Source organism: Urocitellus parryii, chromosome X (genome assembly GCF_045843805.1).
Source record: "Urocitellus parryii isolate mUroPar1 chromosome X, mUroPar1.hap1, whole genome shotgun sequence".
Taxonomy (NCBI): Eukaryota; Metazoa; Chordata; class Mammalia; order Rodentia; family Sciuridae; genus Urocitellus; species Urocitellus parryii.
Window position 1 is genome coordinate 60,570,007 of NC_135547.1, and position 72,089 is coordinate 60,642,095.

Sequence of the window (72,089 nt, forward strand, 5' to 3'; positions counted from 1 at the left end):
ACTATCATTCAGGGATCAAGGTGGCAATGAGCAACATTCAAGATTGCATTTGGTGTTTATACCAACAGGAAGAGAGAATTTTCATGTATATGAGGCCTGAAATTGGTAAGTGTCATTTCTACTCTGAGTCCAGTGGTCAGACATCAATCACCTAACTGTAATGCAGTCTGGGAAAAGCAGACCATAAGTGTGAAACTGAAAAATTAAATGGAATTTGATTAACACACATACTATCTGCCAGAGTATCACAGCATCATTTAACTACTGACAGAAATTCTTCCAACTCAGACTATTCTGTCTACTATGGAATTTCTTTTTTATTTGATCCTACTTGAAATGTTGACATTGCTAGTGAAATCAAGGGGTCACATCAAGTGTAACAGTCATTCTCAGCCTAAAGAGAAAAGCCACTAAAAGTAGCATCTTCTGGCCCTAACATCAGACATAGATAGGAACAGATGAGTACACAATGTACAACAAGTACACTCCAACATTCTCTTTTCCATGCCTCTTTAGATTCTGCCTCTGTATCACATTAAGTAATCTCATAGAAACTTTGCTTAGTGTGATCCATAAGGACACCATATTCAATCAACCAGCTAAGATAAACATTAGAATCCAGCTGCATGATATAATGCAGTGAATTTAGAATCTCTCTTGTATGCACAAATATTCATAAATTATCTATTAATTTAACAATTTATTATTAACCATTTTCCATTTTTCTGACGATGTCTTAGGTATTGGAAATAACTGCACAGAACAAAATAAAACAAACTTGTCTTCAAGGAACTTGAATTCTTATCAGAAAGACAAGTGAAGGTCAAGCAAAAATATCTAAAGAATTTGAGGGAGTAAACAAAGGAAATATCCGAGGGTAGAGTTTTCCAGGCAGAGGGGATAACAAATGCAATGGTTCAGAATTGAAATAATACCTGACAAATGTAACTAAAATCATGCTCTTTCCCACTTAATCTAATAACCTCAGAAACTAGTCTCACACATATTCTTGAGATTATTTCCAGGGTAGCAAATATGTTGAAGTAGCAGGATTTGTAGGATGCAATATATAAGAATGTTTTTTATTCCTGCTTCCTATACACACTTGAATTTTGGAACTAGTTCTCCTTTCACTTGGGTGAAATCTAGGATATGTCCCATGACATTTTTGCTTGTAAAAAAAATTGCTAGTCATGAAACGGTTTCCACTCAAAGGGCAGAGAGAAAATGGGAAGAAATTAAAGTCTTATATAACGGGATACTACTGTTATGTTCATCTAGTATTGACATTTTTCAGGCTGGGGTGGTATTTAAAGTTGACCTTGTATGTGACATCTTTAAAGATTCTTAGGAAGTCCTCATTGTTGAGGATCTCTCACATGCTCTTCTCTTGAATTGTATTAATACACATATTTGGACAAGTCACTTTTGACTCTGTTAGCCTTTAAGTTTCCAGCAGCATAACTCCAGATTGTTTTTATTAATGTTTCCTTGATCCTCCAGAAGACCATCATGATCTAGATTTATGACATCCCAAAATAGTTCTAATCTCCTTTTTGGCCCTGTCATATATATGGGAGTGGTTCACACATCCTTTGCCCAATATGATTCCCAAATTCAAACTGTCTTCAGTTTGGTATCACAGTGAAGTAGTTGACCAGCCAGTCTTATATCTTTTAGATTTCTCAGGGATGACTCAAATACCTACTATGGTACCCATTTCCACGACCTCCAAAAGATCCTATTGAAGTTTATTGCCCTAGGTTTGAGGTGATAACAAGAGCTCCTATTCCTCCATCTTCTTTTGGGGCATTAAGGGAATACCAGCAGCTCATTAGAAATCTTCTTCTGTGCCGAAGTCCAGCTGCAGCAAAATAACCGGGGGTGATGAGCAACTTGTGTACATTGATACAGCAGGAGTGGGAGCCGTTTATTGTAGGACAGGAGGGGTATATATACATTACACACAGCTTATCTTAGTTAACAAACTAGATAACAGCAGTCCACCAATAAGGAATCTCCACACTTAATGGCTCGCTGGCATTACTTCACAAACCTCTCCCTCTGGCAAAATGCCAGGTGCCATCTTGACTTGTTTACAGACCTTAACACTTCTTATTACCAACAATCTTCTTGGCCTCTCAAACATCTTTTGTAAGCTCTAAGTGGATGCTTATCAAAAGGTAACAAAATCAGTGTCAATTCATGTCCTTGGTAAGAGTTCCTTTCATCATCTTGTTCCCCACTTTGGAATTTGGTAGCAATATAATTGACACCAACTGTTTTGGGATCTAGCCAAAAATGGGACTGAAATAGATAAGGTTTTATTTCCCATTATAATAATATAGATATTATTATTTGCATTTCATCTGTTTGTAAGGAGTTGTGTTAGTCCCCTTTTCATTGTGACCAAAATACCTGACAACAGCCAACTTAGAGGAGGGAAAATTTATACTAGGCTCAGTGTTTCAGAGGTTCTGTCCATGGTCAGCCATTTCCATTGTTCTGGGCCTAAGAAGGAAGGACATCATGGTCGAAGGGCATGGCAGAGGAAAACTGTTTAGTTCATAACATCAGGGAAGGGGAGAGGGGAGAGAAAGAGAGAGAGAGAGAGAGAGCCAGCCAGGACTGAAAATAGTTCAAGGCCACACCCTAGTGTGACATAGTTCCTCCAGACATGCCCACCCACCCACCTATAATTACTACCTAGTACTCCATTCAAATTATCAATCCAGCAAATAGATTAATCCACTGATATGGTTACAGCTCTACTAATCCAATGTTCACCTCTGAACATTGTTGCATTGCCTAATACATGAGCTTTTCAGGGGATACCTCCAATATTCAAACCATAACTGCTGTATATTTTATTTTCTGATTTCTGTCTTCCCACCCTCTCTATTGTTCATGCTCATGCTTTGATTTATTCTAGTTATAAATTTGGAAAAATGTGTCTGCAGGGCAGTTGGGAAGGGCTGAGAATAATTAGTCTCATTTGCAAGGTGCTTTCAAGGCAGATTGTTGAGGATGATCAAACAAAGCAGGAATACCTTTATTCATCTAGTGGAAGAAGAGCTGATTTGTTGATAAGGAAGACCCAGTAAAGGTTGAAAGTAGGGTTGCTATGAATAAGAGTTCCATTCCCTCTTTCCTTTTCATGGCTTCCTCTTTCTCCTAGGTCCTTCATACTGATCATTCCTAAAGACCGAGCCTTAAATTTCTAGTCCTGATCACACAGCATATGAGACCATGCCAGCTAGAAGGGATCTCTCCTGTTCTGGTCATTGATGCCAGCAGTCTCAACCCCTTTTGTGGACTTTAACAGAGGCTAAATTTCCCTTTCCCTTTACCAGTGTGTGTGTGTGTGTGTGTGTGTGTGTGTGTGTGTGTGTGTGAGAGAGAGAGAGAGAGAGAGAGAGAGAGAAAGAGAGAGATGGAGTTGGGGGAGAGAAAGTGGTGGCTATCTTATCAGAAAGTTGGGTGCTAGGGTAGCAGGCAGGTGGCAAGTCTCATTCTGCCTTATTGGCTTCTACAGTGTTTAACTGGTATGTATGCAAAAATCTCAGAGTCTTGCTGATTGGCTCACAGACATACTTTTTCTCTTCCAACATAATATTAGAAGCAGAGGTTTTATCATGTCCTCTGCTGCTTACTCAGTTTACATGTAGTCAGAAGCAACATTAATTCCATTTTAAGGGAGCTGTTTGGCAGAGGGCATTCTCAACTGGATAAAACGTTGGTGATCTATTTGTGATCAACACCTATCTTTTCTGAGCAGTTTCATAGCACATAAGCTATATTTACCTTTGAATTATACTTAAACCCAACATATTTTGTACTTTTTAGATTGGTAATGTAGTCAAATAGTTCAGTCATAAAATGGAATGAAATATCTATTGTTCATCTTGTCTTCATCCTTCCCTTTCCTTCCCTTCCTTATCCTTCCTGAATAATTCAGTCCTAAAATCAGCAGATTTTAGGAAGGAAGATGGATGTCATTATCAAAAGAGGGGAGAGAGATGTTTACCTCACAGGGTGAGAAAGGCATTCATGCTGGGAAAATGGCTTATTGTAGGGAGTCAGAGCCTAAGAATTGTAATGAGGGCTTCCCAGGTAGGGAATAGTCAAGTGAAGGAAACTGGAATTCTATCTGATTGAAGAGGGCGTTCACCTGGAGGTAGTACATGGCACACTGGAGCAGGATTTAAGACTCTGTATGTGTACAGATTGAGTATGCTTTATCCATGATGTTTGGGACCAGAAATTTTTTGAATTTAAGAATGAAAATCTCCCACCAGTGGCATATGATATTTCTGTTTACTGACACACAAATAAGCACAGAATCTTCTCAGTCATTTTAACCTTTTCTAATCGGTTAAGGAAGGATTTCTTTTTTTCTCTCTCTATTCTTTTGTTTTTATATTTCTTCCATTGCTAGTTTCCATTTTTTTATTATTCCTTGATGTTTCCCTTGCTATGAATTTGCTATTCATAATCTTTATCCATTTTATTATTTTTTTAAATTGTGAGTTATTCAAATGTTAGGAATATTAACCCAAATCTGTAATATATGTTATAAATATTGTATTTTATATGTTTTAATGTCATTAAGATATTGTTTCACTTAAAGCATTTGTAATATTCCATAAGGAATTTTCTGATTGCAAAAATAACACATGGTTATAGCAAAAAGAAAAAAGAAAGAAAAAGAAATTATAAGCACACAAATAGTGAAAAATGTTTAAAAACTGCAGTGTGGTGGCATCTTTTCCTTTTCTTTTTTCCAATTTATAAATATTTTATTGACATTTTCCCTAAACACAGTGCAGAAGATAAAGAACATTCACTTCATTCTATACAACGAGGTATATATTCCAATAACTCATGTTGTGGCACTGAGGCTACAACAAGACATAGTTATTAAAAACTGCAACTTTAGATTTAGATAAATTGGGTCCAATTCTTACTTTGTACAATTAACTTCTTTGTTCCTCAGTTGCCCTTTTCTGTAAAATGTAATTCAAATATATTTCAATGCACTCATCATGGAAAGGAAGAGCCTTTTTTAAAAATATTTATTTATTTTTTTTTTTAGTTATCGGCGGACACAACATCTTTGTTTGTATGTGGTGCTGAGGATCGAACCCGGGCCGCACGCATGCCAGGCAAGCGTGCTACCACTTAAGCCACATCCCCAGCCCCAGAAAGGAAGAGCCTTTGAGTTGAAACTATTTTCGTGCTTTGTTGTTGTTGGCTGTTGTTTTGTTTTGTTTCTCTTTAATAATGCATCAGGTCCCACCCAACACTGAGTGGTACCTATCTGAGTAGGTATAATATTGAAGTGGAAAGGAGAACATTACCTACACTTATGGAGGAACATAGAGGGACCATGGCTCACCAGAGACTCCAGATAAATAAATAACATTTGTGTCAACTGGAAGAAACCAATACAATTGCAGCAGTGCCAAAATACATAGCTGTTCCTCAGGTAAGGCCAAGGAAGAGGCTGTAGTAGCAGAAACAAAAGAGTGGGCACTCATCTCTGCTGTCTAAACCTGTTCTAAAGCATATACCTTAGATACTACCTCTACCAGTAACAGAAGGAGATGAAAAGGAAACTGAGGCTCTGCATATGTTAGGGGTAGAGAAGAAGAGGCAATCAAGCAGCTCATATTTATTCTATACTCATTACTTCATCTGATCTATTCAGCAGTCGTGTGTGATATTTTCGCCATATTGCACATAAAAGAGTGTGACATTAATGTACATACAATAATTTCCTGTTTATACTTCTAGCCCAGATTTTCAATTATCACTTAAAATTTACCATCTTTTTGAGTTTTTGCAAGTATTTATCAAGTGTTTACCATTTTATAACCCAACTAACACATTACTCTCATTTTCTTCTTTTTAAATTCTTTATTAATTTTTTATGACACAGACACATTCTTTTGGAAAAAGGAGAAAATAGAGATTTGCAAAAACTACAAAAGAAAACATACTTTCCCATGAATCTGCCTCTTAGAAACCAGCATTTTTAGTGTTTTGTGTACATCTGCTATGCATATAAGTGATATACAAGTGTACATATTTTTGATTGAGATATCATATATATGTGCATGTGTATGTATATGTGTGTATGATTTGATCTATATATGACATTTTCTGTGCAATTTGTAAAAATTCCTAATTAAAGTATAGATTTACATATGGAGTAACGACAAAATCCAATGAGCAATGAGATACCAGTGACAATAGCAATGAGTGAATTGCTTTCTTTCTTTTTTTGGTACCAAGGATTAAACCCAGGGGTACTTAACCACTGAGCCACATCCCCAGCCCTTTTTTATATTTTATTTTGAGACAGGGTCTCACTAAGTTACTTAGAGCCTCACTAGATTGCTGATGCTGGCTTTGAATTCGTGATCCTCCTGCCTCAGCCTCCCCAATCGCTGGGATTATAGGTGCGCACCACCACACCTGGCAACAACAGGAACTTCTAAAACCAGTACTATCAAATGGTTAAAATAAAAATAAGAGCAAATGTATGACTAGAAAATACAACCAACAATGAAAATGACCTTCTAATAATATCAGAAAAAATAATTTAAGGCAAGCCAGGTGTGCATGTCTATAATCCCAGAAATTTGGGAGACCAAGGCAAGAGTATTGCAAGTTCAAGGATAGCCTCAGCAATTTAGCAGGTTCCTATCTCAAAATAAAAATAAAAATGGCTTGGATATAATGCCCCTGGGTTCAATCCCCCCCAACATCAAAAAAAAAAAAAAAAAAGAACTAAATGGGATAAGGTCACTTCCTATTTTGCTGGATAGATGGTACTTGTTGTTAGTTATTATTTCCTATGGCTTCCTTTCTTTCAATGCCTTCCAAAAGTAGCTCTGCCTCTACATTCTGAACCTTTTCTTCATTTCCCTTTTTGTGTTTTTCACATTGAGATATATTTTCCCTTTTTCTTCTTTGAATGCAATTTCTCATTAGGGGGAAAAAAGAGAGGGAATGTTGTGTGCTATTTATTCCAGCACCCATCTGCTTCCTTGGGCCAGGGAAATGAGTGCAAAGGTTTCATCTTTTTTTCTATTCCACTCCTGTATTCCTCCAGATTCTTGCCTTTATCACAAACCCAAAGGGCATGTGTAGATTCCTTTGTTCTCTCTTCTTTAGGCTATTTTATCAGCCTCTTCCTTGACTGAATGAGGGGTAAATAGGGGCAGTGTTTCCTACCAGCTTTGTTCTGGCCTGGGCCATATCTACCATTTTACCCTCTGCCCTCAGGGTTGCAGTCCAGAGCACTACACAAAACAACCTGTGCATATCCCCAAGCAGTTTCTTCTTCCTTTTTTTGTTCTTGAGACATGCCTGATAGACATTCACACCTACAGACAGAGTCACAGAATGCTCAATGGACTTACCCATAAAATAGACAAGGATCTTTTTCACCCAATTAGCCATCCAATCTCCTCAAGTCTCAAGGATTCCCCTTTCCATCCCTGTCCCACCCTCATCTTCTCCTGTCTCACCCCCATCTCCAGTTGCAAAATACCCACCATATTGAATTAGAGAATTAATCTCCATTTATCCACTTCTCTGAGTAAATAAGCATCATTTCTTTTGCCTCCTCCCCTCTTCATCTCAAGGCTCCTCATCCCTGTGCTTATTGACCATTTCCCTGCAGGCAGGGTAGAAAGGAAGCAGATTATTTACAACCCACAGGTATATGTGTTCCCTTATGACCTTCTTTCTTCAGCCCTTCCCTCCATCACAAAGAGATGTCCATCAAACAGATCAGGACTAGCCACTTCCTCTTGTTTATACCACACCACCTTGGAAGAGGTCTAGTTGCTCACACTGAGTTGCTCCATTCTAGGGCAGTAGTTTCTTTTACCTTGCCCTTTGGGCCAAACACCAGTGCCCCAACTAGTCCTAGACTGCCTTAATAGAAAAGAGAAGGGTTGCAAAGGGAAAAAGAACTAGAAAAGGAGGCTTATGAATGCCTGAGCAACTGGTCACATGAGGGCTTCATCTCAACCCAAACTTCACTTCCCACATCTGTATCCCCACCTTCAACTCTTGCTGGCAAGCAGTGCAGTAGGAGCCCCTACCACACACACAGAGAATCCTCTCCATCCCCCTCTTTGCATCTAACTCCAGCCAGCACACCCATTAATTCTGAGGAGCCACAAGTGGCATCTCCTCCATATGTTTGGAGTTTACCTGTGGTAAGTAAGGGAGGTCTGCACCACTCCCATCTCCCTAATACACCTACCTTCCTCATCACTCCCAACAGGCTTTGATTTCTTTTACCTGTCTCTCCTGACACAATCCTTCCTCTGGACCCCAACCCTAGCCCCCAGTGCCTACCTAGTACCTTGCTTTTGTTGTCATACAAGGTGGAGGGGATCTATATTGTAGTTTTTATTAATTCTCAATGCTTCCTTCCATAGTTTCTTAAAAAATTGTAAATAATTAAAATGTTTTCATTTGTGAGAAGAAAGAGGTTTTGCTGTTGTTGTTTGTTTCATGATTCCAGGCATGAACCCAGGGCTTCAAGCATTCTAGGCAGGCACTCTACCACTAAGCTATATCTCCAGCACTTTTTAAAATTTTATTTTGAGAAAGAGCCTCATTAAATTTCTCAGGCAATCATTGAACTTGCCTACTTCAGCTTCTCAAGTACCTGGGATTACCATTGTGTGCCACCAACTCTGCAAGGAGAAAAGTTTTTAAGGCCTTTATTTAACATTCTTCTAGCTCCAGATTCAACTTAAGTATTACTCCTTTTGTATTTCTTGGTTATTGCTTTAAATTGTTATGCCAGAAACTTTAGAAGAAGCAAAGGATTTGAAACACCAATTCAAGTTTATGCTCCTAGAAAGAGGTTGTTTCCCATTATTATTGTGACCATTTAACTATTTCAATATAAATGCTACCTGAAAATTTTAAAGAGATTAGAAAGGAGAAAGATATTTCCAGGGAATGTGGCATTGTTGCCACATTCATTAAGTAACTATTAAAGTGGAAAAAAATTTTGTTCTGTCTCAAATCCTCAACAAGCTGCATTTTGGCCTGTGTGGTCCCAAAAGTATATATGCAAACACATACACACACACACACACACACACACACACACACACACACACACATACACCAATTCAGATGCATTCTGTGTGTGTGTGTGTGTGTGTGAGAGAGAGAGAGAGAGAGAGAGAGAGAGAGAGAGAGAGAGAGAGAATATCTAATGGAAATAGTGGGGAAACCTAACAGGGCCTGTCCAGATTCTTTATTTCCCCTCTCTGTGTAGTATTCCTTCCTATGAGGCATGGGGCAGGACCGTTTTTGGCATGGGAGAGTTATGATGTACTATGAGACAAGGTAAGTTGGAGAATTTCTTTCTGGTCAGCTCTAAGACAAAAGGCAAGAGAAGATTAGAATAATATTCTTTTAAGTTTTATGCCTTGCTCTGGGTAGTTTCTAAGATCTTAGAAGAGAAATTCTAATTTTCATGGTTTGCCTTGAGGGCAGAAATCAATGCAGGAAGGTCTGGGGATGTAGCTTAGTGGTAGAACACTTAGGATCAATCCCCACTACTGCCAAAAATAAAAGGAAGGTGAGAGAGAGAGAGAAGGAAAAAGAGAACAAATGCAGGAAGGTAGGAGAGCAGAGAGAAAACTTAATTCTGAAGCTGTTTCTGAAGCCTTTACTTTAGAATATCATATTTTGAGCCCCAAGATATACTTACAGGAGTTTTACATTGCTGAACTGAACTGGACAATCCAACTCCTTTAAAAGAAATCATTCAGTGTTGATTTATACTCATTATAACATTTATTGACTACATGATAATAGCAGGTGTAAATCATCTTAGCACATGCGTAACTCAAACACTATCATTTCTGAAGCACTTGCTATGTACCAGGTTTTAATTGGATGTTATTCTTCAATCCACAGAAAAGTGTTTTGAGGTACATATTGTTATTGTCCCAACTTTACAGACAGAAAAAAAATAGATATGTAGTTTAAATAACTTGCCCGGAATCTCACAGCTAGTAATTGTAAAGCTGAATTTGAATCCAAATATGTTTAACAACTTCCCACCTTATAATCAGAGTCAATGCTATTTTGTAGTTCCCCTGAAATGTTGGTATCCTTTAGGGTTGTTGTTTAGAACTTTTCTTCTTTAAGTGTTTGAATTAGCTTTCTATTGTTGCTGTAACAACTGATCATAAATTTTGTGGGTTTGAGCAATAGAAATTTATTATGTTCTGGAAGACTGAATTCTGAATTGAGTATTATAAGGCTAAACTGAAGATGTAGACAGGGCTGGTTCCTTCTAAAGGCTCCAGGTGAGAATGTGTTCCTTTATTCTTTCAGCTTTGTTTGACTGGTAACATTTCTTGGCATATAGTTCCATCACTACAATTTCTGCTTCCATTATCACGTTTTTGTAGTTTCTATTCCTCTGATGTGAATTTTTTCTCTGCCTTCCTTTCAAGGATGCTTGTCATTATATTTAGGGTCCACCCAGATAATCTCCCCATCTCAAGATCCCTAACATCACATCTGCAAAGTCCCTTTCAGCACATAAGATAAAATTTACATGTTCTAGGCATTAGGACCTAGATATTTGAGTGAGGGGGTTATTCAGTCTATTACAATGTTCAGATGATCTTGTGATTTTCACTACCATGTAAGCACTGACTCTCAAATGTATCCCTCCAGCATATATCTCTAGCGCGCGCTCTCTCTCTCTCTCTCTCTCTCTCTCTCTCTCTCTCTCTCTCTCTCTCTCTCTCTCCTCTCTTGAGTTCCATACTATTTTGTGTGTATGATGGGGATTAAATCTAGGGTCTCACACATGCTAACATAAGCTCAATCATTGAGCTACATTCCCCTACCAAGTGCTATACTATTTTATCTTAATTATCTTTGAGTTTTCCACCTAAATGTCTCACTTTGAAATATAGATAGCATCTTTCTTAGTTCTTCTCTCATCATACCCAAAAATCTCTCTCTGGAGATTCTCTCTAAGTTAATGATAACGGGGATTCAAGTAATGCCCCAAGCCAGACTCTCTCTGAGTGCCAATAATGTTTTTGTTATTGTTGTTTTAGTACTAGGGATTGAACCTAGGAGCAACTGCCTCCTTTCTGGTCTCCCTATCTAAAGAATTGCTCCTATCCCTTAAAAAGATAATTCCAGAATACCATAGAGAACGGATGTCACATTCAACAATCATTAAATAGTCCTGTGAAGTTGGCATATCTTTGGGAAATCTTTAGTCTGCAAGAGCACAATTCTCCAAGACAAAAATAAACTTGACTTGTTGAGAACATTTTCATATCAGTTTGTTTTGTTTTGTTTCAATACCAGGGATTGAACCCAAAGGAGCTTAACCATTGAGTCACATTCCCAGCCTGTTTTATTTTTTTATTTAAAGACAGAGTCTAAGTTACCTAGGGCTTTGCTAAACTGCTGAGGCTGGCCTCAAACTTGTGATCCTCCTGCCTCAGCCTCCTGTGTTGCTGGGATAACAGGTGTGTGCCATGTCACTGTGCCTTGCTCCTGTCAGTTTTAAGGTGATGTTAGAGATGAACTCCACCTGTGGAGGAAATTGTGGCTCTTTGGAGTGGGGCAAATTCCAAGAGAATACTCTATTAGATACAATTCTAATCAGAATCTAGTTTCACCTTTGGCCCTTCTGTAAATACAGAATATGGTACTCCTTTTTAAAAGACTTTTTTTAGTTGCAGATGGACATCTACAACTTTATTTTATTTATGTATTGTTACGCAGTGCTGAGGATCCAACCCAATGATTCATATATGCTAGGCAAGTGCTCTACCGCTGAGCTACAACCACAGCCCCAGAATACGGTACTCTTACTTTGGATTTTTTTTTAACTCCTTTCCATCCTTCTCACATCTTCATGCCATCTGATAATCTATTTCTACCATTGTTAATTCCTTTCATTCACTCTCTGATTACTTTCCTGGGGCTCCTGATCACTGTTTTTATCCCTCACTAAATGAGGGCTGAATGTAACAGAGCCAACCTTGGTTTTTGTGTCTTTCCTTTTTTGATACTGAGAAAGCAGTTCACACATTGTCTTTCCACATTCAGATCTGACACAGCTGATAAGAGAAGAATTTCTTAAAATTAGGTTAGGTATCTTAAAATTAGGTTACAGGCCAGAGAATGTAGGGAGAAAAGAGATAAGAGAAGGTCATCTGAACTCATAGCTTCAAGCTAAATCATCACAGAAAAACAAACAAACAAAACCTGCTACACATTCCTTTTCAACACACCAGAGATTACCATCAAGGCCACATCAAATTCTGATTTTGGAACCAACAAGAAAGTAGCAAAACTTTTCTATAGGTACTTAACTCCTATCCCAGGACTTTGCCCACTTCACAATGCTCAGCGCTTCCTTACTATAGCCAATTTTGTTTCAATGTAAACAATTTATGTTTCTTACCCCCAGAATTTCACTAAAATACCCTGGTTAGTTCTGGTGGGCATTTTTTTCCAATTGCTATCTGGCCATGCTGCTGATGGCTTAGGGAATTTGTCCTATGACTAGTCCTTCTACCTTTTAGCTAGCATCTGCACTGCTCAATAAATTCTTTATTTTCAAAGATTTCTTAGTATCAGAGGTTTTGATTTAACACAACAAATTTGTTTTTTTTCTTATTAAACTATATTCTCCTTTTGTTTCCTTTCTCTAAGGTTGCTTCCAGTCCACCTTAATTAAGGGATGCTTAGATGTTCTCAGTCTCCCCAGCTCTCTTCCTCCCTTTGCAATCTGTTCATATCCATGATGTATAGCTATTGCTATCTTAACTCTCAAAACAACAAGTCTTGGAGATATGTGGTGGTCTTTCCCAACAAGCTGGTCTTATGAATTAATTTCTTAGTTTATTTCCAGAAGCAGAGCTCAGCTTGCTGTCCCTCTTTTTTTTTTTTTTGTTCCTCTATAAAGGGATTTGTGTAATCTATCATCTCATGTTTACATATATAGCCAAAGTTTTTATATCTTGTTTCTTTCTCTGATTCAGCTACCTTTTGCTGGAGGGCTGATAGATATCTCTGCCTCACTCCCTGATCAATGTTTTATTTTGAAAAAAAATTCAAATACACAAAAACTTTCAAGGATAATATAGAGAATACATTTCTGTATCTAGATTATATTGACCAATTAACATTTTGCCAATTGCTTTCTCTCTCTCTCTTCTCTCTCTCTCTCTCTCTCTCTCTCTCTCTCTCTCTATATATATATATATATATATATATATATATATATATATACACACATACACACCACAATACAGTGGCTGTGATGACATTCAGAAAATTTAGCACTGATATAATACTATTACCTGACCTACAGTCCTTACTCAAACACTACTTTTAATTAGGATGTATTCTAATATCTCTTAACCTAGAATAGTTCCCCAGCTTTCTCTCTTTCATAGCATTAATATTTTGATGAGAATGTAGAACAACTGAAATTCTCAAACAAATGCTGGTATGAATGTAAAATGGTATAGGCACTTTGGAAAACTGTTTGACAATTTTATACAAAATTAATATTTTCCTTTTCTATGACCTAGTCATTACACTTCTAAGTATTTTCCAAGAGAAATGAAAACATGTACACAAAAAAATATGAAATGTGCATAAGGGTTATATTTATAATAGTAAAAAATAGACACAATACATATATCCAATAACATCCAAATGGATAAAAATTTTGTTTGCATTTATACTTGGAATACTGCACAGCAATAATTTTAAAAGAATAAATTGCCAATGTACTCAGCTATAAAGATGAAATGTTAAAAGCATTATAATGATGAGTGATACTAATCAGAAGAGAGTATCTACCATACTCTTCCATTTATCTGAAGTTCTATAGATGAAAAAGGTAATATAAATTCATAGAAATAATTTGTGATTACTAGTAGGGAAATGGCTAGAAAGAGGGACAGAAAGCTTTCTGGAGCAATTAAAATGTCTTATTTTTACATTTGTACTTTAATTGTACAATTAACATCCACATATCCCTGTATGTAAATTTTACTTCAATTTTTAAAGAGTGTAAATTAGACTATGAGCAACATGAAGACAAGAACCTTGTTTTGTACACTGCTTTGTCTTAGCACCTAGCCAAAGCCCAGGGTAGTCAACAGGAGTTCAATAAATGTTGAAACAAAAAAGAAGCAGGCCTTGAAATCATCTTTATCAATGATTGCCAAATGCATATTGGAGATTTTAACTCAACCCTATGTACTATGGGTATAGCATATATTTGAAACCTTATTTATCCTCTTCTGTTTCTAAGAATCCTATATATCAATCATAAGAGTTCTGAAATTTAAAAATGGCTATTTCAATACAGACTTTTCTGAATCTAAAACTGCCACTTTCCCTGCTTTTGCATACTCTCTCCACTTTATGTAAATGAGCCTCTAGGATTACAGAATAGATTGGCTGAAAGTGAGGTATTGTGTCCATGCAGAGTTATGTTGATATGCTTTTAGCAAGAATATATTTATTTGAATCCAAGTGGTCATTTCCAACAGGTAGTTGAATATGGAGTCTTGAGAGAAAAGTCTGGGATGTTTAAATGATTTTGGCTAGCACAGTTTTGACATATAGTTGGCTTCCAATAAATATTTGTTGGATGAGTAAGCAAATGAATTGTGAATTTTGGAGTCTAGCAAATACAATTGATAGCATTTCCTTTCAGTGTTCTTCTGTTCATATATATCAATAAAATAATGTCCTTGAAAGTCACATTTATTTCTATTTTATTTTGAGAAAGTAATGTTACTTTATGGGAGAATATTTATAAAGCAGCAATGAAATGCCATCATGTGACCAAAGACAGAACTACAGCATAAATTAAGTTAACAAGGGAGAGTGTAGCAAAGAAGGCCTTCCATAGAGAAGGGAAGATTTTTATTCAGGATTCATGGAGGTCCAACACTTATACTAGATTCTTCTCAGAAGTAAGATATAAAAGAAACAAATGAGGAATTAATACCTTTATCTTTTTTTGGTGTGGGGGATAGAATCTAGGGCCTCCTGCATGCCACAGCCCCACAAATGAGGCATTGAAAAAGGCAACAGCTCCTATGTCAACTAAAGAAAAAGGAAAAGGAACTATGCAGTTTTCAACCTTAAGGTATTTGAGGGGGGTGGGTACTAGGGATTGAACTCTGGGACACTCGACCACTGAGCCACATCCCAGCCCTACTTTGTATTTTATTTAGAGACAAAGTCTTGTCTTGGCACCTCCCTTTTGCTGAGGCTGACTTTGAACTCACCATCCTCCTGCCTCAGCCTCCTGAGCCACTAGGGTTACAAGCATGTGCCACCATACCCAGAAAGATATTTTCTAAAGATCTATGTTATGCTTTTTATCTGAAATGTTCCCTAAAGGCTCATGTGTTGAAAGTTTGATCTCCAATGCAGCAATGTTCAGAGGTGGGACATTTGGGAAAGTGATTAGATCATGAGAACTTTTATCAACGGATTGATTCATCAATGGATTCATATTTATTTGGATCCAAGTGGTCATTTCCAGTAGGTTGTTGAATATGATGTCTTGAGAGAAAAGTCTGAGATGTATAAACGATTTTGGTGAATGGAGTATTAGGAGGTGGTGGGAACTATGTGAAGGGAGTGGTTCTTTGAAGGCATGCCCTTGGGGACTATATCTTGTCCCTAGACCCCTTTCTTTCTTCCATTCTCTCTCATCCGCCCCCCCTCTTTCTTTCTCTCTCCTGGCTGTCATGAGGAGAATAGCTTACCTTCCTCATGCTCTTCCTCCATTATGTTCTGTCTTGCATCTGGTCAAAAGCAACGGAGCCAAGTGACCATGGACTGAAACCATGAGCCAAAATAAATCTTTCTTACTCTGTTTATTTCCCCAACTATTTTGTCACAGTGATAGAAAGCTGATTAAAACACATACTCACTGAAAAAAATTAAAACTGAAATACATAGAAGAATAAAGATGAAGCTATAAATTTCTAATAAAAATAATCTAAAATATTCACTTTACATAATTTGCCAATTATCCTTAACTTGTGTATGAGTGTTTGTGTGTGAGTGATAGCTAACATTTTCATGAAACAGTATGCCAAGAACAGCTTTCTATCAAAACTACTCTAAGATTTCATCTCACTCTAGTCTGAATGGCAACTATTAAGAATGCAAACAACAATTAGTGTTGGCGAGGATGTGAGGAAAAAGGCACACTCATACACTGCTGGTGGGACTGCAAACTGGGTGCAGCCAATATGGAAAGCAGTATGGAGATTCCTTGGAAAACTGGGAATGGAACCACCATTTGACCCAGCTATCCCACTCCTCGGTCTATACCCAAAGGACTTAAAAACAGCATACTACAGGGACACAGCCACATCAATGTTTATAGCAGCACAATTCACAATAGCTAAACTGTGGAACCAACCTAGATGCCCTTCAACAGATGAATGGATAAGAAACGTGGCATTTTACACAATGGAATATTACTCAGAAAAGAGAATAAAATCATGGCATTTGCAGGTAAATGAATCGAGTTGGAGGAGATAATGCTAAGTGAAGTTAGCCAATCCCAAAAAAACAAATGCCTAATGGTTTCTCTGATATAAGGAGGCTGATTCATAATGGAGTTGCAACGGGGGGGGGAGCATGGGAGGAATAGACAAACTCTAGATAGGGCAGAGGGAAGTGAGGGGAAGGGAGGGGGCAGGGGAGTAGGGAAGATGGTGGAATGAGATGGACATCATTACCTAAGTACATGTATAAAGACACGAATAATGTGACTCTACTTTGTGTACAACCAGAGATATGAAAAACTGTGCTCAGTGTGTGTAATATGAATTGTAATGCATTCTGCTGTCATACACAACAAATTAGAAAAAAAAGTGTAATCATAAAATAGTATCAGATTTGTAAGTTATAACCATTATTTTTGTTTATGAATTTATGTATTTTTATTTTATTTTTTATTTATTTATTTTTTAATATTTATTTTCTAGTTCTCGGCAGACACAACATCTTTGTTGGTATGTGGTGCTGAGGATCGAACCCAGGCCTCACGCATGCCAGGCGAGCGCGCTACCGCTTGAGCCACATCCCCAGCCCCGAATTTATGTATTTTTAAAACATACTCTATCAAGAAGTCATTAAATATTTGAATTTAAAAAAGAAGAGCTTTCTGTGTCAATTATGTATCTATACATCACATAATTTATGACAACAAGATTGTACTCACGATATCAAATTTTCTGGCAGGTAATTAAATAAAGTGAAAGTGTGGAGGTTTTTTTATTTTTGTCCTGTAATACAGAAACAACACCAGAGTGCATAAAAAATGTAATTGGGGGCTGGGGTTATGGCTCAGTGGTAGAGCACTTGCCTAGCATCTATGAGGCCCTGGGTTTGAGCCTCAGCACCACATAAAAATAAATATATAAAATAAAGGTATTTTGTTCAACTATATAAATATTTTAAACAAAATAAAATAAAAAATAAATATTTTTAAAAATGTAAATGGGTACAAAATTCAGTTATGACTTTTAAATTCCAAATGAGTAATTTATTGTATTTAACTGGTATAAAAACTGCTTCTTTTATAAAAGGAAGAAGGTTGAACAAAAGGAACAAGCTTTGATTTTTGCTTTAAAAGGGTCAAAAAGCACTTACTTTTTGAGTTCCTATAGGAGTATTATCTCAACATCACCACTTGATGATGATGATAATGATGGTGATGATAGTGACAATAATGATTATTGACAATATAACATTCTTTTGTGGTCTATTATATGCCTGACATTTCATTTAGTTTACTGCATTTACTTTCCACAACCCAGTCTCATTTCATATATGAATATAACTAATTTTATAGATAAATGAACCAATCTCACGGTACACTTCTTATTGGCAGAAAATCCAATTCTAGCTGGTGCTTTCCCATTATACTGGGTCTACCCTTTTAAATAATGGATTATTTTCAAGTCTTGGCAAATGGTTATTTCAAAATTTCACAGCATGTATGTAACCTGTGCCCAAACAAAGCCTTTGAGTGTTCATTCAACAGCCACCCTTGGCCATGATGATAATGATGACAATAGCAATGATGGTGGCAGAGAAGAAATTTCGTGTTTAATCTTATATCTTGGGACAATTCAAAGGGCCTGGTCTCCAAGAAAGGAGGTGTCCACCCAAAGAAAAAGGATGATTGATTTGCCGCAGTCTGGCTAGGCACAAAATCACCGGCATGATTTATATAGAAGATCATATACCATTAGAGAGAAGAACCCAAACAACCAACCAGGTTTATGTGGCTCTAAAGTCATATACTTTATCAATTTGCCCTCCTAAACCCAAGGATTTGAATTTTGTCTTCACCTCATTGCCCATTCAATATTTTAGGATGTCAGAAATATGCTAATGTTTCCTCAGATAACCGACTTAAGGAGCAAAGCTTTATTACATTGCTTCCTTCACCATCGATGCCTTAAGAAGTATCTTTACACCAGCTCACAGTCTGACTGCCTTCATCTCCAAGTCAAGGGCTGGGTTTACAGTGCACATATGTTTTCAGACAGGAGGTGACACCTCTCTTCTCCCAAGTTGCAGGACCACATGCCTTTGTGAGCTCCCTTTACCTGGGGTCTCCTGTACTTCTGGGCCTGGGCTGACTCAGACATCAGATGCTCTGTGCCAAGCAGACACAGAGCTAAGTCATCACAGAACCAAGATAACAGGCCAGGGCATATCCTAGGCCCTCCTGGGAGTTTGGGCAAGGCGGGTGGGAGATGGGTGAGGTCTTGCCTGCTGGCTAACCTCATTTTGCCCAATTGTTTTGGAGGCGACTTCACTGGACACTGAGGGAGGAGTCAGCCCCCTCTGCTTCAACCCCAATTTACCTGCTCTTACCTGGTGCAGACACCTGCCTGCTCAAAGACTATCCTAAGCATATTTCTAACTAGGAAGCTTTGGGGCCTCCTCCCTTACAAAAAGATCCCCCAAGGAGAAATGGCAAAGGAGGAAAAGGCAGCATGCTCCGACCTGCAGTGTGGGCCATCCTCCTCCTCCAGGTAAGTCTGTTCCTTAAAGCCCAGCCATTGATCCTGGAGGGCCTAATTGCTGCCTCAGTCTGGAGCAGAGAAATCAAAGGCAGACCCAGCCAGGAGAGGAGTGTGGCTTGGGGGAGCCTTTCCACAGCCTGCCTGCACCCCTCTCCCCATGAGTTCCAGGGTTGGATGTCTTCTGCCTTATAAAACTGTCACAGTAAGCCCCTGCAATATTACATCATTCCAGCCAGAATTCCGTCAGGCTGCCATGACCTTGAAGAATGATCTGGAGACATGAAGAGCTCCATAAATGGTATCATATGGTAAAAAATTAAAATAACCACCAAGGGTATAGGGTTGGCTCAATTTTGTGAAATGATCCCAATAAGAGAAGTTGGAATTTGTTTCTGATACATTTTGCTCATATGGGAGAAAGGAATTCAAGGCTAAACAAGGAGTTCAGTAAAGAAAAATTCATTTTACATTACATTTCCTCCCCTGGTTTCTTATCTTGTCTTTCTTTGTTAACAGAAATCAGTTAAATTTTATGTATTTATCTGTCGATATTTTTCTTTAAAAATCCTTACTTAAAAAAATAAATGTTTGTACAGGATTTCTATTTCCTAAAATTCAGTGATTATTTGCAATTTTTTTGTATTTTAGGGTCCATATTTACAATATAAGCAACTATATATACCAACTATATATATCCTCATACTTCATTGTGTATCATAATAACGTGGAGGAGTTTGTTAGCTATGTTATTTTAAAAGCCTTTCTCCAGAGTATAAATCAGTGGGACTTCTATGGGACCCAGAAATCAGCATTTTCAAGATGCTCCATAGCTGACTCTGATGCAGGAGACAATGCACGATATTTTGGTAAAACATTAGGAGTGCATTCTAATTTCTGCTCTTTTTTTCTGAAATTGCTTTTCATAACTCTAAATGAAATCAAAAGCCTTGTAAAAATACTTCCAGCAACAGAATTTGGACAAAAATACTGACTCTTAAATAATAATCTGGCTCCTTAGTAATAATGATTTGAAATCAATTAAATATTAAAATATATCAGTTAAACACCCACAAGTATATGAGGGCTATCAGGAGGAAAGCACAGTCTGTTCTAATGGCAATATAATCACTAACATTTATAGAGTAGCCATCCTATTTCAAGTATATTTCTCATATTCTTAGTGCCTTTGAAATTTTTTTGTTTTCCCCCTAATTTCAACAAAAGATGGAATGGAGGGGAGCTATCCATCAGACACACACACCTTCTTCTTAAAAATATTTTTCCATTTCAGGGGAATAGGATGGAGAGTAGGGGATTATTCCTTTAGATCTGTTCCCAATATCATGTACCCCAAATCTCCTGAACTAGTAAGGCAGGCCTGTCCAGAGCCCTCAGGGAGAGATCATCTCACAAGAGGACAAAACCTTACTCCTTGGACTTAAAAGCAACTCTGACTACAGCATGTCTTTCACTCAAACTTGTATACCAGTCCAACTTCCAAATGAACACATCACATGAGACTCCTATGGACACAAAGGATCCTGTGATTGACAACAAAAATGGTTGTTTGGCTGAGGATTATGCAAGACATTGACTACAGCCCCAGCAAGCCTAGAGCAGTCCCACTTATCTTAAGCATTACTATATAGCAGATATGGGCTTAAGAAGTCAGTGGGAGTTCAACAAAGAGGATTCCAGGAAACTTAAGTGAGTGAGGTTTTGTCACCCAAGGCCTCAGTGCACCAGCAGTGGAGGGGGGCAGCAGAGAGCAAAGGACCCAGCAGAAGGAGCAGCCATGGCCAGTAGACATAGTGGGACCCAGGGGAGAAGACAGAGGTGGGGCTCAGTGGCAGAGGACTAGCATGAAGCCCCCACATCTGCTTCCTGGACTTGTTTCTGAGTACAGGTTGAGTCAGGTCAGGCCCTCCCTCAAATAACTGGGGTTCTGTATGCATAGGTGGAACAAGGTCCCATCATGCTGAGTTCAGTGTTACTAGATCATTGCTTCCCCACAACCTCCCTGTAAGGCAAATATTTTCCCCATGAAAAGACTGAGTCTTAAGCAACTGCATCTGTAATGATTGCCAGTTTTATTCCTCTGGCAAAGAAATCCAGAGGTAACTTGAGGTTTACATTTCCTTTTTATAGTTATTTCATCAAGAATTTAGGTGCCCCCATTGCCCTTACAAGCTAGTTGCAAACTATTTTTGATCAACTATTACTTATTAAAAAAATCTTCAATTCTTTGTGTGTGTGAAAGGTATTCATTAAAAAATACATATAATCAAAAAGCAAAACAAAAACAAAACTTCACACCACACAGAAATAAGCACAGTTAAGTTTGAGATATGTATGTATGTATACACACACACAATTTGGAATTGTATCCTACATATGTGAGCTGATACTAAATATGCTGCTTTGTAACCTGTTACGTTTTTACTGTACATACAGAATGAACATATTTCCATGCATATGTGTGAAACTTTCCAATTGAAAAATAAACCTGGAAAGTAGGTCAAAATCCAAAATCCAATGAAATGCTGATAACAAAGAAACTACCTAAAACAATACCACCATGTAATTAAAAGTAAAATGAAAGTCAAAGATACATCATAAAATGCTAACATAAAGAAAGCAGGGGCTCGATTTTAATATCAGACAAAAAGGAATTCAAGGCCTGAAACACACAGGATAAGGGCGGCTGCGTGAATGTCTTTGCTTCCAATGCATCATCACGAACTTATTTCTTACTCTTCTGATCTCTTCCCTAAGCCTTTCCAACTCATCTACTCCTCTAATCATTTCTTCAGGGTCCAAATGCCTAACAGGTGTGTCCTCTTTAAATCCTTGGCCAGGTTGTGCAGGCCCTCCTCTAAGGTTTCCTTCTGCTTCCTGGCTTACACCTTCTTGGGAAGGTTGAGGGTTTCCTTCTGGTTCCTGTGGTACATCTTCGGAAGGATGGTCTTCTTCTGCCTTTGGCATGTTCTGTTTTCCTTCATTTTCTTCACAAGACTTTTGCATGTTGATTTTTTTTTATTATTTCCTTTTGGAATAAATTAATCCTAGGGAAAAAAAGGATACAAAGCGACTAGGTGCCAAGCAAACAGAGTATGTGTTCCCATAGTGACTGGCTTTTCTCATTCAGGTCCCTAATTTTCAAAAAAGTTTTCCAACTAGACAGGGCAAGATCTTCGGGCTCAACTCCCATGACTCCACCTCTTCCTCCACCTCCCTTCCCTCCTCTCTGGCTCCAGCTCCATCTAAGCTCCAGGAGCTCCAGCCCACCATTTTCCCAGCAGGCCCTGCTACAAGCCTCACCCAGCACCGAAAAGGGAGCAGCGCCGAAGCAATTAACCCTTCCCTCACCTCTGGTCTCCCACACTCCCGCCCTTTCAGGCTTTCCCAAATCATCCCAATCTGCAGCGTCTCACCTGAGGTAGTCCAGTGTCTGGCCTCCCTTCCCCACTTGCATGCCTCTTTAGTCTCCCCCACTCCCCCCGCCCCATTTCCGCTGCAGGCTCCGCTCAGGCCTCCAGAGCTCAATCCGGATGGGGAGAGGCTGCGGCGCCCCCGGGATGTGCTTTGGTGTCATCCACACTTCCACCCCCACCCAAAGGGACCTGAAGCAATTACACCCTTCCACTGACCTGCAGGGATCCAGGAGATTTTCTTTCCTCTTCCGTCACCTCGATTTCTGTCGCGCTCCAAAGACCAAGAATCCTGTAGTCAAACGGGAGTACTTGGTGAAGAAACCAGTACATGGATCAAAGGGTCCCTTTTATGATTATAGGTTTTGCTTGTCTGAAGTTTCCCATGCCCTCATCAGCTCCCTCCTTTTATGACAAACCCGCCCTCCACCGTGCCCACCTTTCCCTGCAAGCCAGCTGGGAGTGAAAGAAGCAAGTTTTTCTACATTGTTTCTATGCCCGCCCCTCTCTCTCGGGACCCTCAATTAGCTACACTTCTCTCTTTCCACCCCTCAGCTACCACCCCCCACCCAAGATTTCCTGCACAAAATGGGAGTTTTGTAGGAACACTAGAGTAGGGTAAGCAGTGAAGGCTCCGCTTGCATTCTGCTCTCTACCTCCTCTACCCCACGATCTCAAGTCAGCGCCCACCTTTATACTACCTGAAAGGATCCGGGGCACTTTTCTCCTTCTCCAGCAGAAGCGAGCTGCTTCGGAGAAACGGGGCCTGGACTGTAAGGACTTCTGCACACGTCGACTCTCTGTCACGTGAGTGTCACGTCATCAATAAGCTCGGGTCCTCAGTTACCCCTCCCATTGACACTGAAGCCCGCCCCCTACATTCCGTCTACTTGATAATGTCAGTCTTTCCCCCTATTTGCCAATCAGAGACAATAAAACTGGTATCTTCACCCTGGAGTATCTATTCGCCTTTTTCGGATTACCAGGGAAGATCCGTCTTTTACAGTTAATTGACCATTTCTCCTGCTTTAGGGAATCCATCTCTCTTTCTCTCCGGCTCCAGGGAATTATGTCTTTCTCTCTCCAGCTCCCTAAACGCCCACCTTCTCTCCCCCAAGGCCCTATAGTCTGTATTCCCTGGAATCTCAGCCAGCATTAAAATGAGTGAAGGTGGTAGATAAGGGGTACAGAGGCTGGAAAAGAATCTAGGGGTGAGAGTGTGAGATTTTACTAGCCCCTTTGTATATTTTTATGGTGTATTCTGTTTTAAGCAATCAGCATATTTTAAAAATTGTATTTAAAAACAATACCTCATACGCAATATCTAACACAGTATGGAGAATTTAATTCAATAAGTCTTTTTATACCTCTGTTTTTATTTATTTATATGTGGTGCTGAGAATTGAACCCAGGGCCTCCCACACACTAGGCGATTGCTCTTCCGCTGAGCCACAACCCAGCCCCACTTCAATCAAATCTTTAAAACTACAAAAAGAGTTTTCTAATGGCTACAAATTAAATGATAGCATTTACAACATAGTGAGGTGTTAGAACTCTTAAAAATCCTACTAAAAGAGCATCTTTTAAAAATTGACTCCCAAATTAATCTGTGGAAGGAGACCTTGTTTTATCTTGTTAGCAACTTAATATAGGTAATCCACTGCTTTCTATTTCTGGCTGAAATCAAGTTCTCAACTGTTAAGTGTCTGAACTTTCCATTGATGACTTCTGGGAGCTTCCACTTGTGTTTCATATGAAAGTTTCACACAGACCTCCTCTCCTCCTGTCCTCTGTAGGATCCAATGCCTTTGATAATTAGATAAGGCCATTGCTCATCTTAGCCTCCTTTCTACTGAATGAACTTTTTTTGGAACTCAAATGTTTGTTGGAGAAAATGCTGTTGTTGAAAAAGAAATGTTTGTAGGCAAATAACTCTCATAGTGAAACATTGAGAAAGGAGAGAGTTCCCTATATCTCAACATTGATTCTGAGGCTGTTAAACCACTGGAAATTTTATTCATTCATTCATTGATCTCTTGAGATACTCTGATATTATTCACTGTGCTCTGTTTTAAAAAAGAACTATCAACATGCATAATTGTTATGATAAGAAAGCAGAGATAACATCATTGCTGTAAAAAATAGTTTTTGTTCAAAGAAGAAATCAATTTCCCTGCAATCCAGAATTCATTGGTACCTGGAGATGTGGTGGTGCCTCAAATGACAATCTGATCATAGAGCCAGATGGAGACCCAAGAGAGGGCGGAGTGGTCTCTTGTCTTGGGTGATCAGAGCAGGGCACCTCAGCCAGAAATACAACCCACCAAGGAGAACTAAAACGTTAGAAAAATAAATATTTTGCTGGATTAATGTTTTATAATTTACATTTAAGCATGAAGAATTTATTGCACAATTGAAAGATAAAATTTCTATTATTTGATGGAGAGTTTTTAATATAAGCACATCCCCAATGACCCACCTCCTCCAGCTTTACCCTACCTGTCTAAAGTTAATCCCTATCAGTGAATTAATGCATTTCGTAGGTTGAGGTTCTTACCACCCATCATTTCAACTTTAAACTTTCTTGCATTGTCTTGCACATAATCTTAAGCATTTGGAGGACACCTAATATATAAACAATAACTGTAGGTTTGGACTATTTAGAATAGCCATTGGCCATATCCAGGTGAATGATCTTAAAAAATCACTTCTGTAATACTTATTATCTCTTCCATATAATTCTTCCCACTGTCTAAACTCCCAGCTGAATGATTCACACATTGTGGATGATTGTGGCAAGGACTTTCTAGTCATTCAGGGCATAATGCTTAAGAATTACTGTGAACCTGAAGTGCTATATCATAACCACTGCAGTTTCAAATGTCCATGAATTGATCTGCTTAGACTTTTAATATGTAATCTTATGCTCAAGATCCACCTCAGCCACATTCTATATATTTATTTTTTAAAGTCTTGAGATTGCTTTGCTTAAAGTTTGAGATCCTAATCTCCATACAGAGTCTTGCTGAGTTAATAGGAAGCATGCCTCAGCTGTGCCATACTTGGGCCAGACAACTTTTTCCTGCTACAGAAGCATATATGAGGGAGAAAGAGCATGGTTGCTGTGGATTGAATGCTTTTAAAGAGTTATATTTATATCAGAAAGAAAGCCGCTTGATTCTGCTTTAGCTCCCCATGACCCATGATCTTTTAGACCCTATGTTTACAAATCCTAACACCTTCACTTTATTTTATTGGCTTCCTACTTTGTATCCCTCACTAGACTGGAAGTGCCATAAGTACAAAAACCACATGTGGTTCAACTTTGTGATATTTGAATGTCAAGATGGTGGAGATAATTAAAATTTCCATTAATATGGGAATAGTTAAATAAATTATCCATACTGTGAAAAATTTTCAGATTATAAAATAAAATGAAATAGTGTGCATATAGTGAAATGGAATTATATTAAAGCTATATTTTTGAGTGAAAACATTGCTTAGAGAATGGTTCCAACACACATATAACACACAATCAGACACACACACACACACATACACACAACTAGTTTAAGTAGTTTCAATTTTTCTGGTATAAACATAGATTAATTTTATATTTTCTAATAATGACTGTCAACTGTGTTCTGACAAGTCTCCCCTTTCTCACTGAATAACAGATTCATTTAGTGACATTTCAGTTTGTTACCTCAACTAGTTAGTCATTTTCATTCATTAAGAGAGTTTTATTTGGGGTTCTTAAAACCCAGGCTTGTCTATTTTTTAAACTTTTAATTTTGAAATAATTTTAGTTTTAAGGAACAGCAGTTTCCATTATACCCCATACCTAGCTTTGCCTAATAATTATGATACATTTATAAAAACTATGAAACTGATATTTGTGCAATGCCATTAACTAAATATCTTATTCTGTTCTAGGATTCAATCTAGCATACAATGTTGCATTTATTTAGCATGTTTTTTTTTTAGTTTTCTCTACTTCCAGGCTTTTCTTGTTTTCTATTCCCTTGATACATTTTAAGAGTGAAGTATTTTATACATTGTCCCTCAATTTAGGTTTTCTGATGTTTTCTCATGATTAGATTAAGAGAACACCAGAGAGTGAAATGTCCTTTTTATAATAAGGTCAGAGTTCTATGATATGTTACTCAACTTAGCAGTGATGATGTTAACTTTGATCACTTAGTTAATGTTATCTGTTGGATTTCTCCACTTTTCAAGTTACTTTTCAAGTTCCCCTGTTCATACTCTATTTGTTAGAAGCAAATTTCTACCCATACTGGAGCAGAGGAAAATTAAAATCTGACTCCTAGAAGGAGGAGTAGCAAATAATTTATGGATATGTTTGAAACAACCACAACCACAATAATTACAAAAAATATATTTGGGAGCAGGTAATTTGAGACTATGCAAATATCCTCAGGATTTTCCTGCAGCAGTTACTTCTGTAGTGTCTTGATAGTGCTTTTTAATATTCCCTGTCCTTCTACATTTAATATTCAAATTATTTCTATAAAGAAGGTTTTTCCTTATGAAAGTTCTTAAGTACCTCATTTATATATTGATATGATTATTTGTTTCTATCAGTATGATTCATGTATCTTTAATTCTTTGGGTTATAACCTAACACTAGCATTATTTGTTGTTATTCATCAAATTGTTACAGCTTTAGCATTCAGAGTTCTTTCAGATTCCCATCCCTTTTCTGTTTCCTTGTTTTCTGGCACTACAAAATGTTTCATCTTGTCCTCATATTTTCCTTTTCCCAATGTTGTAACTAGCCATTTCTCCAGACAGTCCTGATTATTTTTATCAAATAATTATATTTAGTAATTAATATCTGGGCGCTGAGTGTGTTGGTTGTTACTGTGTGTCATTGATTCTAGCAGTTCTCAAAAGCTGCAGCAAGGAGATGCCTGCCTGTATGTATACTAAACTGTATATACACACATACCTGAATTGATTTTATATACACATATGCATGAGTTCTTACTGACACATTAACTCAAATCCATCACCACAGGTATTCATTTAGTTTCTTACCTCTTGCTCATTTTAGCTTCTACCTCTGATAATAAGAAACTTGGTTCTCAATATCTAATTTATTTACTTACTTCTAATAGTTTAATAAGTAGTTTAAGTTTAAATAGTTTAAGTATGGTGAGCATATACTCCTGTGAGAAACCACTTGGCACTCTTCCCCACTCCTACTCCCAATAGTCTTTTTTACATTTCTGTATATCAGTCTTTTCATAATATCATATAAAAGTAATCATAAAATACTTGTTCTTTTGAGTCTGGCTTCTTTCACTTAGAAAATTACATTTGAGATGCATACAAGATGCAGTGTTTGTTCATTTAGTTACTGAGTAGTGTTCCACTCTTAAACATGGACCAGAGTTTGTTTATAGAACATCTGGAATGTTTCCATTTGGGGACAATTATGAAAAAAAAACTGCTGTAAACACTTCTGTATAGGTTTTGTGTAAACTTAAGTTTTACATTCACTTGGGTAAATAAATAAGATAGCTGGGTTGCATGTTAATTGTATATTTAACTTTATAAGAAATTGCCAAAATATCCACAAAGCTGACTGTGATATTTTGCATTTCCACAAACCATGAATTAGAATTCCTTTTGCTCCACAATCTCACCAGCATTTATTGTTGCTTCATTTTGGGTTTTTGTTTGTTCATTTTATGCCATTCTACTTAGTGTGGAGTAGCATCCAATTGTGGTTGTAATATGTATTTCTCTCATTACTAATGATGATGTGTATCTTTTCATGTGCTTATTTGTTGTCTGCATATATTCTCTGATGAAATTTCTGCTCATGTTTTATGTTCCCCCATTCATTTTTGGGAATTGTTTTTCTATTTTGGGATGTTAAGTGTTATTTATGTCTCCTGAATTAAAGTCCTTTATCATGTATGTAATTTGCAAATATTTTCTTCCAGCCTGTTACTTGTATTTACTTGTATTTTCATTCTCATAACAATGTCTCTCATAGAGTGAAAGCTCTTAGTTTTTATGATACTCAATTTTTGAAGTTTATAGCATTTGATATTGTATCTAAAACCATCAGCATTCCTAAGGTCATACAGATTTTCTCCTAATTTTTAGAAATGTTATGATTTTGCACTTAGTTCTATGATATATTTGGTTACTTTTATGCAAGATATTTGGTATGACTTAAGGTTTTTTTGTTGTCATTGTTTTCACAGATGGATGTATTGTTGTGTCAGTGCTTGTTTCACCAGATAATTCTTTCTCCATTGAATTCTTTGTGCACTTGTCAAATATCAGTAGACTATATTTGTGTGTGTTTATTTCTGAGCTTTCTAATCTGTTTCATTGATCTATGTATCTATTATTTCTCTGTTACTACACTGTATTGGTTAATGTGGCATTATAGAAGGTCTTGAAATTGGGTAATGAATGTCCTCCAACTTTGTTCTTTTATTCAGAATGTTTGGTTGTTCTAGTTTCTTTGACTTTTTATTTCAATTTTACAACTAGCTGATTGGTATCTATAAGAAAACTTATTTTTATTTTCACTGGGATGTACACCAAACTGACATCTTAAAAATGCTGACTCTTCCAATTTATGGACCTGAAATGTTGCCCTTTTAAAATGTCTTATTTGATTTCTTCAGTGTTTGTTTTAAGCAAATAGAGCCTGTGCATATTTTGTTAGTTTTACACCTAAGTGATCAATTTTTGATGCTACTGTAAATGGTATTTTGAAAATTTCAAATTTGAATTGTTCCTTTTTTGTTATATTAGCAATTCAGTAGACAAATTGACCGTGGTAAACTCACTTATTGACCTTGGTAAACTCACTTATTTTTCCAGTTATTTTAGTGATGTCTGCTTTCTCTACCTCTTTGCTGTGTGAAGCCTCTTATGTTGTTCTTCATAGGGCACAGTCTTGGGTATGATCACAGTCAATTTGTGGTTTTGCAATCCTGTCTTTGACCATGTCTCTTTAGAAACACCTGGCTGTTAAGCTTCACTAATTGCCAGTTGATTGCTTTATTATTTTCAACAGTGCACTCAGGCACAGAATGCTCCACAAATACTATGCAGATGTGCAGATTTGTGGAATTAAATCTGGACTCCTTTTCAGAGACAGTTTTTTAAATCAGTGTTTGACATTTGTTTTGGCCCCAGGAGAAGTCTATGTAGCTCTGTCTTTCCCTGGTTCTCTCTGGTAAATTACCCAGCCTAACTTTTAGTGAATTTTTCTAGTAAATCTACAGACCTCTTAATTGCTTTTCACCACAACCTCCATTTTTTCACATTTTATTGGTGCATTATAATTTTAAATAATGTTGGGTTTGTTGTTAGATATTCATGCATATACACGTTAATATAACAAGATAATCTGATCAGTATCACTTCCCAACACTTACCCCCTTCTTCCCCTTCTCCCTCCTCCTGATCTCTTTCCTCTTCTGATCTGCCTTTGATTTTCATTAAATCCCAGCACCCCCTCACAACTTTATTTTCCTTTTTCCTTTCTAGCTTCCACATGTGAGAGAAAACATACACCCTTTGACCTTCTGAGTTTGGCTTAATTTGCTTAACATTATGTTCTTTCGATCCATCCATTTTCCTGCATATGACACAATTTCATTTTTTATTTATGGCTTAATAAAATTCCATTGTGTATATATACCACATTTTCTTTATCCATTCCTATTCTTCTATTGATGGACACTTCGCCTGGTTCTGTAGTTTGTGAATTGTGCTGCTATAAACGTGGCTGTGCTTGTATCATTATAATATGATGACTTTAATTATTTAGAATAAATACCAAGGAGTGGTTTAGCTGGGTCATATGGTAGTTCCATACTTACCCTTTTAAGGAACCCCCATACTGATTTTCATGGTGATTGTACTAATTTACAATCTCACCAACAGTGTAGAAGTTTTCCTTTTTCTCTACATTTCTCCAGCATTTATTATTGTTTCTATTCTTCATGACTGCCATTTGGACTGGTGTGAGATGAAATCTCAGTGCAATTTTGATTTGCATTTCCCTAATTTCATTTTTAATAGCAGTTTTACCCTTTGACTTCTCCACAATGTATGGCAAATGAAGTCAGTTCTTTTGAAAAGAAATTTTGAGCTCTCTGGTTAAAAGCCTATTTCTCCCTCAGCAAAATGTTTGATCCAAAAAAGCTCTGGATCTAAGGATAGGGACAGTGGCACAATTTTCTCTGAGTGATACTCCTGCTTTAGAAACAGGGTACTTGATGTGGGGGTGATCTTCCCAGCTTGTGCCTTTCAGGCAACTGGAGGCGCCTATATTCTCAGCACTCTGTGCTAATGGTAAAGCATCTTTCTAATGAGTAGGGACTTGGCAGAAGGGAGTCCTTACCACTCAGACAAACTTACTCTAAACCTGGCCTCTGTAACAGATAATTCAAGGTAGGATGAGAAGTTCTGTCTTCCGGAAATATACTATGATTGATCTTTCAGTAGTGAGATTGGGCGGCGGCGGGGGGGGGGGGGGGGGGGGGGGGACACGACACTTTTCTTGGTGGCACCCTGCTGGAGTGTTTTCATCATGCTGAGACAGGAGGGGAAAGGGAAATAGAGAGTCTTATTTATAATGCCACATATTCTCATTGTTCCTATTAAGTTTTAGAAGATTTTCTTGAAGAAATGTTTCCTCATTTGCTGTGTACCCTTAGGACAACTGCCAAAGACTTTAAATGGTGTATTTAAAATACATGAGGATGGGCTGGGGATGTGGCTCAAGCAGTAGCACGCTCGCCTGGCATGCGTGCGGCCTGGGTTTGATCCTCAGCACCACATACAAACAAAGATGTGTCCGCCGAAAACTAAAAAATAAATAAATAAATATTTAAAATACATGAGGATATCTGGGAATCCACTCCCCAGTGGATTTGCTTTGCCAGAGTGGAGCAATGATCATGAGTTTAAACTCTCTGTTTGATAGCTCCAAGATCCCTGCCATATCTGATTCTGCTTCTGATGATTGCTTTGTCTCTTCATAATATTTTTTATTTTCTTGCCTTTTTCTATATCTCATAATTTTTACTTGAAATCTGGATGGGTATAAGGCAGTAATTACTGAGGTAAATGGATTTTATTCCTGGGTATGTTCACATCTTTCCTTCGGATAAACTTTTAATTATGGATATTTGCTTTAATTTAGTCAGAATTTGTGAAGCATTTGATGTTCTGTTCCCTTTACCTTTAGTTTTTCCCACTTGGCTTTGTTTTCCCCTTGTGCTATTCCCCAGGGGTGGGAGGAAAGTTTATCTCTTGCTGTCCTCTGCAGGCATTTTTACTCAATATTTGTTAACATGGTGTTGGAGAACAGGAAGAACATTGTCTTATGTTCTGTTCTGGTGTCCAGTTTAAGCAAGCACCGGGAACATGAGTTTTGGTGATATAGCAGCACAGACTCTTGCTATAGTGGATTGTAGTATATAAGGAGTTGGGGCCTCTTCTCTGGAACATATCTCTCCTTATTACAAAAGCATTTCTTAGGTTTGGGAGGGGAATGAGGGAGAAGTAAACTTGATATCTCCTGTTTTTATGGTCTTTCTTAGCAACATTGGCCATCATCTATTGGCTCAACATGAATGGGTGATTGGCTCAATAGTCTTCAAGGACAGTAACTCTCATCATTATTAGTCATAAAACTGTACATTTCTCCTGCCCTAAAGAGGACTGGACATACATTTGGGGTAGGTAGAAGGTTTTTGTCAAGATGGAAATAAAACTCCATCATATAAAAATTTAAAGTACTTGTCCTATCAAAATCCATTTGCAATCTGGCTTTGACCAGACAATGTGTGGTTAAGGTTGGAGGGTTGAACTGTTCTCTCAGGGTTAAGGGAACCAGCCACCAGAACAGTTAGGATAGAGATGCAGTTAAGAAAATAAACCTAACCTTCCTTGCTTAGACTCCCAAAAGGACCTGGGTATCATCACATGGGTATGTTTTGGGGTTTTCATGGTGACTTCAGTTCTTTGTCTGCTTCAAGGAATGTTTCTGATGTTCAAGTCACCCCAGGCCCAAAAGTATGAGACCTTAGGCAAAGGGAAGCCTCTCTGCAGGAACATGCAGTCTTACAGCTCAAGAGAAAAGAGGTGTCACCACCTTTCTGAACACCCACACTCACTGCAGACACAGCTCATAATTTGAGGGTCAGTGCAGCTGAGCTGTGAATTGGTGTGAAAATCCCCTTTTTAGGCATTGATGGTGGAGGAAGCAGTGTCATTGTGCCATTGTTCTTTGTCATCTGAGCTAACTACCATTTTCTGACATCCTAAAGGACTGATTGGACAATAAAGTACAGAAAAAAATATTTTTTTCAAACTCATCATTTTTAGTGTAACCAATGTGACTGCAGATACAATTTAAATTCTTGGGCTTATGAAAGAAAACCAGTTAAAGGTTATCTAGAGCCAAATAAACCTGGATTTCAATCTGGGCTCTTCCCTTTACCATTATGTATAAATCAGTTATCTCTTTGAGCCTCAATTCAGTCACCTATATAGAGGGCATAATAATACCTCTCTTGAAATTGCTTGTCAGAACTCAAGGAGCTAAAAATATGCAGAAGTGGGATGTGAACAGTAGTGATTTATGTCATTCTTAGACCACAGTGTAAAATATGAGTGTGAGATCTCTAGGGATTCTTTTGCTCTGCTGCAGTGGCATCATAATTAGTCTGGATCTCTGAGGTGCTCCAGAGTTTTTCTATCCCTAAATTTCATAAAGTTTGAAGAATAAACCTTTGTCATATTAGGCCACTGAGTCTTTGGAGATGTTAGCTACCTTAGTGTAAGCTTAGATGAATCCAAGTATCAACAAATGATCACGCAATTCAACAATTCCATATATGTATGTGTATATATATATTACACAAATATTGTACACAAGTGTTTAGTAATGATATAAGTGCAACAGAGATGAACCTAGAAAAAATGGCAAGAGGCCAGACATAACAGACCACATATCATGATTCTGTTTATATGAAATTTCCAGAATGGGTAAATGCAGAGAAACATAAAAGAGATTTGTGCTTGCCAGGTGCTAAGGGCATGGTGTAATGGGCACACTATTATGTGCTAGTGGGTTCAGGGTTTCTTTTTATGGTGATGAAAATATCTCTCTTGAAACTAGGCGATGTGATGGTTTCAGAACTCTGTTAACATACTAAAAACCATCAACTTGTGTACTTTAAAGGAGTAAATTTTATGGCATGTGCATTGCACTTCAATAATTTTTTAAAAAATAGCAGCATGTGGGCTGTGGTTGTGGCTCAATAGTAGAGAACTTGTGTGAGGAACTGGGTTCAATCCTCAGCACCACATAAAGATAAATAAATAAAATAAAGGTAAGACAAAAGATAGCAGCATGCTCATATTATTCAGAAATATGGAGATAGAGATCAAAAGAAAAAAACTGAAATATTTATGGTAGTTGATCCTAGGGATTGGAATGAGAAATGGTAAGGCAGATGGCAATTTTAATGTTATTTTATATTATTAGATTTTAAAATTCTGTGCATGTAACCACTTAATAAGAATAAAAATGAACTAATAGTGGAAGACACATACACACACATTGTGGAGACAAATCAGAAGATATTCTGATGCATCAAGTCTAATGTGAAATCCAGGATTCTGCATTTTCAACAAAATAGCTAGAATTCTGATGCAGGTAGTAGCTAGCAAATTTTGAAAACCATTACTATATCCAATGTTAAATCATTTAGCAATGAATTGTGGTATGCTTCCTCTCCTACTGCGTTCCTTTTTAATTGGTGAGTTTCAATTGCTAAATAGTGAAATTACAAGGCTGGGGTTGTGGCTCAGTGGTAGAGCACTTGCCTGGCACATATGAGGCACTGGGTTCGATCCTCAGCACCACAAAAATAAATAAATAAAAGTATTCTGTCCATCCACAAATAAAAATATTTTAAAAGAATGAAATTACACACTCAAGGTTATATATTCAATAAAAGGCAGAACTGGGTCAAGAACTGAGATCTTCTGATTCAGTTGTTAATGTGTTTGTTTATTTGCTTGTTTTGCTGTGCTAGGGATCAAACTAAGGGCTTTGGCATACTACCAGTGAGCTAAACCCCAAGCCCTTTGTATTAATTTAAATTTCCATCATGAAGAATACAAAATAAGTAATATTAATACTTTGCTTTGAATAGGGCAAGTCTAGTGGGGTAATTATTATAATGCCTGACAAATATTATTCAATGTTTTACAGAGCATTTCTCCACACTTTGTCAAGATTAACTATAAAGTTAAAAGAGGGATGTTATTCCAAGTTTAGAGGTAATATAGTAGATTTCAAGTCACCAGGGACTCTAGGGAAAGGAAAGAGGCTTTGTTACCTTGAGGACTCCAGTCCACCACCAGTAGTGGGAGTCTTAGGAGGGAATAGGGTCCTGGAGAAGGGGCACAAAGCCTAGCACATAAGATATTACCCAGGGAAGGATGCACTTACCTCTCAGCTTCCAGGATCTATTGCTGGGTACAGGTGATACCTCCCTCAGCCCTCCCTCAGTTGTTTAATCCAGTGTTGCTAGTGCATGGTAGAAAGTAGGAGCTAACCCAACATAACTCCTGCACTCAGGACTGCATATGATCTATTCCACAACCCTAGAAATTTTCTCCCCATTTCACAGATGGTTGGATGTCCCTTTTAACAATATATCTTTAGGAACCACCAGATTTATTATTCTAACATCAAGTCATAAAGGTAATGTGAGTTTTTCCTATCATTTTGTGTTCTGAAAACAATTTGAGTATCTTCCTGCCTTCATAAACTCAACAAATAATTCTTTTAATTGTCTAGTATACATTGGTTTCCTACTGTCTATTTTTTATTATTTCCTTTATGACAAAAGCAATGTGTGTTTTATCATGGAAAAAATATAGATGAGGAAAGAGAATCATCTTCTTTAGTCCCACCACACAGAGAAAATTATTATTATTATTATTATTAGTCTATTCAGTTGTATAGTTTTCCCTGTGCATGGATATATTATGTAACAATATATATTCTTTCAAAAATTGGCTGATACTGCACATATGGTCCTGAAAAACTGTTTTTTATTATTGTTTTACAATGTACCATGAACATTTCTTCCATGCACATGGGTGAAAATCCTCTACTAAAAGACAGCACTATAGTTAGGTCAAAAGTCTGCTGGTAACAAGAGTGACACCTAAAGGTAAGTATCAGCATAAGGTTAAAGCACATAGCCCGGCAAATGCCTGCCAGGGAAAGCAGGGCTGGCAATATTCTCATCAGAGAAATCATAATTAAAGGCCAAAGAATTAGACATATGGAACATCTTCTAAGTCCTTCTGGCCCCTACCTCCACCCCTCACTCCCCTGACACCCCGCTGGCCCCTTGGGTTGAACGCATCCTGAGCATCTCTTTGCATCCAGTGAAAACTACCCATTTTCTGTTGTTTTTTCCTTAGCTCTTCCTGAGCCCTTGACATATCTGCACATTCTCTCATCATCTCCTCACTGCTCAAATGCCTGTCCTGTAAGTCCTCCTGAGAGTCCTTGGGGGAATCATCGGTGCCCCTGTCCGTTTTTCTTTTGGCTTTCCGGGGCACATAATCTTCAGCGGGGCGCTTTTCGGCGGCCCTAGGCTCGCTGGCTGGCTTTGCCTGGGATTCTGGCTTGCCCTCCCCTGGTGGCTTGCTCTGACCTTCCGACTTGCCCTGCTTTTCTGCCTTGCCCCCATCTTTCGATTGTCCCTTCTCCTCTGGCTCTCCTTCATCCTCTAGCTTTCCCTCCCTTGCTGGCTTCCCCTCCTCGTCTGGCTTTTCTTCTTCATCTGATTTTCCTTCATCTTCTGTACTCCCTTCATCTTCCGTCTTTCCCTCATTTTCTGGCTTTCCTTCATTTTCTTTGTAGAATTTTTCCATGTTGAGATATTTTCTCCTTTTTCTGTCCTGTGATAAAAAGGAGACACTGAATATTGAGGGCCTAGGGAATGAACACAGTCCTGATAGCACTTGCCTTTCTTGAGGTAGGGGTCTCCTGAACCTATCCCACCTTCCAGGTGCACTCCCACCCTTATTTTCCATCCTTTCCTTCCCACTTCACACATGTTCACATGAATCAACCTTGCAAAAAATTTCTACAGGTGGGTCTCCCTGCAGATAAGGTGGGAAGAAGTATACTGAGAAACGTGTAGGGGAAATTGGACAGTAATCTTTGCTCTGGCCTTTGCTATACCCATGCCAGTTTTAACTGGGGACTCCCAACATACATAGACCTGAAGGAATCTCAGGAAGTTTTCTTCCCCACCACATCAATCCCCCTCTAACCTGCAATTGTAAGATTCTAAAAACTGTAGACAGAACAGAACAATGGCCAGTTATCAGATTTCAGGACTACTCTGATATCCCAGGACATTACAAAGGCCACAACCTCCTTTCTCTCAATTCCTTATTCTTCTCCTCTATCCTCACTAGCCATGAAGTATCATATTCCTTTAGGATCTTGACAAAGGTCATGTATTCTGAAACTGCACTAGAGAGGATTGGAGGAGGGGTTACAGGCAGTGGCCTCCACAACTTTTGCTCTGGCTTAAGTAACTCCTATTCCCAGGGGTCCTGGGGCAGGTCCCACCGACCTGCACTTCTTCAGGTCTTTTCTCCTCTTTTCTGGGTTGATGCCCACAACCACAGACCTGAAGACCTATAGAGAGACAGGAGACATATGGTGAACGAGGGATTGAGAGAATGAATGGCAACTGGGACACAGATTCTTTTCAAACTATTTGTCAACACTTATCCAACTCCTATCACCCTCTACCTTTTCCCTTGCTTTCTCATATTCCCCTTATAAAGTATTCCCCTAAGACTCTTTATCTATTACTTGGCAGTGAGAACAATTATTTCTGAAGTATTTCAATGTCACTGAATTCCACCCCCCCAAAAAAAAAATCCTATGTCACCTATTCTTATACTAAAATGAATGGGTTCAGGATGTGATGTTCAGATAAAAAGGAGACACTGAATAGTGAGGGCCTAGGGAATGGAACACAGTCCCGATAGCACTTGCCTTTCTTGAGGTAGGGGTCTCCTGAACCTATCCCCCCTTCCAGTGCACTCCCACCCTTACTTTCCATCCTTACTTTCCACTCAGGTGTCTGCATTATAAACATCCCATTTGCCCATCTGTGCACCCAGACATCACAAAGCCCATCACTTCCCTGAAAATGGAGATGACAGAGCAGAGGGCAGGGCAGAAATGACCAGAGCAATCCAGTAACCCCCTTCCTCCCCACATACACATTAACACCACATTTTCCTGCAATGCAAGAGACAAATCACTTCCAAACTCAGTAGAATTTTTGTTCCATACTACCTCCTGGCAACCCTCCCTAGTTCAGAAGCCACTCCTCTTCAATAGAGGGTTGGATCCTCCCCACTGCAGCACCTCCTCTCCCCCACCACTGACAAACCTCCCTGACCCTGGCCCTTGTGGCCCAGCATTTCTGGCTCCAAAATGGATGGAGGGTGGAGAAGACACAGGAAGAACTTAGGACTGGATGGGTTTCAGGGTCTACCCTCCACATCCTGGGGTGACAGCCTGTGCCCTCCTCCCACTGCCCTGCAGGGATTAGGCCATTTCCTCAGGTCTTCTCCATGGCCCTCCATCAGATATAGACCAATCACACACTTTCTAGGAGATCCCAACTGGGATCCATTCTCTACCACTGACCCCTCTGGAGCTCACCATCACCAAACCCTCCATTTCTTGCACCAAATGGGTGGGCATCTGGAAAGGAGTAGAGCGAAAATCCAATCCTGGATCCGTGCAGGTTTTTGCCTTCTGTCATCCCTACCCAGGGGTCCACAGACAGCGATGGATTTGTAGTTATCCCGGGAAGATGACTCCTTCTCACATTTCCTTCTGTCAGAAGCCCAGATTTCTCCAGAGAAATAAAAGATGCTACCCAGATCTATTCCCCAACACTCACACAATTCTCTGCGCCAAAATGAATGGGGGTGGAAAATGGGTAGTGTATAGAAGCAGAAGAGATCCTTTATAGCCTCTGTCCGTTACCATTCCCACCTCAGCGACCCCCCGGCTTGTACCGACCTGCAGGTCTATAGGGCAGTTGCCCGCTTCTGTCCCTCAGTCTGAAGTCTGCCTTCTTCCACGGCAATAGGGAGCTGGTACCTGGAGGAGAGGGACTTCTGCACACGTCGGCTCCTGGTCACGTGACAAAAACGTCATCAGTGGGCTCGGGTCCCTAGTTTCCCTCCCACCGGCAGAAAGTGCGTCAGGAGCCAGCCCTTTCTTCCCTTCACTACCACCCCCGCCCTCGCCCCCTCTCTCCCAACTCCACCGCGTGAGGTCCCGTCATTCATTTTGTTTTTTGCTAATTACAGAGGTCAAATGTGGTCCCCTTCCCTCTGTGTTGTGTATTTATTCTTCTCTGGTTATCAGAGAGGGGCTGCATGTTCTTTTAGGACTACTGGCCATTAATGCCTCTCTGAGGAATTTCTTGCCATTCTTTTATCCCAAGGCACCTACTCCTTAGATATACTTCTCACACCCAGTCGCTGATGTTCATTCTGCCTGTGATTCAGACTTTCACATAATGGGCACGGGATGGATCATCAAGTAGTTGAGATAGAGGTTTGATTTTCTTTTAAAAATTTTTTAAATTTTGTTTTATTCATATTTACTCTCTGGAGCATAAGTTTTTCAGTTTTTTTCCTAGTTGGGCATTTTCCCTTTTGTGTAAAAATCATTTAATAAAAGGTTTAATTTCCAAGAAAAAAAAATCTGACATGATGACCATACTGATTCCCCTAGACCAGGTGTTCTCAACTGAGGAAGTCTGTGACTGGCTCAAAATGGTATGAAATGTTTGCTGTTCAGAAAATAGTTGAGTATATGCACGTTTGTGGGAAGAAGATCTGTACCCTAGGAACCGAAGAAAGCTGACACATGAGAGAGTTGACATAATGAAGAAATACAAGCAATGAGAAAGAGAGAAGACAGAATGGAGAAGTTGCTACTTTTGTCCGTGCTTGGGAATGAGATGGGAAGGGAAAGAGACAAACAGTAGCTGAAACTTGTTAAAAAGGAGCTTACTTACTCCTTGAGTTCAGGCATTATTAGCCTATGAATCCCCCCAAATTATCTTCAAATAATGTATGCAGTGATGGTAGAGGACAGACAGTATATGTAAATTTTATTTGATGTCTACATTTGCTAAAAATAGGGCTCATTGTTTTCATTAGATGTTCAAAGGGGTACATAATATATAAAAGATGAAGGCCTCTGGCCTAGAGAATATACTTTCATATACATAGTATTTTAAAAACAGGGCTATATTTATTCTTCTTTTTATGGGAAATTCCTGTAACATAAAATCGACCATTTTAAAATGTTCAATTCAGTGGCATGTAGAGCAGTGAACATGATATGAAACCATTACTTCTACTTATTTCCAAAACAGTCTCATCTACCCCCCAAACAGACCCCATATCCATTAGACAGTCATTTCTAATTCCTGATCCTCTTGGTCCCTAGCAAAAACTAATTTGCTTTCTATCTCCATGGATTTACCTATTCTGGATATTTCATATAAATTGAAATATTGTCTGGCTTCTTTTATTCTACATAATATTTTCAAGGTTCCACATGGTAGACTATACAATTCTTCATTCCTTTTTATGCATGAATAATATTTCATTCTGTATATATATATATATATATATATATATATATATATATATCACATTATATTTAATCTATTCACATATTAATGGATATTTGGGTTGTTCCTAACTTTTGACTGTCATGAATAATGCTGCCATAAATATTCATGTAAAAGATTTTGTGTGGGTGTATGATTTTATTTCTCTTGGGTATAAAGCTATGAGTGCTTACATTCTTGAGGAACCACCAAACTGTGTTCCATAGCAGCTTCAATAATTTGCATTCATACCAGCAATGTATATTTGATTTCAATTTTACCATATCTTTAAGATTTTAATTTCCAGTTTTTAATGTTTATCATTCTACTGGGTGAAAAGTGGTTTTGATTTGCATTTTCCTAACCAATAATGATTTTGAGAATATTTTTCATGTTCTTATTTGATAGTTGTATATTTTCCTTGAAAAAATATCTATTCAAGTCATTTGCCCATTTTTAAAATTGGTTGTTTGCCTTTTCGTTGTTGAATTGTAAGAGTTCTTTATACATTTGGGGTATGCAACCCTTATCAGATATATTATTTGCAAATATTTCTTCCTATTCTGTAGACTTTTTTTCACTTTCTTGATAATGTCTTTCAATAAACAAAAGTTTATTTTTAATTTTTGAGAAAACTAATGTATCTATTTTCTTTTGTCCATGCTTTGGATGTCATTTCTAAAAGTCTATCACCAAATCCAACGTCTTGAAGATTTTCTCCTCTGTTTTCTTCTAAGAGTTTTATGGTTTAAGTTGTTATATTTAGGTCTTTGGCACATTTTGAGTTTGTTTTTATATACAATGTGAGCAAGGAGTATTTTTAATATATATTTTAGTTGTAGATGGACACAATATCTTTATTTTTTATTTATTATTTTATGTGGTGCCAAGGATCAAACCCAATGCCTCACACTGAGCTACAACCCTAGAATACAAGGAGTGATTTTTTTTTTTAAGATTTTAAGATTCTTGATGGCAGGAAACACCATACTGTCATGTGGGAAAAATTAAATTCAGGACTTTTTGTTACTTACAGCTTCAAATTAGAGAAGGCTGCCAGTTAGGACTGCCACTGGAGTTACATCTGAATAACAGCTGGAGTTATAAAGAATTACTTATGTATGGCATGTGGTGGGTCTTCAACTAGGTTTTACTGCCTCTCGATGGATTGGCTAATTTTAATAATTTATCAGGCTCCAGGGTATAGAGTCTATCCCTAGCTGTCTGGTATCTGGGCCCTGAGCAAATAGGGCTGGTGCATAATGGTCCAGAGGGTGAGAACTGGATAAGGGAAGAAGTTTGGAGTATAGAGTTAATCAGCTTCCCAAGAAGAACTGACCGGCCTCTAGCCAAGGCCTCAAAATTGCAATTAGACAGAATTAATATAGAAATATATTACAATTATCCCCTGGATACCTTTACATCCATTTTAAGTCCAATTATTTGGGGTATTAGTAGCCCTGAAAATATATTATTATGAGAATAAAAAGAAAGAAAACATGTTAAAGTATGAGGAGTTTTTGGAAGCCAGCTGTAAACAAGTTTCCTACTTATATAACATTAGGCAGAAAATATAGTTGAAATTTTCAGCATTTCTAACAGTATCTTTGGTGGAGTTATAAAATGTGTTATCAATATGAATTGTATATATTTTGTGATAATCATTTCTTGGTGGATTTATTGGGTCAAGGTGACAGGTCCAAACATTATATTGCTGGAAGGAATGAACTGATGGTTCAGTTAAATAGATGCAAAATTTTATGGTATTTGTTTGTAAGCTAACAAAAGGTAATAGTTGTGGTGGTCATGGTTGTATAGGTAAGGCAGGAGCTAACTGGTAGAAAGCTGAAGGTTTAGGAGTGGGGAAAAGTACTGGAATAGAAAGTCTCTCACCTGGCAATCAAGAAGTGAAGAGTCAGTTGTCTCCTGAGGGAAAAAGAAGCAATGTTCTCTATTAATTTTCATAGTAATGCCAACAGTATTAACCTCTACTGGATTTCCCTTTAGGCAAAAGAGTATAGGAGTGAATAAATACAAACATCATGGGCTAAGTAAGCAATGAACTCAGGAAACAATAGAATGTCTAATATCAAAAAGAAAAGCAATAAATTTCTCATGTCTATTTTGTCAGTGTTTTAGGAAAGGCAAGATATGGGCACTAATGGGGTGGTGATCTCAGCCCAATTAATTGGGGGGCGAATTCTAAAAGTTCCCAAAAGTCTAAGGTTTTTTCCCCAGAAGGATTGAGAGAGAAATTCTGCTGTAAATAGCATATTTATATATTTAGAGGTATGTTGTTAATGTGGTTTCATGTTTTTTACTACTTAAAATAGCCATGGGGTCGGGCATGGTGGCACATGCCTGTAACCCCAGTGACTCAGGAGGCTGAGGCAGGAGGATGGCAAAGTTTGAGTCCAGCCTCAGCAATGTAGCAAGACCCTGTCTGAAAAAAAATATATTAAAAGGTCTGGGGATGTGACACAGTAGTTAAAGTGCCCCTGGGTTCAATCCCCAGTATAAAAAATTAAATAAAATATCCATGGGCATGGTTGGAACTTTAATATTAACCTCTAGTCAGCCCTTACAATTTAGCCAGTTACTATGGACCTCTTGCCTCAGATGTCAGTTTGATTAGCTTTGACAAACAAATAATGTGTTGTGGCTATAGTGTATGTATTGGCCTATCTTGGTGGCTAATCTGCAGCTTTGCCATATTTTTTGAATATTTATTTTTTAGTTGTAGTTGAACACAATATCTTTATTTTTATGTGGTACTGGGGATTGAACCCAGGGCCTCGCATGTGCTAGGTGAGCACTCTACCACTGAGCCACAATGCCAGCCCCTGCCATATTTGGTTGAAACAATGACTTATTTTAAGAGTTTGCCCTCCACATTGAAAGTCAATGAAAACACTCAGGCCAATAGTAACAAAATCAATATCCAAAAGAATTGTGTGTAGTTACACTTGATAGGCTTTTGTTTCTTGAGGTTGATTTCCCCCTAGCCTGTATTATTTTCAAGAAGGGTGCTATGGTTTTGATGTTAAGTGTCTCCCAAAAATCCATACAAAGATGCTTGGCCCTCAAGATGGCACTGTTGGGAGGAGATGTGGACCTTTTAGAGGCAAGTTCCTATGGTTATTGAAGGTATGCTCTCCAAAATGATCATGAGATTCCTGGTTGTCTCTCCTCCCCCCACATCCACTTCCTGCCTTGTAATGTGACCATTTACTCTGACATGTACTTCTGCCAATGTCTATGCCATCCTCATCAGAGGCCAAACCAATTGGGGGGCCCCTTGATATTGAATTTAAATGTCCAGAACAATGAGTCAAAATAAACTGTCATTATTCCATATGTGGCCTGCGTCAGTTATTTTTTATACTGATGGAAACCTGACTAAATACAGAGGAGTTGTCTGGTTTCATAAATATGATCACATGTCTACATACACTAAGGTCATAATACCAGGTCTCATTGGGACATTCCTCATTCTCTTTGGAGTTCTGGACATTACTAATAGTAACCAAGATACATATTTCACTTCACAAAATGTATAATGCTGGACTCTTGGAAAAAGTGTCTTATAGAACTCTTAATGCTCCAATGGGTCCCAGGTAGCTGAAAGACATAATGGTTTCCTTGAACAACTCCCTTTAAACTCCAATTTAAAATCAGCTGGTTTGGGCTGGGGTTGTGGCTCAGTGGTACAGTACTTGCCTAGCATGAGCTAGGCACTGGGTTCGATCCTCAGCACCACGTAAAGAAAATAAATAACTAAAATAAAGGTATTGTGTCCTTGTGTCCAACTACAACTATATGTGTGTGTGTGTGTGTGTGTATATATATATATATATATATATATATATATATATATATATTTAACTTTAAATAAAAAATAAAATGAGCTTGTTTGTAAAAGAAGCATTAGTGAGATTAAGTGAAACTTTTAAATGAGGAATATCTTGCTTCCAGAATCCAAAAGGATGAAAAGATAAAATGTTTTTGGTGTTAATGTATGTGTCAAATGAACTTCCTTGGAGAAAGATGTTATTGACGTAATATCATACTTGTATAACTAAAGAAACGTGGTTGCATTTAATATCTTAACTATAAAGATTGTGATGATAAGGTTGTGAATTACCTCATGGGAAATCTAGTAAAAAGTATACTGCATTCCTTGAACTTGAAGGCAAACTGCAGCTGAGAGGCTGTTAAAGTAGTTGCTGAATAGATAATACTAGTGAAAGTTATAATGGTAAAATATTTACCAGTTGTTGACAGTTAAAAGTTAGTAGTTTTAATAATGTTGGATATTGGATATAGGAGCATTAAAGGATGGGACCACAGCATCAAGGTTGTGGTAATCTATACCAAGTTCTCATTTATTTTTCTTTAGGTTTAAGAAGAGACAAAACTGGGGTGCAAATGGAGAAGCAGTGGAGATAATTATCCATCCATTAATTAGGTCTTATAAGTTTTAATCCTTAAAGTCCCTGTTTTAATTTACATTGAACCATCTTAGCTATTTTAACTGGCAGTCCATGGGTACCATTTTATCAAACCAATTTGTAAGTGTCAAAGATTTAATTTAATTATTTGTTGTGTCAGAGTATCTATGCCCACTATGGGATAGTTTAGAGCAATGGATTCTATTACTATGAAAGATTTAGACAAGGCTATGTAGTTAATTTTTTCACTATATTATATTTAGATACTTCCATAAGATTATAGGGAATACCATGTTTAAGTTTAGGAAGATCCCCAGAAATAACTGTCCTTTGAACCCCAGTACTTATTAGGTCCACAAAACTTCGTCAATTGATGCATTTTACCAATCATTAAAGATTAAGAATATATGTTGCAGGTGCAAACACACACACAAACACAAATCCTTGTAGTTCCATATGAATTTTAGTATTGACATTTCTATTTTGATTTTGTTTCTTCTGTATTTCTATTTTTTACTTTCTATTTCTATTTATGTTTTCTATTTATTTACTATATATGCAAAAAAAGTCATTTGGGTTTTGATAATAATCACATTGAATTTGTAGAACAATTTGGATGATTTTGTAATCTTAATGTTATTAAGCCTTTTGATTCACAAATGTGTAATATATTTAATTCATTTAAAGTCTATATTAGTCTGTATATCTGAGGCAACTTTATGAAGAAAAAGATTTATGAAGGAAAGATATCATTTATTTCACTGTTGTGGAAGTTCAGAAGTATGGCATCAGCTCTGTTCTGGTTAAACCCTCATGACCAATGGTATCACAGTGGCAGGAGCATGTACAGGAATAAGAAATCACATTGCCAAACATGAAGCCAACAAGCAATTCAGGAGCTGTGCTTCCTTTTATAATAACTTGATCTTGCAAGAGCTCATGTGTCCCATGAGAGCTTCTTCTGAGGGCAGCTCCCCCCACAACCTAAGAACATCTTATTTGGTCGCATGCCTTAAAGATTCCACATCATTTTGCCACAACACCATACCACACCATGGTTTTCAGCTTCCAACACCTGAAAACCTGGGAAACAAGCCACACCAAATTCATAGCATTATTTTAATTTTTTTTCCACAGGAATCTTTCATAGTTTTAGCTACATCATAGACCTTGACTAAGCTGATTTCTAAGTGTTTTATTCTTTTCAATGCTTTTGTAAGTAAATGTGTTTTCTAATTCTCTTTTTTTTCATTGTTGGCTTATAGAAACATAACTTTTGGTTATATTGTATTATATAATTTTACTGAATTCTTAATTACTGATTCATTCTCTTGTTGCAAGTATGTTCATATCTTGAATATTTTTCTCATCGCTGTTTTATACATTTATCCTTTCATATAGAGGAAAAAAAGGAGTTTCAAACCAGAATCGTGAAAACACTGGTTTTTATGGATGCCTATGTCTTTTCATTTCAACCTGAAATACCTCCATTAACACTTTATCATATTTTTGGTTCACTGTTAGTGAATTCTGATTTTGATTATATGAAATATCTTGATTTCTCCCTAATTTTAAAATGATAGTTCTATACTTGGTTGCTAGATATAAAATTCTTAGTTTACTGGTTTTCTTTGTTTCAGCATTTCAAATGTATCATCCTACTGCCTTCTGATTTCCAAAGTTTGTATTGAGAAATTGGCTACTAATCTTGGGGCTAGGGTTGTGGCTCAGTGATAGAGCGCTTGCCTAACATGCATGAGGCACTGGGTACTATCCACAGCACCACATGAACAAATTTAATAAAGAAAATAAAGGTATTATGTCCATCTACAACTAAAAAAAACATAAAAAAAAGAAATTGGCTGCCAATCTTATTGAGGAGCCCTTATCCCTTATACGTATCGTGTGGCCTCTGTCTTGAAGTTTATCTTTCCTTGTCTTTTAAAAGTTTGATTATTATATCCAAGTGTGTATCTCTACATTTATCCTACTTGTAGTTCATGGAGTTTCTTGGGTGTGTAGATTCATGTGTTTTTAACAAATTTGGAGAGGGGAGTGTGGAGAGGGGTAGGGTTGAGGGGATGTGAAGAATGGTAGAAAGACACAGATATTATTACCCCATATGCATGTATGACTACAGTAGTGGAGTGACTCTGAACCACGTACAGTCAGAGGAATGAGATGTTTGCTCAAGAGGCTAAGGATATAGCTCGGTTGGTAGAGTGCCTGCCTCACATGCAGAAGGCCCTGGGTTGAATCCACAGCACCACAAAACAAACAAAAAACTGAGAAGTTGTGCTCCATTTGTGTACTATATAACAAAATGCATTCTGCTCTAAAATAAATTAATTAATTAAAAAAATTGGAAAGTTTTCAGCTCTTATTTCTTTAAGTATTCCTTTGTTCCATTCTCATCTTCTGGAACTCATATTATGTTGAGATGCTTGATGGCATTATAGAAGACTCTGTGCCTCTTTACATTCTTTTTTTTTCTTTATTCTGCTGAGACTAGATAGTGTCAACTGACCTGTCTTCAAGTTCACTGATTCTTTATTATGCCTCATTGCAAGAGGGGAAAAATATTTAGTCTTTGTACACACATTATGTATATTTCTATATATACATTTTTTTTTTGGTCAGGGGATGTATTTTACCTATTCATGGTGGCTAAGTATCTTAATCACTAAAGGATTTGGAATTTTAGCAAATGTTGTTTTGTACTCTTGGTCGAGATGATCACATGATTTTTATTTTTCAGTATGTAATGTAGTGAATTACATTTTTTCAAATATTAACCCTACTTTGGCTTCCTGTGATAGAACTTATTTGGTCATGATGTATTTTTTTTATATATTATTGAATTTGACTTTACTATTTTTTTTGTTTGGGGGGCCTTTTAAAAAATATTTTGTAAATGCATTATAGTCATACATAACAGTGGGGATAACTTTGAGTAGTCATAAATGCATTTATTAACGTTTTAAAAATTTTTGTACAAGACTGGGAGTGTACTCTTTTGCAGAATACTTGATTAATATGCATAAAGCTCTGTTTTCAATCCTGTCGCTGGAGAAAGGAAAGAAGGAAAAAAAGATGATCTTTGCATATATGATCCCGAGGAAGATTGATTTGTAATTATCTTTCCTTGTAATGCAATTGTCTGGCTTAATTATCTAAGTAATTCTAGCCTCATAAATGAAGTTGGGAAATATTCCCTCCTCTTCAACTTCCCGGAAGATTTTTACATAGCTAATTAGTGTATGTCATCATTAAATGTTTGGCAGAATTACCAGTAAAGCCATCTCAATATAGTGTCTTTGCAAGAAGTATTTTAAATAAAAATTTCATTTATTTAACAGTTGAACAGTTGTAGAGCTCTCTCTCCTCTCTCTCTCTCTCTCTCTCTCTCTCTCTCTCTCTCTCTCTCTCTCTCTCTCTCTCTCTCTCTCTCTCTCTCGGTACTGGGGATTGATTGAACCCAGAAACATCACACCACTGAACTACATTCCCAGATCTATTTTTTTTTTTTTTAGACATGATCTCACTAACTTTTCCATGCTGGCCTTGAAATTATAATCCTCCTGCCTCAGCCTCCCGAGTCTCTGTGACTGATTACAGGAGAGTGCCCCTGCACCTGGCAGCTTTCTTCTTTTCTTATGTATATATAAAGTTCTACAAATTTCTATGTGCTTCTTTTACCATATCCTATAAATTATCATATGTTGTGTTTTCATTTCCATGCAATTAAAAGTAAAAGTACCTTATAATTTCTATTTCTCCTCCCCCCACCCTCTGGCTTTTGAATCCAGGGCCTTACACATGCTACGCAAGTGATCTACCACTGGGCTGTATCCCCAACTAATTTCTTTTTTTCATTTCTTCTTTGAGCCATGGGATATTTATATGTGTCGTTTGTTCCTAATTTTAAAACTGGGACTTTTCCAGAGATCTTTTTCTTACTGATTCCTTATTTAATTCCATTGTGCTCAGAGAACACAGGTTTTATAATTTCAATGCTGTTAACATTGTTGAAACTTATTTTATGGCTATGAATACGGGCTACCTTGGTAAATATTCCATGTGCATGTGAAACAAATATATATACTACTATTTTTGGTTGCAAGTTTTACAATTGTCAACTAGATCAGACAGGTTGGTGTTATTATTGAATTATGTTGATTTTCTAAATACTCATTCTATCAGTTTTTTAGAGACACTTGAAATATCTGACTTTATTTGGATTGTTTATTTTTCCTTGCAATTCTATGAATTTTTGCTTCATGTATTTTTGGGGGGATTTTGGCTGGGCACTCAATCACTGAGCCACATCCCAAGCCCTATTTTGTATTTTATTTAGAGACAGGGTCTCACTGAGTTGCTTAGCGCCTCACTGTTGCTGAGGCTGGCTTTGAACTCTCAATCCTCCTGCCTCAGCCTCCCAAACCGCTGGGATTACAGGTATGTGCCACTGTGCCTGACAATTTTTGCTTCATTTATTTTGAAGCATTGTACTATGTGAATGTTTAGGATTACTGTCTTCTTGACAAATTTGCCACTTAAAATTATGTATCGACTCCATTTATTCCTGATATTCTTTGCTCTATAATTTATTGTCTTATATCAGTATAGACAAATATTTAAGTTTTGATTATTCATCTTTTCAATCCTTTTACTTGTAACCAATTTGTATCTTTAAATTTAAAATAGGATTCTTATAGGCAGCATATAATTGTGTTACTCTTTTATATTGAATTTGACAATCTCTGCTTTATAATTGAGGTATTTATAGACCATTTACATTAACATAATTGTTGGTATGTTTGGACTTAATTCAACCAACTTGTGATTTGTTTCCATTTGTCCCATCTACTCTGTGTTCTCTTTTTCCTGTAATATTTTTGACTGAGTATTTTTGTCACAGGAGAGTGGGGAGCTGAAGCTCCAAACCTCAGTTCTTATGTTCCAATAAACAAATTTGAAGTCAAGATACCAAAAGCCATGGAAGAGCATTTTACTATAAGTGAAAGTGAAATAAGGCTCAAGCAACAGCCGTGGGCCGTTTCCGCGCAGAGAACATCAAAGAAAACAATGCTGTTTCCAAATTTATTACTGTTTGATGCTTACACCAGAACTGGGTTCCACCTTCTGCAGTCTTTACCAATCAGATACTCATCTCCTTCTCTATATACAGTGGGGGAGTTTTTGATCCTAGTTGGTCCTCTACAGAACTGTGATTGTGGCCATTCTATGGGAGTGGGGCTTCATCTACAAATCAATTTTATGTTGCTACAGGTGCTGGGGTCAATAACTGGACAGACTTCATCCTAGTGCACCTGTGTCATTAATGAAATTTCCTTCCTGAAATACATTGAGAAACCTAAGGCCATAAATCCCAACTATACAATGACCTCAGTAGACCCTGACAGGAGTTAGCCCCATTGTTCTTGATTTAAGTATTTCTTAATGGACTCCCTTTGTTTCCACTTGTTTATTCTCAGGACTAGTATACCTGTTAGTGTTCTACAAGTTACTTGATTGTTCATTAAAGGCAATTTCAAAGAAACCTTGTGACCCTGCTATGTTATTGGTTCTCATTGCTGCTACCTAACATTTTGAGGACTCTATTTTAATCTCATACAGTGTCTTATTAGCTTTAACATTTTAATGGTTGTTTTAGGGGGTATATCATAAGTATTTAATGTATCAGGATCTCTGAATTGTATTAAATGTATAGACTACACACTTACAATCACATACTAACATTTCTCTTCTTCTGGCCTTTGGTTATTGACTTACATTTATTTCCACATTATGAATCCTATAATATGCAGTAAGTTGTGAACAATTACAAGGTGTATGTTATTTACTCCCCCTTTCAGATTTGCTCTTCACTGATGTTTAATACCTGCAAACTATTGTTTCATATATTTTGTTCAGGTTCTAGATGCTTCAGATAGGAAGTAAATACACTTCCTCTTACTCCATTTTCATTGGAAGCATAAATGTGGCTTCATGTTTTAAATGTTTACTCATAATCACTTCTAATCACAGTGCACTTTCTATGCCATCTGTGTCCCCTCCTTGCTCAAACTGCAGTTCTTTCTTTTGTCACATAGTAACCATTACATTTATTTTCTAAATTTTTTAAATGAAAATTTGGAGAAAGCTCAGAAACTTATTACTTCATCTGGTCCATACAGCAACCATGGAGATGATTATTATCTTCATATTACTGATAAATTACCTCTAAAGAGATGTGTCTTTTATTTCTAAATAACAGATCCCAAAAGTGAGCTAAAATTGAGATTCTGTAACAAGTGTTTAGTAAGTGCTCATATTATTTTTATAGGGTGATTAAACTCAATAAATAATGTAATGTTTGCAAAAATGTGAAAATATGGATAAAAATAAAAATCCCTTAGAGTTCCAACACAAAAAAACAACACTATTTACTTTATATAACTATATCTATTCACATGTAAGATATTAAGTCTTTTTTAAATTGCTTTATTAACTTCACAATATAATAATGAACATCTTTCCATGCAATATGTAAAAGTCCCCTGCTGACAGAAACTTACAAACTGGGTCAAACACACAACATTCAACTAGAAGCTGGTACCAGGAGACCCACAAGATACAAATAACATCAAAAGGTTCACCACAAATTCATCACAAATACGTAAGTTTAGGAAGCAGGGGTTCCTCTGTTAATCTCAAGGAAAACATCAGGATTTAGGGCATAAGGCAAAACTCGTCATGATGGTCATGGTGAGGGGGGTCAGTGCTAACTGCACGCAGGCTATGACTCAACTGCCTTTCCCTCAGCTTTTCCATGAGCTGTCTCACCTCCTCCCCAAACCTTTCCATATTCTCTTCTCTCATCCTTGCCTGTGGCTCTCCAAGCCTGTGCATCAGGTCCCATCTATAGTGCAAGATGGGCTGCCTAACACGGAACCGCCTACGATTTCCTCTAGGCACAAAGTATTCACCAGCTTCCAAAGGGAGGGCCAAGGGCTCCCTTTTATTAGCATCTTGCTCCTTTTCACCCTTTTCTTCATTTTCCTGATGGTTGTTTTCCTCGCTGAGATTTTTTAACACTTGTTTCTCTTTGGACTCCATTACTCCTAGAAGACAAGAGACAGAAGGGACTGAATCCTTAGTGGACAGATCAGCACCGAGGACAGAGGCCCTACTAAGCACTTTTCAAAACGCAGAGGCCTAGATTTGAAAGGCCTTTTGTGAATTGCATTTTCCCACCTGAGAGGCCCCGTGCGCCCTCTAGGGGGCCGGGTCCAACCCCTCCCTCCCTCAAAGCCCACCATTTTCCCTGCAGATGCATCTCCTGGCCTCCGCAGGCACCAAAATGGAGGACAGAGATGAAGGGAGAGGCGGGGCGGGGGAGGGGATGCAGAGGGGTGTTGGGGGTCTCAGACTGGGCTTTGCACACCTCCCTCTGCCCCCCTCCCCGCCTCCCAGCACTGCCCCTCGCACCCACCTGGGCCTATCCTTGCCGTCTCCTCCTGCTCCTCCGGATTCTCGCCGCCGGCCGCGCCGCCGCGACTCTTAGTCCGCAGACCTGCAGACCGAGGTGGGGGCACAGGGGGCTGCTATAGCCGAGAGCTCGGCCCCCGCCCCTTCCTCGCCGCGCTCGGTCCAGCCCCGCCCCCAAGCTGACCACCATTTTCTGCACCAGACGACGGGGGCGGGGCAGGGGTGTGGAAAATGCTGGGTTCTGGCGCAGACAGGTGTTTCCAGGGATCGGGACCGTCCCCCCATCCCCCCCGCCGCTGCGGAGCCTCTGCTGGACTGGGAGCTGCGTGTCTCATTGATAGTCTCTTTCCAGAAGGAGCTGGACCCCCAAGAAGGGGTCCGCTCTCCCACTCCAACCCCAGGGGCCCCCTCCGGCTCCTCACCCGTTCCTCCGGCGCCTCCTACTTTTCTGGGCCACCCCTGGCCCGCTCGCCAAAAGGGCCACCTGCGCAGCTACCGCCTAGAGGGAGCGAGCGAACGCTGGAACTGCCGCTGTAGTGAGGTGCGCAACGGATCACGTGAGGCTACGTCACCGCCAACGGCTCCACCCGCGTCCCGCGCCCCCTCCCGCCATCCAGAGTGGGCGTGGCTTGGCGGCAAGGCCCCAGCTTCTCTCAAGGGCCTTTGGACATCAGCATCCTGGGCCCTGTTGCTGTGGCTTTTGTGTATTCCTAGGCCTTTCTCTGCCTATCGGAGAAGAGCAGTGTCTTTTCACCAGAATGTTGGCCATTCCTCCTTCTAGAACTGGGGAATTGTCCGGCCCTCTCCTCTATTTCTGGGATACACTTTTTTCCTCTTGCTTTTTTCTTGGCAATACCAATGCTCTCTCCATTTTCCCTCTACTAAGATGTGTGCAAGAGTTATGTCAGAAAAAGAGCCTGAGAGAGTGATTTTTTAATCAATTTTAATGCCTTTCTGTATTGTTCCTTTGAGAGTAAACAACAAAAATACTTACATAAAAAGGAAATAAGGGGGCTGGGGCTGGGGCTCAGTGGTAGAGGACTTCCCTGGCATGTGTGAGGCCCTGGGTTGGATTCTCAGCACCGCATATAAATAAAATAAAGGTCTATCAATAACTTAAAAAAATCTTTTAAAAAAAGGAAATAAGGCTGGATTGTAGCTCAGTGGTAGAATGCTTGCCTCAGACGTGTGAGGTACTAGGTTCGATCCTAAACACCACATTAAAAAAAAATGAAATAAATGTATTATGTCCATCTATAACTAAAAATATTTTTAAAGCAAATAATAGTTATTTTTATTTGAAAAACAGGATTAAAGTTGGGGAAAAATCCCAACCATCTGTCTCTTCTGCTAAGTCATTATATAAATATAGACTACAGGCAGCTGCTCTTTTAGAACTTGGAAAAGGACAGGGCAGCTGATGGTTCCTCTTGTGAGGGGCCTCTAGACACTTAAGAGGTAAGAGAGTGAATATGCAATGCAACATAAGATTGTAATAGAGATTCGGAATTTTTTTTTAAAAAGATACCCTTAATAAGTTTCTGTATTAAATGGTTATATCTGGTTTTGGAGATTAAATTATAATTATTTAGAAAATCCTAAGAATTTTACAATAAACCTATTACAGGACTATGATTGGAATTTAGGAAGGTTACAGTTACATGATAAATATTCAAAATACATTGCATTCTTATATGTTAGCAATAAATAATTCAAAATATAAAAATATCATTTATGGTAGTTTCAAAAGAATATGACATATTTAGAAAGAAAATTTTAAAATATAAGAATGCTGCTGACTAAAAACTGCAAAACACTGCTGAAAGAAACTATGGATCAAAACAAATGTAACCCTTACAGTGTTAATCTTTCTGGTATTCAACATTCTGAATTAATCTATAAATTTGGTGTAATCAAAATCCCAGTAGATAGCTTTATGAAAATTATGAAACTTTCCCTCAAGTTTATATGGAAATTAAGAGATTTTAGAATAGACAAAATTATTTTGAAAAAACTCCAAGAATCCAGAGGATTATGTTATATGACTTCAAGACTTAAGATGCTGAAATAAAGGTAATGTAGTATCATACACTTATAAATCAGTGGAATAAAATGGAGTCCAGCAATAGACTCATATGTATATGGCTAATTTTGTTTTTGACAAAGCTGTCAAGGTAATTCAATAGGGAACATAATGGTCTCTTTTAACAAATTATGCTGAAACAATTGGAAATCCTTATAAGAATAAAAGAAACCTTGTCTTTTACTTCTACTGCACAGAATAATAAAAAATGGGCATTAGCCTAAATTTAAAAGCTCAAATTATTAAACTTTAGGAATAAAACATAAAAATTCTATCTCTTCAGGAAGATCTTCAGGTAGGATACAAAAAGAACAGATCACAAAAGAAAAAAATGATAATTTGGACTTATCAAAATTTAGAACTCTGCTCTTTTAAAACCATAGTCAAGACATTGAAGTGGTGAAAACATTCCAAATCATTGATTTGAAATAGGTTATTCTTATCTATATTCTCCCTACACTGTAATAACAAACCAGAAATTCTTGCTCCTATCTGTCACTTAGTACCCATTGATCAGTCTTTCCCCAGTCCTCTACCACCCCCATGCTTCCCAAACTCTAGTAACCCAATTCTATTCTCAACTTCTATGAGACAAACTTTTGTAGATTTGCCATGTGAATGAGATCATGTAGTACTTGTCTTACTGGGTCTGATTTATTTAATTTAACATGATAATCTCTAGTTCCATCTGTTATGGTTTGGATGTGAAGTGTCCCACAAAAGCTTACATGTGAGACAATTCAAGAGGGTTCAGAGGGGTAATGATTAGGTTGTGAGAGCCTTAACCCAATCAGTGAATTAATCCCCTGATGGGATTAACTGAGGAGTAACTAGGGGCAGGTGGGGTGTGGCTGAAGGAGGTGGGTCATTGGGGGCATGCCTTTGGGGTATATATTTTTATCTGGGATGTTGAGTCTCTCTCTTTGTTTTCTGGTCATCATGCTAGCTGCTTCCCTGCACCACACTATTCCACCATGCTGTTCGGCTTCACCTCCAGCCCTGAGGAATGGAGCTAGCTGTCTATGGACTGAGACCTCTGAAACAGTGAGCCCCTAAATAAACTTTTCCTCCTTAAAATTGTTGTTGTTAGGTTCTTTATTCACAGCAGTGAAAAAGCTGACTAAAACACCATCCATATCACAATTTTCATTGGCTGTGTTTTATGCTTTTGTTTTGCACAATAGTATTTCATTGTGTATATATATCACATTTTCTTTATCCATTCATCAGGTGATGGATACTTAGGTTGTTTCCATTTCACGACTATTTTAAATAGTGCTGCAATGAACATGGAAGTGCAGAACTCTCTTCCACATATTGATTTAATTTCCTTTAGGTATATATCCAGTAGTGGGATTGCTGCATCATGAGGTAGTTCTATTTTTTAATTTTTTGAGGAAATTCCATACTATTTTCCATAATGGCCGTACTAGTTTATAGTCCCACCAATAGTGTGAAGTGTTGCCTTTTTCCCACATCCCTCAATAGCACTTGTTGTTATCTTTAGTCTTTTTGATAATAGTCATTATTAATGGGGTAAGAGGATAACACATTGTGGTTTTGATATGCATTCTCTGATGATTAACATTGCTAGTATTTTTTTCATATACTTGCTGGACATTTGTATGTCTTCTTTTGAGTAATGTCTATTTACGGCTATTGATAATTTTTTAACCAAGTTATTTTGTTTTATGCTGTTTAGATTTTGGAGTTCCTTGTATATTCTGGATATCAACCTCTTCTCAGATGACTGGTTCATAAAGAATTTCTTTTATTTTGGATGTTGTCTCTTCACTGTGTTGTTCATCCTATTTGCCTATGTATGCTTCTGTTTCCTGTCTTTTCAGCATCTTACCCATTCCAATGTTTTGAAATGTTTCTGTAAATGTTTTTTTTTGTTTGTTTGTTTTAGTGTTTTAGTCAGATTTCTCACTGCTGTAACTAAAAGATCTGACCAGCCACAACTGTAGAGGAGGAAAAGTTTGTTTAGGGGCTCATAGTTTCAGAGGTATCAATCTGTAGACAGCAAGCTCCATTCCTCAGGGCTCAAGGTGAGGTAGGACTCATGGTAGAAGAGTGTGGCAAAGGGAAGCAGCTCACATGATGATCAGGAAGCCGAGAGACAGAGACTCCACTCTCCAGATACAAGTATATACCCCAAAGCCAATCCTCCAATGCCCCACCTCCTCCAGTTAATTCCAGCAGAGTATTAGTTCACTGATTGGGTTAAGGCTCTCACAACTCAATCATTTCTTCTCTGAAATTTCTTGCATTTTCTCACACATGAGCTTTTGAGGGATACCTCACATGCAAATCATAACAAGTAGTTTCATATTTTTATCTTTTACATTTAAGTCTTTAATGCATTTCAAGTTGATTTTTAAAAATATTTTTAAATTGTTAATGGACATCTATTTAATTTAATTCACTTATTTATATGTAGTGCAGAGAATCAAACCCAGTGCCTCAAACAAGTGAGGCAAGCGCTGTACCACTGAGCCATGACCCAGTCCTCAAGTTGATTTTTATAACTAGAAGAAGGTAGAGATCTAGTTTTGTTCTTCTACAAGTGGAAATCCAATTTTTCCAGCACCATTTTTGAAAATATTGTTATTCCAGTGCATATTATTAGCACCCTTATTGAAAATCAGTTGGCTGTAGGTGAATGTATATAGTATAGGCTCTATGTTCTGTTCCATTGGTCTATGTGTTTGTTTTTATCCCAATACCATAGTGTTTTGACTACTAGGTCTTTGTATTAAGTTTTGAAGTCAAGTAGTATGATGTCTTCTGCTTTGTTCTTTTTGCTTAAGATGGCTTTGACTATTCAGGATTTTTGTGGTTCTAGATAAATTTATGTATTTTTCTAGTTCTCTGAAGAGTGTAGTTATTATTTAGATAGGGATTGCAACAACTAGCATTATGCTGAATGGGGATAAACTGAAAGCTTTCTCCCTAATACCCAATCTTTATTTTGTTGAGATATACTCCTTTTTTTGCCTTACTTTTTCAACATTTTAATCATAAAATCAAATATCTTTTTTGCATCTGTCAAGATGATCAATGACTTTTATTCTTCATTCTATTCTTCATTCTTGTTGTTTTTTGTTTGTTTGTTTTGGGCCAGAGAGTAAACCCAAGGGTGTTTAACCACTGAGACATATCCCTAGCCCCTTTTATTTATTCACTTTGAGACAGGGTTTTGCTAAGTTTCTGAGTCTAGCTTTGGACTTGCAATCCTCCTACCTCAGCCTCCCAAGCCGCAGGGATTAGAGGCATACACCACTGTGCTGTCTTATCTTTCATTATTTTGATGTGGTTTATCATGTTGAGATTTTGCATCTGTGTAGTTTTCTCCATCTTCTTGCTCCTCCTCCTCCCCCTCCTCCCCTTCCTCCTCCTCCTCCTCCTCTTCCTCCTCCTCCTCCTCCTCCTCCTTCTCCTCCTTGATTGTTGTGTCCCTATCTGGTTTTGGTATCAAGATCATGTTGATCTCATATAATATGTTTGTGGGAATTTCTTCCTCTTCTATTTTTTGGAATGATTTAAGGTGAATGGATTATTTTCCTCCTCCTCTTCCTTCTGATTCTTCTTCTTTTTGCATGTCTGGTACTAGGGATTAAACTCAAGGGTTCTCTGCCACTGAACTAGAGGTAGAGCAGACCTTTTCTTATTTTATTGTGAGCAGAACATCACTAAGTTGCTGAGCCTGGCCTCAAATTTGCAATCCTCCTGACTCAGCCTCCATAGTAACTGGGATTACAGACATGTTCCATGGTGCAGGCTACTTTACGTCTTTGAAAATCAGCAGGGATGACATTTGGTCCACAACATTTGTTGGAGACTTTTTATTACTGATTTCTGCTCGTTACTTGTTACTGTTCTATTTAGGTTTTATATTTCCTCATGGTTCAATTTTGGTAGGTGAGATGTGTCCAGAAATTCATCTGTTTCTTCTAAGATTTCCAGTTTGTGGGGATATAATTATTCATAATAGTCCACAATGATTCTTTTCATTTCTGTTATATCAATTTTAATGCCTCCTTTCTCATCTCTAATTATATTTATTTGGATCTTCTATATTTTTTCTCAATTGTTCTAGTTAAAAGTCTGTTCATTATCTTTTCCAAAAGCCATCTCTGTATTTTGTTGATTTTTTTTACTGTTTTTTAAGTCTCTACTTTGTTTATTTCGGCTTAATCTTTGTTATTTCCTTCTTTTTACTATTTCAGTGTTTACTTTGTCCTTGTTTTTCAAGATCCTTGATATGCAGCAGTTTGTCGTTTATTTGAGATCTTTCTGCTTTTTTGTTGTTTGCTTTTGGTAGAGCTGTGGATCAAACCCACAACTCACACATGCTAAGAAAATACTCTACCACTTTGCTACATGCCTGACCTTGCTTTCTGCTTCTTTGATGTGGACATTTATTGTATATCCTTCCCTTTTTGTATTGGTTTTGCTGTATCCCCATTGATTTTTGTGTACTGTATCTCCATTTCATTTGTTGAAAAAATATTCTAATTTTCTTGTTGTTATCCTTCCTGGTGTCAAAAAGCAAGTTTTTAAATTTCCATGTATTTCTATAATTTCCAAAGTTTTTCTCATCATTCATTTTTTGTTTGATTGTATTGTGGCCAGAAAAAAGACTGGACATGATTCCAATTTTCAAAATTTGTTGAGACTTGTTTTGTAGCCTATCATATGATCTATCTTGGAGAATGTTCCATGAGCTGATGAGAAAACTATGCATTCAGCAGCTGTTGGATGGCATGTTCTCTAGATGTTTGTTAGATCCATTTGCTGTAGGGTACAATTTAGCTGACATTTCTTTGTTGATTTTCTCTCTGGAAGATCTGTCCATTGCTCAAAGTGGGGTGTTAACATCCTAAACTTTTTATTGTATTGGAATTTTACTCTCTATAGTCTTCTGTTGTAGTCAAATGATTTACTATACTTGTGTACTTTGATTCCATGATTATTTTTTTTTAAAGAGAGAGTGAGAGAGGAGAGAGAGACAGAGAGAATTTTTAATATTTATTTTTTAGTTCTCGGCGGACACAACATCTTTGTTGGTATGTGGTGCTGAGGATCGAACCCGGGCCGCACGCATGCCAGGCGAGCGCGCTACCGCTTAAGCCACATCCCCAGCCCTGATTCCATGATTATTATTTTTGGTTTGTCTATTAGAGATTTATGCTTTGTGATTATCAGGAGGCTTACAAAGATACCCTTTGATTATAACACACTATTTTGAAATGATAGCGACTGGATGAGAGATAAATTAGAACAGTAACAAATATACAAAGGAAGTAGATAAAATACACTAATAAAAAACACAATACTTACACTCTATTCCTCCCCATATTTTCAATTTTTGGTGAGGGATGCTGGGGATTGAACCCAGGTGCTTAACCACTGAGCTACATCCCCAGCCCCTTTTAATTTTAAGTCAGAGTCTTATTAATTTGCTTAGGGCCTCGCTAAGTTGCCGAGACTGTCTTAGAACTCTGGATCCTCCTGCCTCAGCCTCCCAAGTTACTAGGATTACAAGCATGTGCCACCATGCCCAGCTCCACATTTTTAATTTTTCATGTCCCATTTTATACCATTCTATATACCCCATCTCTTAACATATTAATGTGGTTATTATTTTTAATTGTTTTATTTTTTGTCTTCATACTAAAGATGTGAAGTTTATGTATCATGCTTATGATATTAGAGTATTCTGAATTTTTATATAATTACTCTTATCAGTAAGTTTTGTATTTCTTTTGTTTTCTTCTTACTCATTAATATCTCTTTCTTTCAGTTTGAAGAACTCTCTTTATCATTTCTTATGTCTTGGTCTAGTGGTTATATATTTTATCAGCTTTCATTTGTCTGGGAATGTCTGTGTCTCTTTTCATTTCTAAGGAGTAGCTTTACCGGATACAGTATTTTTGTTAACAGTTTTTGCCTTCAGTACGCTTGGCCTGTAAAGTTTCTGTTGAGAAGTCCTCTGTCAGGTGAATTAAGTATAATCATGTGCTGTTTCTTTTCTCTTGCTGCCATGAGAATCTTCTGTTTCTCTTTTGTCTTTGAGAACTTCAGTATAAGATGTCTTGGATAGACTTGGTTGAGTTAAATCAGACTGGTGACTTGTAATCTTTTTATCTCTGGATATTTGTATCCTTCTTTGGGTTTGGAAAGTTTTCTCTTATTATTTCTTTGGATACATTTTTAACCTGTTAGGCTTCTCAAGCCCCTCTTGAACCACAGTAATCCAAATATTCCTCTTTTAACACTGTCCCAAAGTTCTGTAGACTTTTTTCCTTGTTATTCTTTTTTCTTCTCTGTGTATTTTCAAGTAGCTTGTCTTCAAGCTCATTAATTGGTTCTTTTGCTTGCTCTATTCTGATATTGATGCCTCTTATTGCATTTTAAATTTCACTGACTATATTTTTTAAGCTCAATAATTTCTGTTTGATGTTTTTAAGTTGCTTCTATCTCTTTGTAAATTTCCTCTGTATTGGAACACTTCTCTTTTTTCTTCTAGCTCACTGAGTTTCATTAACCACCACTGTTTGAAATTCTCTGAGAGTTCTCTTCTACTGGTTACTGCCTGATCAGTTTCTGGCACCTTAGTTTGAGTACCACATGAGGTCGTATTTTCCTGAAAGCTCTTGATGCTTGTTGGCATGTAGTGTCATTTGGATATCGAAGGGTTAATTATTTATACCTTCCTAATCTGGCTTTGTTTATAGGTCTTAATGGAAATTGTAGGCAGTTTTGAAATTTCTCTGCAGCTGTGGTCACTTCCACTGAATGACACCCAGGTCAGGTTTGCTGGGAGTCCTTTGGTGGTATGTTATCACTGTTTCAGTACTAGAGGGAAATTTAAGCCTGAGTTTATTCTAAACATGCTGTTCTGAATGAAACAGGAGAGTACCTAGAAAGAGTAGACTGTCTCTACAAGACTCTCCCTTAGTTTGGGGTAGGATCAGATGCCTCATCCACACTTACTGGCATGTGCTCAGGCACAATTGATTTTGCTTAACTCTGGGCAGAATTATTGTGTATAGATCAAACTTAGGTTCCTATGTCATGCCTGTGACCACCAATGCTGCCAAGCTGTATCACACCCTGAGACTACAACCTGCCAAGACCAGCATAATACCAGTCCAAGTCCACTACAACCAGTCAGAAGTGATGTTGACTGGAATAGAAATCGAATAGATCAGTGTCATATGTCTTTTCCTGGCACTTGAGCTGTTCCACAGGATCTATCTGCAGGCAGGCCTGAGGATGGAGGCCATTAAGATCTGCCCAATGTTAAGTTTTACCAGTCCAGCACACAATATCTTATGATTACTAACCTAGGCAATGCCTTCTGATTAGTACCCTGTCCTACTTCCAACAAATGGTGTCTTATACCATGCTGTGCTGCCTGAGATTGAGGTAGTATTGGTGAAGGCAGACCATTGGCCATTCAGATTGATGTTAAGCTGGGTCACATCTCAGTCTCATAGTAAAAATACCCATGTAGTCTCAGTTGTGCACTGAGGCCTATGCCACAGTTGATAGTGATACAAGTAGAATCTTGAGTCCATATCACATATTTCTCTGCCTGATGCTACAGCAGTCCTTGCTCCCCCTCTGTGAACAATGGCCTGGTGTTAGCTTTGCTGCCTGAAGTAGGAAAATAAGTGGTAGAGATAGTACCTTGGCCACCAAAGCTAATGCTAAGCTGGCTTGCACAGGAATCTCACAGACTTGGGGACCTAAACAGTCTCTGGAGAAAGATGGGTGTGCCCCAGCCCCACTGTAAGGCAGAAAATGATGCAGGCTGAAACTTTAGTTTGTTCCATCTGTATACAGGCCACTCCTTGATGCTGGCAGCAGTCTAGAGACTCCATATGTGAGTTCTGATCTGCATAGGGGGCTTTCAGTTTCTACTGAGTGCTGGGTTTCACTGCAATGGATCTGACACTGAGCTCCAAAACAAAGCACCTATCCTTTTATGCTCATTCCCAGGTAGTTCACGTGAAGCTTTGCCCTACACCTGCAGCCTGAGTTTGGAGGAAGGGTAGTGGAGGCAGTCATCTGCCTAGCCAAATGCAGTTCCATTGGCTCAGTCTGTGGGTGGTTGAGGTTATGGGGCTTTACTGAGCACTGGGTTTCACCCTTACAGACCTGGTACTGGATTTCAAGTCTAAGGCCTGGATATGATTATCTCACCTTCAGAAACTTTACAAGCCAAGATTACTGAAGTAGGTGTATGTTCAACCTGGGCCACTTGGATTTGTGGGAGGGGTGACACAGGCAGTTTCTTCCTTTTCTTGCTTTCTTCAATATGTCCTTTCATTTTGTTGTACTAAAAGCAGGCACTCTGGTCTCATTGATTTCCTTATCTCTTGTAAAGATAATTTGGAGTGTGACTAGTTCCCATTTGTGTTCCTGTGGGGATAACACAGGGATGCACAAGATAACTTCTGCAGGCTCTTTTTCAGCTGCTATTTTGCCAAAAGTCTCACAATATCACTTTTAAATAACATTAGCCAATCTAAGTGTTGTTCATCAGGTAAGTTACATATTTAAATAGTGGAATATTATTCAGCAAAGACAATGTACAAATTATACCTAACCACAATATGATTGGATTTCATAAAGATCATGTTTAGAGAAAGAGGCCAAAGAGGGGAAGTATTTCATGTATAATTCCATTTGTATGGATTTAAACAGTGTTTCGTTAATATGAGATGTTACAATTCAGGGTATCGGCAGCCTGGACTAATAACTGGCATTGGTATTCTACAGTGTTAATAATGTCATTTTTCTTTTTTTCTTTTTCATTAAGTGCTGGTTAAGTTGTTTTATGTTTTGATACTTCATTGAGCTATGTACTTAAGAATTGGGGCATTTTTACATCATTGTATTTTATTCTTTATTAAAAATTTTACTAAATGCAAAGCAAACTGATATGATTTTTCTCAGAGTTGAAGCTAAAACTTTAACACATTATTAGAGGTATATATGTCAGTACATTCTTTTCAGAGGACAATTTGATAGTAAAATAGTTTTTTTAAGAAAAGTTTCTTCTATTCAATATAGTTATTTCACATTTTGCATTATATTTTACAGGAAAAAAATCTAAATGTGTGGAAATATTTATTCATATATATTAGTTATATGCATATATAGTAAATCAATTATAAGAGGAAAAACAATGAGAATACAAAACATACAAATACATATTATTCATCTTAAATAAACTACTACATATCATATAATTTAGTTCAAGGGCTGGGAATGTAGCTCAGTAGTAGAGTGCTTCTCTAGCATGTGTGAGGTCCTGGATTTGATCCCCAATACTGAAAAATAAAAAAAAAATAGGTCCCATTGTGTAAAGCCAATGTCAGTTGATATTTATGACATTAACAAGTTCTGCAGCATCTACAAAATACTTTTTTTAAAGAGAGAGAATTTTTTATTTTTTAATATTTTTTAGTTTTTGGTGAACACAACATCTTTATTTTATTTTTATATGGTGCTGAGGATCAAACCCAGCTCCCCATGCATGCCAGGTGAGCGCATTACTGCTTGAGCCACATCCCCAGCCCCAAAATACTTTTAAAAGAAGAAACTTAGGGGCTAGAGTTGTGGCTCAGTGGTAGAGCACTGGGTAGAGCACTGTGTGAGGCACTGGGTTTGATTCTCAGCACCACATATAAATAAGTGAATAAAATAAAGGTCTGTCAACATCTGAAAAAAATATTTAAAAAAAGAAACAAAGCCCTCAATCTGCCCTGGCTCTCTATTTAATTTAATTCTACAAAACAATGGAAATATACTATAAAGAGGTATTAAATGCAGGAAGCTTTTCCTGATTTGTACTTGGAGTAATATAAAATTAGATTAAAACAGCATGCTCAATTGGATTCTAATATGTATATTACATGGGCAGTAACAGACAAAATATAATAAATGCTTATTTCTGAACATACCTGTGATTTTTTTTTTTTTTTTTTTTTTTTTTTTTTTTTTTTTGCAGTGCTGGGAATCAGTCCCAGAGCCTTGTACATGCTACTCAGGCACTCTATTGTTGAGTCACAGCCCCAGCCCAAGGCAATTAAATATTAAAACAAAGTATTTTTATACACAAAAGCACCAGAAATAAAAATGTAAGTGAATACAAACCAGGATTAACCCCATTTTTCCATGTCAGAAAAAAGTGATCATAGCTTTCTATTACTTCCTTGACAACTATGCCTAGGACACAAAATAAGCCCCTATAACACAGAGTTATCAAAAGTTCAATGGTTGGGACTGGGATTGTGGCTCAATGGTAGAATGCTTGCTTAGAATGTGTGAGGCACTGGGTTTGATCCTTAGAACTACATAAAAAAATAAATAAAGGTATTGTGTCCATCTACAACTAAAAAAATTCTTTAAAAAAATTTAAAAATACAATGGTTAAAACCAGAGAAAATTTATTTTCACAAACCATAGTGCATTTTTTTCACACAAAATAATCCAGAAGTAGAAAGAAAATTTTGAGTAAGCAGACTTGTCTGATGAAATCAGGTGTGTTCTATGTTGTGGATCTTCCACCTTCTAAATTATTTTTCTTACATTTCATCTAAGTTTGAGAATACAGTAAAGAGAAAAGAGTAATTAAAAGGTAAATAATTCCCATTCAAAGAGATTATACAGAAGTTTTACAAAGTCCACAGCTGCTCACGTCTATTGCAACAAATTTGGACATGGATACACCTGGCTGCACGGGAAATTGGGGAATATTAACTTCTAGCTAGTGATTAAGAGCTCTTCAAAAACTTAGGGAGGGGAGTCCTATTAGAGGAAGATTGGGGAAATTGTCACTGGGGACAATTAGTAGTCTTGACTAAAATGAGTGATGTCATAAAGTTACAATCAGTAGCCAAGCTTTGGCAAAGTTAATCATCTGAAATACATCCACACATAATTCAGTATAGGGCAAAACATAAGGTTTTCTCTATGACTAAAAAATATCAGTCCAGTGAATACAAATGTGGTATAAATTTATATTTAACGATAACTCTGTCATAATTAAATTTTGCCATTGATTTTTCCTTAAGATGGATGCCAAAGAATGGATTTGTGGGCTCAAGGGGGATACATATATTAATGAACTTGTCTAAGTTCTATATAGAAATGTTGATAAATTCAGATTCCAAGACTTAGAAATAAATTTTAAAATCCTTAGGAGAATGCGGAGCAGATTTCTAGACTTCATGACATAAAGTGAATATACTTTATGAACCTCTTTCAGACAAGAGACATCATCGATAAACACCTCTAAAGAAGGAGCAAGTGGATTTTTACCCACAAGGTAGCCAGGGTGATTTATTGTAAGATCACAGGGCTTGGGTTCTTTAAACAAGTCTGCTCTCTCCTGCCCATCTTAAGTCTAGGTCCTGACCATCTTTTGAGATCCAGGTCAAAGTATTTTTCCTCCTTGAGGCTTTTTCTATTTAAAGCCAACCTGGACATTGCGTTCTCCCAGAACTTATTGACCTGGGCTTCTCACACCTATGCTTTTAGGTCTTCCTCTAAATGGCCTCATGTGAAGTCGTATTTGTCCCAAACGGAGAATTTATTTTTGAGCAGTGTAGAGCTTTCCTCTGAGAGGTAACCTTGGGCATCCAGAGAACCCCCAAACAACAATTGACTCATAAGTGAATAAAAGGAAGAAAGTTGGCTGAAGAAGATGGAAGAGAACATAGGGACATATTGAGACAGTCCTCATCCCAGAATGTTGTTGGTTCCTAAACTCAGCAATAACCATATATGTGACCTTAGAAATCTATTTTAAACTTCTCTGAAGAGGAGGGAGATGTAGGGAGGAACACCAGATAATCACTTGTCCTAATAGTTCATATGTAAGATGATAAGGGCCTAAACTAGGAGAGTGACAGTTTCAGCTGTCACAGTGAAGAAAGACAGGGTTTGCTGTTTATGGAAGTCATGAGAATCATACAAGGCTCTGAGATTTCAAGACAGGATAACTAGAAAAAATAATAAGATAGGTTGGGTTAATTAATGTTAAAAGCACAGGACCTCACTACAAGATGACTGAAAATATCAACAGAGGACTAAAAAATAAAGTTCACCCCCATAGACCTTTAGTCACCAAATAATACAAACGGCACAGGAGCAAACTCTGTTAACAGTATTTAAAGCTCTATGCTTTAATATCCATGTGTTAATTTAAAAGATATATATGTATACATAAATATATCAATATATCAATATATACATGCATATATAACAATATGCACACATGTGTATATATGTGTGTGTGTATAGAGAAAAAGAAAAAAAAGAGAAAAGAGTTTTTAAGTTAAGTCTTTGGACTTACAAAAACTGAATTGAAAGAAGTATCAAGAAGGGAACTCTCTAGCTGGTCACTGAAAGCCAACACCACATGTGTTCCTTAAGCTCATGAAAATTACAGGGTTGCCTCTCAATAGCATTAAATATTAGGCTGATAACATCCAAAGAGAGCAAAAAACAGCCATTATGTGTCTCTTTGTGAAAGAAAACAATGCTATCTATTGATCCAAATGGATCAAACCCAAGTATAATAAAATCCCTGGGTATAATTGCAAATTTTCAGGAAATATAGAAAAGAGAATCAGCATGGGATACACATCAAGGATGTTGTACTTGACTACACCAAAAGTAGGCAGTCAGCAAAATTCAGTCTGTGGGAAAATCTACAAGACATCATCCCAAGATCTTTCACAAATAATTTATAAGGAGAAAAGTGGAGGAAAACTCTGTAGATTGAGAGACTTTAAATAAATACAAAAATTTGAAAATGGGCAAGACCATTGAAGGGAAAGCGAGAAACGAGAGGCTGATAAGCGAGAAATGAAAGATGGAGACCAGGCAGAGATACACATGAAAGTTTATTTGTCAAACGTTGACAAATAAAGACCATCTCTCTATAGTGGAGAGAGGCAAAACAGGCTTGGGGTCTGGAACTTTTATGGGCAGGCTCAGGAATCAGAGCTGGGGATCCTAATGGGGGTCCTAATGCAGGCCCATTAGAGGTTGGGTTGGTATGAGGGAGTGGTAAGCCTTTCTCAGGAATGCCCTTGGATGGGAAAGAGAAACTTTTTTCCTTAAAATGGCAGCTGTCACTTAAGATGGCCATCCAGATGCTAAGCAAGAACCTTATAACCATAGTGTCTGAGAATATATACTTGGGAGATAAAACCACTAAGAAATGAAAGTGGTTACTATAAAAGTTGAAATAATTGTTAGTTTGGAGGAAAAGAGGAGTCTTCAATTAGGACAGGGTACGAGCTTCTAGGATGGCTGAAAATTTTCTATTTTTTTATCTGGCTATTGGTTACAAGAGTGTTCATCTTTTACTATTTCACTAACCTATACATTTTTAATGCTTCTGGTTCTGGTAAGAATGCTTTAAAACTTACACATTTATTTAATATAAGTATGATCTAAGACACCTTTTCAAGACTCATAACCTGTTGGCAAGGGTAGTGATGGAGAGGCTTCATTACCTCTTGTGATCTTATGATATAGGCAAGATTGTTTTAAAAAATCATTTGGATTATCTCAGTGCTTTTCAAATTGGCATACACAGTCTTTCAGGGTTATTCTCATTTTATTTTGTTTTTGGTACCAGGGGTTGAACCCAGGGTGCTTAACCACTGAGGCACATCCCCAGTCCTTTTTATTTTGAAACAGGGTCTTTCTAGGATGCTTAGGGCCTTGCTAAATTGTGGAGGCTGGTAATTCTTCTTCAGCCTTCCAAGTCGCTGAGAATACAGACATGTACCACCATACTCATCAACATACCATTTTTTTTAACAAACCATATAGTAAAAAGGATGCTTTTTTGAGAAAAAGGAAAAAAATAAGTTTTTTTTCTTCACTAGCAAAGGAGAAACGCAGAGGACTCCAATCCCAAAGGCTGAGTCTCCCCAACTAGGGTAAAAGGGGGTTTTTAAAGAGGTGATTCAAAGGCTACATTCCACTTGTTCTCTGCCCCAAGTTGCAATTCACTTGTTAATTTGGGAAATAGTCCCTTCTAGGATCTTATGCTGCCACCCACAAATCTAAACCGCTTGTTCCTGTGGTGGGTGTGTGCTCAAAGATACCTAGGATGGACAAGAAAAGTAATCCTATTTCCTCCAAGATTAGGGAGGGAAAGATTAGGGAGAGGAGGGATTAGGATGAGGGAGAGAGGGGAAGAGAAAGAAACATGTCCACACAGAATGCAATATTCTCAGCCATAAAAAGAACAACTTTACTGGGTGAGGTAGTACACACCTGTAATCCCAGGAGTTTATGAGACTGAGTCAGGAGGATCATGAGTTCAAAGCCAGCCTCAGCAAAGGTGAGGCACTGAGCAACTCAGTGAGACCCCTGTCTCTAAATAAAATACAAAATAAGGCTGGGGATATGCCTCAGTGGTGGGGTACCCCTGAGTTCAATCCTGGATACCCCCCCCAAAAAAAAGAATGACTTTATGACTTTTGCCAATAAGTGGATGGTTCCAGAGATTATCATGACAAAAGAATGAGCCAATCCCCCAAAACCAAAGGTCTAATGTTCTCTTTGATATGTGGATGCTAACACTACAAGGGGGAAAGGGGAAGAATACAAGTTTAGTGGATTAGACAAAGGGGAATGGAGGGAAGAGAGGGGATAAGAATAGGAAAGACAATAGAATAAACTGGACTTAACTTTTCTCAGTTCATATATGAATACACAACCAATGAAACCCCACATCATGTACAATCACAAGAATGGGATCCTAATTAGAATAAGTAATATTCCATATATGTATATCAAAATATACTCTATGGTCATGGTCATGTATAACTAAAAAGAACCAATAAGAATTTAAAAAGAATACACTCTACTGTCATGTATATCTAAAAAGAACAAGTAAAATAATAAAGTGAAAAAATTGAGCAGCAGAGCAGCAAGGGCTATATTCAAGTCCCTTGTGACCTTGTAAAGTGGACCACTGTTACATTTCCCCACTGTTAATTTCTATATTCAATTTATATGGAAAAATGGGCAATGACATCTCCAAGATGCTCCCTGCTGAGAGAGAACAAAATTGGGGGAAGTGGCCCAATGCCCTTGTTCTCCATTAAGTGGGGCATTAACAGTTAAGGGTATCTAGCATCACGACAGTCCAGAAGTCCATGGTGACAGTTGGCAAGTTACAGGACAAGCTTACATAGGGCAGGGACCATGCTAGGACGAAAGTAAATAATTAGCAGGCTTTCAGTTCTTTATACTTCAGTTCCATGCAATCATTCAGGGATTCAGTTGGGTTTACACTCATCAGGGGATATACATCTAGGATAAAGCTGCTACAGAGCTATAGCAATCAAGGGATTTCTTCCTTGCTTTCCACTGTCTAATGTGGTTTCATAGTCTTGTAGAGGCTTTGAGCTCATCTTGTAGCAGTGGTTTTGTTTTGATCACTTTTCTTAACTTTTGGAAATGTAATTTACACTGGCAATGGCACATACCTGTAATCCCAGCTACTCAGGAGACTGAGGCAGAAGGATCATAAGGTTGAAGCCAGCCTCAACAATTTAGCAAGAACCTGTCTCAAAATAAAAATAAATAAAAAGGACTGGGAATGTAGTTTAGTGGTAAAGTGCCCCTGGATTCAATCCTAGGTGCTAAAAAATATTATACTTTACATATAATAAATTGTACACATATGAAGAATACATTTCAAGTGAGTGATGAGTAGTAACAAGCATACACCCATGTGATCACTGCATTTAAGATATGAAATATTTTCACTACTCCAAATAGTCATACCCCTTTGCCGTTCCTATCCCCAAAACACTTGACTACAGGAAACTAATAATCTGATTCCTATCACTATAGACCAGTTTTATCTGTTCAAGAATGTTGCATAGGTGGAATTATATTGTGTGTGCTTTTTTGTGCTTGTTTCATCCATGTTATCATCTGCATAAATAGCTTTGTTTCAGTTTATTTTTCCATTGTACTTTATTGCTGATTAACAAATTACTTCATTGTTTAGTACTTCATTGCTGTATAACAAATTACCCCTATACTTAGTGACTTGAAAACACAAAACAATTGTTATTTCAGTTTATGTGGGTCAAGGAACTAGGCACAAATGGGAGTGGTGGCACAAACATGTAATCCCAGAGGCTCAGAAGGCTGAAGTAGGAGGATCAAGAGTTCAAAGCTAACCTTAGCAATTTAGCAAGGCCCTAAGCAAATGAGATCCTGTATCTAAATAAAATAATAAAAAAATTGCTGAGGATATGGCTCAGTGGTTAAGAACCCTGGGTTCAATCCCTGGAATTAAAAAAAAATAGAAAACTAGGCACAGCTTATTTGAATGGCTCTACTTCAAGGTATCTCATAGGCTAAAACCAAGATGATCACAGGGCTACAATTAAGGTTTAGTTGTGGGATGATCCACTTCCTCACTCATAAAGTTGTTGGTGGGACTTAGATAATAGAGGGCTTTTGGACTGAGGGCCTCATTTCTTCTCTGGCTATTCACTAGATGGACTGTTTCTAATAAAAGCTTTTTAAAATTAAACTGCTATAAAAATTCATGTATAGGGTCTTGGGTTGTGGCTCAGTGGTAGAGCACTTGCCTCACATGTGTGAGGCACTGGGTTAAATCCTCAGCACCACATAAAAATAAATAAAACAAATATATAAAAAAATTAGTGTACATTTTTGTAGAAGTACATTTTCATTAATTTTGAGTAAATTCCTAAGAGTAGAATTGCTGAGTCTTATAATAAGTGTATGTTAGCACCAAATCCCAACCACTAGACCACCATTAGTGTATATTTGAAATTTCAAGAAATTCACAAAAATTTCCCAAGATGTTTGAATTTTTGAAATTCCAATAAGTGTAAAAAACTTCCTGTTAGCAAAATATGAAATTTCCATTTGCTCCACATCTTCAATAATATTTTGTTATTTGTCTTCATAATTGCATTTCTTATACTCAATGCATAGTGATTATTTAAAATGCTTTTAATTTACATTTCCATGAAGAGTTAAGGTGTTGAGAACCATTTCACTTACTGAAGTATGTGAAATGTGTTCTGCATTTCTACTGTTGTGAAATTTGTAACCAAATACTTAGCCCACTTTTATTTATTTGTCTTTGGTTTGAGTTTGAAGAGTTCTCATATATGACCTGGTTGTTGTATGTAAGCATTGTGAATATTTTATCCCAGTCATTAACTTGCTATTTTATTTCTTGTTTTAAAGAGAGAGAGAGAGAGAATTTTTTAATATTTATTTTTTAGTTTTTGGTGGACACAATTTCTTTATTTTTTTTAATTTTTATGTGGTGCTGAGGATCAAACCCAGGGCCCCGTGCATGCCAAGCAAGCGCGCTACTGCTTGAGCCATATCCCCAGCCCCTATTTTATTTCTTAATGGAATCCTGCAAAGAGTAGAAGTTTTAAATTTTGTTGAAGTCCAAATTTGCAATTAATTTTGTTTATGACCCATGCTCTTTTTTGTTTAAGAAATCTTTGCCTATCCCAATGCTATGAATACTTTCACTTGTGTTTTATTTTAGAAGTTTCATGTTTTTGAATTTTACACTTGTGTCAATGATTCATTTCAAATTAATTTTTGTGTAAAATATGAAGGAAGGCTGTGAAGATACCCTGTGAGTTATATTGGCACTTTTTAAA

General features: G+C 37.6%; 3 protein-coding genes across 3 annotated transcripts; all 3 read right to left on the reverse strand.

The window, feature by feature from the left end:
• Positions 1 to 21,216: 21,216 nt before the first annotated feature.
• On the reverse strand, positions 21,217 to 23,346 carry Tceal8 (transcription elongation factor A like 8). The gene is made up of 3 exons (XM_026380811.2): positions 23,260 to 23,346; positions 22,778 to 22,850; positions 21,217 to 22,192 (listed from the first exon to the last, which is right to left on the reverse strand). Exon 3 carries the CDS (start codon positions 22,149 to 22,151, stop codon positions 21,801 to 21,803), a length of 351 nt encoding a protein of 116 aa, XP_026236596.1. The 5' UTR covers positions 22,152 to 22,192; positions 22,778 to 22,850; positions 23,260 to 23,346; the 3' UTR covers positions 21,217 to 21,800.
• Positions 23,347 to 35,926: 12,580 nt separating this feature from the next.
• Tceal5 (transcription elongation factor A like 5) lies at positions 35,927 to 36,532 on the reverse strand. The gene has a single exon (XM_026380813.2). It carries the CDS (start codon positions 36,530 to 36,532, stop codon positions 35,927 to 35,929), a length of 606 nt encoding a protein of 201 aa, XP_026236598.2.
• Positions 36,533 to 51,320: 14,788 nt separating this feature from the next.
• LOC113176339 (protein BEX1) lies at positions 51,321 to 52,813 on the reverse strand. Its single transcript, XM_026380807.2, has 3 exons — positions 52,700 to 52,813; positions 52,282 to 52,362; positions 51,321 to 51,910 (listed from the first exon to the last, which is right to left on the reverse strand). Exon 3 carries the CDS (start codon positions 51,903 to 51,905, stop codon positions 51,519 to 51,521), a length of 387 nt encoding a protein of 128 aa, XP_026236592.1. The 5' UTR covers positions 51,906 to 51,910; positions 52,282 to 52,362; positions 52,700 to 52,813; the 3' UTR covers positions 51,321 to 51,518.
• Positions 52,814 to 72,089: the final 19,276 nt, after the last annotated feature.

Excerpts from the sequence above, each read along its gene's own strand:
- Tceal8 (XM_026380811.2), bottom strand. The coding sequence starts at position 22,151 with ATGCAAAAGTCTTGTGAAGAAAATGAAGGAAAACAGAACATGCCAAAG.
- Tceal5 (XM_026380813.2), bottom strand. The coding sequence starts at position 36,532 with ATGGAAAAATTCTACAAAGAAAATGAAGGAAAGCCAGAAAATGAGGGA.
- LOC113176339 (XM_026380807.2), bottom strand. The coding sequence starts at position 51,905 with ATGGAGTCCAAAGAGAAACAAGTGTTAAAAAATCTCAGCGAGGAAAAC.